Below are 71,610 nucleotides of genomic sequence, written 5' to 3'. Positions count from 1 at the left end.
TGATTGAATTTTTGAACAGATGACCAGGTCTGCAGATGAGGACAGTGCATTTTATGTAGTCTATTGGACTTCAACAAGATTTTTGAGAAGGTCCCACATGGAAATCTGAGAGTGAAGGTAAGAGCCCATGAGATCAAAAGGAATTTGGTAAATTGGACCCAAAATTGGCTGAGTGGAGGAAGCAGAGAGTGATGGTTGAGGGGTGTTTTTCACACTGGAAGCCTTTGTCCAGTGGGGTCCCACAGGGATCATTGTTGGGCCCTTGCTGTTTGTGGTTTATCTAAATGATTTAGACTTGAATGAAGGAGGGTTGATCAGTAAGTTGCGATTGAAATTATAATTGGTAGGGTGGTAAATAGTGATCCGAAGATTACAGGAGGATATAGACGGGCTAGTCACATGGGCTGATCAGTGGGAAATGCAAATCAATTGGGATAAGTGTGAGGTGATGCAGTTTGGCAGAACAAACAAGGCAAGGGAATACATGATAAAACGCGGGGAAGCACTGAACATCAGAGGGATCTTGGTGTACATGTACACCGCTCTCTTAAGGTAGCAGGGCAGGTGCATACAGTGGTTAAGAAGGCATATGGTAATCCTGCCTTTATTAGCCAAGGCATAGACTTAAGAGCAGGGAGGTTATGCTGAAACTGTATAAAAAGTTGGTTCGGCCACAGCTAGAGTATTGTGTGCAGTTATGGAATCCACATTATGGGAGGGATGTGGTAACACTGGAAAGGATGAGAGTTGATTTACCAGGATGTTGCTTGGACTCAGAGTTTTAGTTATGAAGAGAGATTAGATAGACTGGGATTGCTTTCTTCGGAACAGAGGAGACTGAGGTAAGGACATAAGTGAGGGGCATTGATAAGAGTAGAAAGGAAGAAACCTTTCCCCTGGTGGAGGGATCGATGACTGTGGGGCATAGATTTAAGGTCATGAGATGTGAGGAAATTCTTTTTCACCCAAAGGGGGGTGGGAGTCTGGAGCTCACTGTCTGAAAGGCTAGTTGAGACAAAGATCCTCACAACATTTGACAAGAATTTAGATGTGCATTTGCGATGCCAAGGCATACAAGGCTAGGGGCCAAGTGCTTGAAAATCAGATGAGAATACGTCGGTGTTGTATTTTGACAGGTGCAGATGTGATGGGCCGAAGGGCCTTTTCAGTGCTGTCGAACACTGTGTTCTCCTCAGCTCCGGCTTCAGAGTCGGTGCCCTCGTCCCCCCTCAGTCCCGGCTGCAGGGTCGGTGCCCTCACCCCCCCACTCAGACCTAGCTGGAGGGCCAGTGCCCTCGTCCTCTCAGACCCGGCTGGAGGGCCAGTGCCCTCGCCCCCCTTCAATCCCGGCTGCAGGGTTTGTGCCCTCACCCCCCCACTCAGACCCGGCTGGAGGGCCAGTGCCCTCGTTCCCTCAGTCCCGGCTGAAGGGCCAGTGCCCTCGTCCCCTCAGTCCGGCTGGAGGGTCGGTGCCCTCACCCCCCCACTCAGACCTGGCTGGAGGGCCAGTGCCCTCGACCCCCCTTCAATCCCGGCTGGAGGGTCGGTGCCCTCACCCCCCCCCACTCAGACCTGGCTGGAGGGCCAGTGCCCTCGTCCCCTCAGTCCGGCTGGAGGGTCGGTGCCCTCACCCCCCCCCACTCAGACCCCGCTGGAGGGCCAGTGCCCTCGTCCCCTCAGTCCCGGCTGGAGGCCCAGTGCCCTCGTCCCCTCAGTCCCGGCTGGAGGCCCGGTGCCCTCGTCCCCTCAGTCCCGGCTGGAGGCCCGGTGCCCTCGTCCCCTCAGTCCCGGCTGGAGGCCCGGTGCCCTCGTCCCCTCAGTCCCAGCTGGAGGGTCGGTGCCCTCATCCTCTCAGTCCCGGCTGAAGGATCGGTGCCCTCACCCCCACCACTCAGACCCGGCTGGAGGGTCGGTGCCCTCGCCCCCTCAGTCCCGGCTGGAGGGTCGGTGCCCTCATCCCCCTTCAATCCCGGCTGCAGAGTCGGTGCCCTCACCCCCTCAATCCCGGCTGGAGGGTCGGTGCCCTCGCCCCCTCAGTCCTGGCTGTAGGATTCGTGCCCTCGCCCCCTCACTCCCGGCTGGAGGGTCGGTGCCCTCGCCCCCTCAGTCCTGGCTGGAGGGTTCGTGCCCTCACCCCCTCAGTCCCGGCTGGAGGGTCGGTGCACTCGCCCCCTCAGTCCTGGCTGTAGGATTCGTGCCCTCGCCCCCTCACTCCCGGCTGGAGGGTCGGTGCCCTCGCCCCCTCAGTCCTGGCTGTAGGATTCGTGCCCTCGCCCCCTCACTCCCGGCTGGAGGGTCGGTGCCCTCGCCCCCTCAGTCCTGGCTGGAGGGTTCGTGCCCTCACCCCCTCAGTCCCGGCTGGAGGGTCGGTGCACTCGCCCCCTCAGTCCTGGCTGTAGGATTCGTGCCCTCGCCCCCTCACTCCCGGCTGGAGGGTCGGTGCCCTCGCCCCCTCAGTCCTGGCTGGAGGGTTCGTGCCCTCACCCCCTCAGTCCTGGTTGCAGGGTCGGTGCCCTCACCCCCTCAGACCCGGCTGGAGGGTTCGTGCCCTCGCCCCCTCAGACCCGGTAGGAGGGCCAATGCCCTCACCCCCTCAGTCCCGGTTGGAGGGCCGGTGCCCTCGCCCCCTCACTCCCGGCTGGAGGGTCGGTGCCCTCACCCCCTCAGTCCTGGTTGCAGGGTCGGTGCCCTCGCCCCCTCAGTCCTGGTTGCAGGGTCGGTGCCCTTGCCCCCTCAGTCCCGGTAGGAGGGCCAATGCCCTCGCCCCCTCTTTCCCGGCTGCAGGGTCGGTGCCCTTGCCCCCTCAGTCCCGGCTGGAGGGTCGGTGCCCTCGTCCCCTCAGTCCCGGTAGGAGGGCCAATGCCCTCGCCCCCTCAGTCCCAGCTGGAGGGTCGCTGCTCTCGCCCCCCCCCCCTTCAAATCCGGCTTGAGTGTCAGTACCCTCGCCCCCCTGAGTCCCGGCTTGAGTGTCGGTGCCCCCGCCCCCACTCAGTCCTGGCTGGAAGGTTGGTGCCCTCGTTCCCCCCCCCTCCCCTCAGTCCCGGCTGGAGAGTTGGTGCCCCCGCCCCCTCTCAGTCCCGGCTTGAGAGATGGTGCCTTCCCCCTCCTCAGTCCCAGCTGGCGGGTCGGTGCCCTCGCCCCACTCCCCCTCAGTCCCAGCTGGCGGGTCGGTGCCCTCGCCCCACTCCCCCTCAGTCCCAGCTGGCGGGTCGGTGCCCTCGCCCCACTCCCCCTCAGTCCCTGCAGAGGGTCGGTGCCCTCGCCCCACTCCCCCTCAGTCCCTGCTGGAGGGTCGGTACCCTCGCCCCACTCCCCCTCAGTCCCTGCAGAGGGTCGGTGCCCTCGCCCCACTCCCCCTCAGTCCCTGCTGGAGGGTCGGTGCTCTCACCCCGCTCAGACCCTGCAGGAGTTGGACTTGAACTTATGACGGCAGCATGCAAGAATGCAATTAACTGGACGATATCTGAAACTCATTTATTGTGTGTAACCAGCCCCTTCCCTCAGCGAATGTATAGTTCTAACTTGCTGAAGGAGCACTGAAAGCACAGCCAGTCACTGTCAATCTCGGATCCGATTCCGAGTGACTGTCAGGAGCATGCGATACACAAACAGACCAGCAGGTGGCCTGGGCTCACTGACCTTTGAGGAATACATTCTCCACATCATGGCTACCTTTGAGGAACATACAGTCTTTTTGTCATGTGTTTTAAAGGTATTTTCCAATTTATAGAATAACGGCTCAAGTGCGTCTGATATTTATAAATAAACTTATTACTTATTTGCACAGATTTTTACATGTGGTCTCCCCCCGCCTGCCTCCATCACCCTCCCCTTTGTTGGTGGTTCTGTATTCGTCTTGGAGATGCCTTCTGCCTTTGGCGCCACACATTACGTTGTTTCTTTCTGTTGGCGTCTTTAGTTTTTTATCATTGGTGGTGGGGGGGGGGGGGGGGGGGAGAGGGGGGAAGGCTTCATGCCCCCTCCTCTCCTCTCCTCTCCTTTTACCCTGTGTTCCACTCTGTGGTCCCCTTGGTTCCCTTCTCCCCTTCCCCTCCCCCGCCTCTTTCTCTTGTGTATGTCTTCCTCCCCCCTTCTTTCCCTAGTCGCTGTTGGTCTTGAACAGTTCTTTGAATGGCCCCCACGCTTTGTGGAAGCCCTGATCTGACCCTCGAATGGTGTACTTCATCTTCTCCAGGTGGAGGAATTCCAAGACGTCTGCCTGCAGCCGTGGGTGGTGCTGCTGATCGCCAGCCGAGCAGGGGGCGGGTTTAGAGAATCCCGCGGCGTCGCGTCGCTTAAGGTGTGCGAGCAGTGCACAGTCCCGAGTCCCGCAAGGTGACCGCTGTCCGCCGTGCTGCCCCGAGGTTCAGGGACCACGACCTCGATACGCTGCTGGGTGCGATCGAGGAGAGGAGGGCGGTCCTGTGCCCGAGACGGGGCCACCGCCACCCGAGCATCACAGTCCGGCGAACATGGAGGGAGGTGGGCAATGCTGTAAGCACAGTGGGGCACACCCCACGGACCGGCGAACAGTGCCAGAAAAATATGCACGACCTGATGAGGGCAGCCAGGGTGAGTACACCGAGACGTGCGCCTGGCATCACCCAACCCCTACCACCCACATATGTGAAAGTAACCCCCCCCCCCCCCCCATGAGGAGGGCAAAACCCCGCACCCGACACACATGGGCTGCACACACCCATGTGAGCCGCCTCGGCCGGGTGCCCCGTGTTCCCATGCCATCATCAAGCCAACAGCTGTGCTGCATGCAGCTTTTGCCCTCCCCAGGATAAGACCGCCCACAGCCACAGGGAGCATGAGAGAACCGAGGGGGGATCCACCCATACTGCACCCCCTCACAGTCCACGAGCAGAGGGCACTGGACCTCGTTGGCGGAGCCGAGGACCGGGAGGTTGCCCCTTGCCAGATCGGAGGCACACCAGCAAGTGAGACTCCCCTGCCTGGCTCCACCCCCTCACACCAAACCTCCTCCTCACCCCATTCCCCCCCACCACTCCACTCCGCTCCCTCACCCCAATCCGCCCCCCGCTCCACCCCAACCCCCTCCCACTCCAACCCATCACCCCCTCCACTTCACCCTATCACCCCCACCCCCTCACCCAGTTCGCATGTCTCACGATACATGCTGTCTCGTGTCTTCCAGGAACTGCCGCAAGTCGTCCCGGACCGTCTGGCGTACCTCGCCCATGATCAGTGCCAGGTCCAGCTGCCCCCAGAGACGCACGCCACGGCGGGCAGGGCAGATACCAAGGAAGGCCTTCCTCCAACACTGTGCCCAGGACATGGACGCACAGAGGACCAACACCCAGGGACTGATGCACAGAGGACCGACACCGAGGACACCGACAGCCAGGACACAGGGACGCAGGACACAGATGCACACGACAGCTAGGACAGTGACACACAAGAGGACAGGGCCACAGTTGACGGACAGACCAGACAGTGACCCTCAGATGGAGGCGCGACAAGGACCATCGAGCCAAGGGTCGATGGTGCCTCGGGACTTGTCTCCGCTCACATCCCCATCCCATAGAGAGGCCCGGGGGCCACCGGGCACCCTAAGGGAGGAGGAGGTTCTGGGGCCCGTTCCAGTGACTCCTGCAAGGGAGGTCCCAGAACACCGCGGATCCAGCGGTCACCTTGCGGGACTCCCTCCATTCCATCCCTGGTGCATCTGGTGGGCAGTGGGCAGAACAGGGTGGCACCACGCCATCCAGCATGCCCGCGTGGCAGCCTGGCCCATCCAAGCTGGGCCGCCCCAGGAAACGCGTGCCAACGTGGAGCCAAGTTGCAGGGCAGGGGTTTCAGCAGTCCGCCTCCACTCCTGCTGTACCGTCTGGGGAAACACCAAGACGTAGTGATAGGGCCCGTAAGGTGTCAGGAGGTTTGACACCTAGTAAGTTGGCATGGGTGCAGGGCACAGTGTAGTTTTAGGGGCTCGGGCACTTGTATGTTACAGTTCCAATTAAATTCACTGTTACACCAATGCAAGATGGCTCTGTGCTGTGTCCAGTGCCTGCGGGGTCATGTAGGGGACTGGGTGCCACTGTGGTCGAAGGACGATGGAACGTTGATCCCAGGTGGGTGTAAACCCCCCCCCCCCCCCCCCGGCGTCCACGGAACACCGCCGCCAGCTACTCAACATGGCCATTTGATGGAGTGTCAGAACGCATACAGGGACCACCCAGGTGGAGGGTGTAGCTGTGGCCATGAGTCACACATTGACTAATGATTTGGAGCTCACAGCTCATCGCAGAGCAGGTTGTCATCATCCTGCATGGCATTGAACACACTCGCTTCCAAATGCAATCGTGTGAGACCAGCCCGTTGTGCCGCAGATGGATGTGTGGTGGAGGGTTGCAGTGCATGTGGTGGTGTGGGAGCTAAGGTTGGTGGGTGGTGTGGGAGGTGCATCTCAGGGGTGTTGTGGGAGGTGGGGTGGTGAGGTGGGGCGGCATTGTGGTGCCAGTGCCCCTGCTCAGCGAGCCCCTACTCCCCTAGTTGGTGAAACGTGCGGCAATCAACGCATTGCGCGCTCGCTGGCCAAGCCGGTGGCGTCATGCGGCCTCCCGTCCATATCTACCCCCCATGTCATGTCTATTGCCCCCCCGTCCCCATCCTCCTCATCTGGAGTGCCGTGCCCTTCCCCGAGCTCCCCCTGCGGCCTCCTCCTCAAACACATCAAACACTCTGCTGGGCTATATTGTGGAGGACGCAGCAGACCACAATGATGCGGCCGACCCTCGCCGACTGGTACTGTCGGGCCCCTCCAGAGCGGTCCAGGCACCTGAAGCGCATCTTCAACAGGCCAAAGCACCTCTCGATCACACCCCTGGTTGCTGCATGGGTCTCATTGTATCGGTTCTCCGCGTCTGTCTCTGGCCGCTGTGTAGGCGTCATCAGCCACGACCACAACAGGTAACCCTTGTCGCGCAGCAACCAGCCCCTCAGCCGGGGGGGGGGGGGGGGGGGGGGATGTCCCTCAAACATGGCGGGGATGAACGATTGTGCCAGGCTAAATGCATCATGCACACTGCTCGGGTACTGGGCGCAGACGTGCATGATCTTCATGCGGTGGTCACAGACCACCTGTATGTTCATGGAGTGGGTCCCCTTCCTGTTCATGAACACGTCCCTGTTCTCCGCTGGTAGCCGCATGGCGATGTGCACCCCATCGATCGCCCCCTGTACCATGGGTATCCTGGCCATGGCTGTGAATCCCGCTGCCCGGGCATTCTGGCGGGCACGGTCCACAGGGAACTGGATGTCATACAGGACGTCAATCACTGCACGGATGCACCGGTGCGTCGATGGGTGGGAGATGCCAGACAGGTCCCCAGTCGGTGCCTGGAATGGCCCCGTTGCATAAAAGGTCAGGGCCACCGTAACCTTGATGGCCACCGCGAGAGCATGTCCTCCCCCGGTGCCAGGTGTGCCATCAGGTGGCAGATATGGCTGACGGTTTCCCGACTCATCCTGAGTCTCATCCTGCATGACCTGCCCGGTCGGTCCTCATCGGGTGCCCCCCACGCCTTGGCACCACCACCACCTCCTCCTCCTCTTGCTCCTCATCCACATTGGTATCCTCATCCTGTGTCTCCCCCTCGGTGTTGTGGTTGTCGTCCACCTCCTCCTACTCCTGCGCCCATTGAGCGGGCGGCCCCGCAGCTTGAGCGGGTGCCACCTGGCCCTGTGCAGCTTGTCCCTCTGCTGCAGCCGCCGCCGCCGCAGCTGCTGTGAGCCGCCTGCGCCGACACTGCCACAGGGCAGCATGCAGGGCAACGGACCATGCCACGGCAGCCAACATCGCTGGCTGGTGCCCAAACATTATGATCTGCAGGGGGTGGGGGGGTATACAACATGTTTAGGGATGGCGCATGGCCCCCTCTACAGCCAGGTACCATGGGCAATATGTCTGCTCCGGTTGGCTGGTTGCGCCACAGTCATGCATGCACCCAGACCCCTGCTCACACCCTCTCTGCTCCGCCTACTATTGCCCGTGCCTCCTGATAGCACCATCGTTGGATGGCTATGCCCTAACGGGGGCTGCCATGTGTGCGGCCCTGGACCTGCCCTCCAGTGGGTGCCGCCGGCAGGGAGGTCCGGCACCCATGGGCACAGCTGGGAGCCTTGCGTGCAGCCAGCGCCCGGGGTAAGTGCCCATCAGCCTGGCTGTCGTAATGGTGGCTGTGGCTTTGGTGCCGCCCTGCCAGGGCAGGCCGTTCCAGGCCGGCTGGCATGTCGTCCCCACGCCATCCCCCCCCCCCCCCCCAACCCCGAACATGGAGGCCCTCGAAAAAGGCTGTCCAGAAACCGACAAGTCTGGGGTAGGCCCAGAATATATGGGCATGGTTGGCCGGCCTCTCTCCGGCGATTTGTCCTCCATCTCAGGGAAGAACCTGCTCTTTAGGGTTCAGGTTAGGTGGGCTCTGTGCACCACTTCAAACTGTATGAGGCTGAGCCTGGCACAGGAGGATGTGAAGTTGGCCCTACTCAGTGCTTCGCTCTTGAGTCCCCAACCCACTTTCATCCCCAATTCGTTCTCCCATTTTCATCTGGCTTCGTCCAGTGGTAGTTTTTCCCTAGCCAGTAACCATCCATATCTGTTCCCGCAGTTCCCCCTCCTTGCTGTCCGTGTTTATTAGTTCCTCCAGTAGCGTGTCTCTTGGGGCCCTGGGGTATCTTGCCGTCTCCTTGCGGAGAAAGTGTTTAATTTGGAGGTGTCTCACTTCCTCTCCTGTTGGCAGGTCCAAGTTCTCCATCAGATTCGTCCAAGGTTGCGAGTCTGTCTCCGATGTAAATGTCCATGACCGCTAGCATACCCCCGTCCTGTCTCTATTTTTTACATATGGCATCAAGCATAGCTGGTGGGAATCTGTGGTTGCAGCAGTTGGGGGCCATGCAGGACATCACGGTTAATCCAAAAAGCTGCCTCATTTGGTTCCATGTTTTCAGAGTGGCCGCCACCATTGGGGGTAGGATGTGCACATTGTTGGGGGGGGGGATGGTGTTGCTAACTTTGCCTTAGTTTAATTGCTCTGTTTCATCACCTTTGCTCTTGAGTCGCCAGGTATCTTTATACCGCCACGTGGTTCAAGTTCGAGTAAAGATCAATAATCCAATACACCGATGATTAAGATTTAAATCAAAGCATATTTAGTATACACAGTAATCACTACTCATGTACAAATTCTACATCTAAGCTACTTCTACAGCTAACAGGCCTATACTTAACTTGGAACTGGCCCACCAGGTCAGGGAAACAAATGGCCTTTCGTTCGGGTTCTGAGCCTGCGGGATTCGAAGTTGGTACAGAATGATAGCGAGGAGCGCCTATCTTGTAGCGAGCGTTGAAGTAAGACTTACAGGTTTGATTGGCTGCTGAAGAGTGACGAGAGCTGGAAGAGAGCTGGAAGAGCTGGAAGCGAGCCGAAGAGGGAGAGCTGCAAGCAGTGGAAGAGAGAGCGCCTTGAACGTGGGGCTCAATTCTTATAATCGCCAGGGGCTTCCCACCTTTCGGGTCAGACCCTGTACCTGGTCCCAAGTGATTGGACTTTGTCCCAATCACTTGGTTCGATTTTCTCCAATGCTGGAGCGGTTCCCTGATCGATGGGCAGTCTTGAGGTGGTCGTTCACCTCCTTTTGTGTCGGCTTCTGCTGGCGCCGAAGAGTCTGGTTTTGCTTTGTGTGTCTAAATGTTGCTTATTGTTCACGGGGATTGCTCATTAGTATGCAGATGGCTGGTGTTTCGTTATGCTGATGGTTGCTGGTATCGATCTTGTCTGGCCTTTCCAGAGGTAAATACACAGTCAACCTGCAGCTGCTCGTTTTTGTCCTGATCGCTGACTTTCCCATCAGCCTTTGCCGTTCGCCATTTAGAATCAGGAGTTGGCCATTTTAAGTGTGTACAATGGGAGTGCTGCTGTGGCGATGGCTTGGAGTGTTGTTCCCTTACAGGAGGATTCCTCCAGCCTCACCCATTCCATGTTTGGCTCTCGTATCCATCCCCTCACCCTCTCGGCTGTGGCTGCCCAGTGGTAATACTGTAGGTTCGACAGAGCCAGATCGTCCCACGTTTTTCCTCCTTTGCAATATTGTCATGGGGATTCTTGGGTTTCTCCCCCACCCCACCCCCTCCCACCCACCCTACTAAACGCCATGATCATTTTGTCCACTGTGTGGAAAAAGGCTTTGGGGATGAAGATCGGTATAGATCTATACCGGAAGAGGAACCTGAGCAATACTTATGACTATTTTTTCCCCGTTTGGATAGTGAGATCGAAATAACTCCCTTCTTCAGTAACCCTAACAAACATTCTGCTGTATTTACATATCATTACTTCGCCTCCAATTGAAACCTTTCATTACAATTGAGAATTGGGGTGACATTGGTGGCAGGGCTGATAATGGGCATCAAGCAGGAGGCAAGGGTTTTCATTTTAATTTTAAAATGGAAAACGTTCTCTTACAGTAATGTCTGATTTAAACTGGTACAGCACTGTTGTATTGATCCTCCCCACACACACTACAATCCTGGAGCATTCGGTATCATGAGGAAAACATGTTTATACACATGGTAATTCTGATCTGGATAACTTCAACAAGGTTTGGGAATATTTGATCACGTTTGGTGCTTATGAATAATTTAAATTCATAAAACAGTTTACTCACTCAATTACTATTTTTTCCACGCTTGGGTAATGCGATCAGTATAACTCCCTTTTTCAGTAACCCTAACAAACATTCTGCTGCATTTACACATCATTACTACTCCTCCAATTCAAACCTTTCATTATAATTGAGAATGATTCTGAATCATTTAGTCAACCTCTTGGTTCTACAAACAACCTCAGTTGAAAAGGTGTTTTTCTTTTGGAGGGTTTATTAATGCCCCTCCTCGCTAACAGCTGGAACAATGGAAGCAGTGCACAACTTTAGTCTTGAGTCGAGTTCCCTCGTTCTGTGGGTGATTGCTTCAGCCTGGAACTGAAACTGCTGTAGGATCAGCCTGGGTTCAACAGTTCAGTGACCAGAGCTTTCAAATTGAATCATATTGCCCTGCTTGGCAAATAAATGATATTGGTTAATATAACTGCAGCATAAACATTAAAGCCCCAACTGCAGAATGTGTCGATGCCAGACGATTCAGATTAACCCTTTCCCAATGCATCAGTAGTTAGCAATGTAATCCTGCAATACTTTTCCACCTCTTCCAGTCCCTATGATTTTTCTATGATGTAGGAGTCATTGATGGTTCCCGCCTGCTCATGAGCCAGGCCCAATGTCACAGTATTATTGAATTTACAGCACAGGTGGAGGCCTATGATGATTCTGCCAGCTCTTTGATAAAGCTAGCACCTTATTCCTCTCTCCTGCTCGTTCTTCAAAGCCCCTGTATATTTTTTTTCTTCACAAATATACATGCATTTTTTTGTTCAAAAGTTTCTATTGAACCTGCTTTCCCCCCACTCTTTCAGGAAACATATTCCAGATCACAAACCAGCGTGTAAAATAAATTCTCTTCAATTCCTCTCTGGTTTTGTTGCTAATTATCTTAAATCTACTCACTCTACTTACTGACCCTTCTGCCTGGAAAAGTCTCTCCGTATTTGCTCAGTCAAAACACTTCATAATATTGCATACCCCAAATGAAATCTGCCTTTAATGTTCACTGTTCGAATGGGAACAAACCTGGGGTCTCCACTCTCCCGACACAACAGAAATTGCTCCTCCTTAGTATCACTCAAGGTAAATCTCGTCTTCAGCTCTACCTGACGTTCTTAATTTATGGCTTCCAGAATCGAATGCAGGACTCCAGCTGAGGCCGAAGCATAGATTTTAAAATTTATCTTGAAATAGAAAGGGCTTTCACTGTGCTGTACAGAGCAGGCCAGTGATGAGGAACACTGCAATACGCAGGTCGCTGTTCATTTTTCCCTTTTTCATTCATAGGCTTTAAGTGTCACTGGCTAGACCAGCATTTATTGCCCCTCCCTAATTGCCCTTGTGAAGGTGGTGGTGAGCCGCTTTGTTGAGTGGCTGCATGTTGTATAAGTACACCCACAATGCTGTAACGGAGGAAGTTCCAGGTTCAACAACAGTGAAGGAACTCCAAGACAAAATGAATGAAATGAAAATGAAAATGAAATGAAATTTGCTTATTGTCACAAGTAGGCTTCAAATGAAGTTACTGTGAAAAGCCCCTAGTCACCACATTCCGGCGCCTGTTCAGGGAGGCTGTTACGGGAATTGAACCGTGCTGCTGGCCTGCCTTGGTCTGCTTTCAAAGCCAGCGATTTAGCCCTGTGCTAAACAGCCCCTGAAATGAGACAAGATTGTGATTGTTGTGTTATGCTGCTTCGGATAATTCAGGCTGCTACTTGATGCAGTCTTAACTAACGGATGCTCCAGACTCAACGTGTTTATTGAACTATTAACACAGTTCTCAAATGAGTTCGACTCTCTGCTAATCTAACTGTATTAACTCAGTCTAACTGTACCAGCTTGCTCTAAGCAACGTGCAAGGTTGTGATGCTGCTGATCAACACTGTCTAACTCTCTAGATGTCTGTCTGTGGAAAGAGGCAGGGTGTGAGTGCCTCATCCCTTTTACAGTGTTTTTGTCATGACCCTGATGCACAATCAATTGCACAAAGACTAAAGTTGGGTACAACTGTGGCTTTATTACAGTCAGATGCGTGGCCTCCTGCTGCAGCTGGCGAAATGGCAGAGCACTGGAGGTCATGCATATTTATACAGTTCTCTGTGGGCGGAGCCAGCCGGCAGGAGCTACCGGCGAACCTGTAGTGCAGGTCCTACCTTACATCTCCTATTACAGTGGTTCACCACATTCACCCCCTGTTAAAAATGAGTCCGGCGGGGGTGACGTGAAACTATATACAATTAGTGCAATTATGTACAGTGGTAGGGAAAGAAAAGTCCATGTTGACGGTCCGGAGTCCGTCAAAGGTTCAGCCGGTCCGGTGCTTTGGTGCTTCATTGGGAGCGGCGTAACGGTGGCGGCGAAGTCAGTGCTGGCGGTGGTGGAGGTGGCACCGATGGTGGTGGTGGCGGTGCTGATGCTGGCCAGTCATCGGGGAACTCCGGGAGCATGCCGAAGTCCTCTTCGTCCTCTTGTGCGGAAAAGGGGAGGGGGGTAGTCTGGTGGGGTAAATATTGGCGGCGCGGTGGGAGGTGGGGACGCGGTGCATTGGGGGGGTAGTGTGTTGGGGTGGAACCTGATGGTGCCAGGTCCCTGAGTGAGACAGTATCTTGGCGGCCGTCGGGGAACTCAACGTAGGAATATTGAGGGTAGGCGTGGAGCAGGTGAACCCTGTCCACCAAGGGGTCCGCCTTGTGGACTCGGACGTGCCTACGGAGAAGAACCGGTCCTGGAGCAGCGAGCCAAGTCGGGAGCGACACCCTGGATGTGGACTTCCTGGGGAAGGTAAAAGCACGTTCATGGGGTGTGTTATTAGTGGCGGTGCACAAGAGTGACCAGATGGAGGGTAGAGCATCAGGGAGGACCTGCTGCAAGCAAGTTGGGTGGTTCCTGGACCATAGGGCCAGCTGGACGTCCCTCCAAACCATCCCATTCTCCCGTTCTACTTGCCCGTTTCCCCGAGGGTTGTAGCTGGTCGTCCTGCTGGAGGCTATACCCCTGCTGAGCAGGAACTGATGCAGCTCATCGGTCATGAATGAGGATCCCCTGTCACTGTGGATGTACGCAGGGAAACCGAACAGTGCGAAGATGGTGTTGAGGGCCTTGATGACGGTGGCAGACGTCATATCGGGGCATGGGATGGCGAAGGGGAATCTGGAGTACTCATCGACCACACTGAGAATGTACGTGTTACGGTAGGTGGAGGGGAGGGGCCCTTTGAAATCCACACTGAGGCGTTCAAAGGGGCGGGAAGTCTTCACCAGGCGTGCACGGTCTGGCCGGTAGAAGTGCGACTTGCACTCCGCACAGACCTGGCAGTCCCTGGTGACTGTCTTTACTTCCTCGACGGAGTAGGGCAGATTGCGAGCTTTGACCAGATGGTACAATCGAGTGACCCCCCGGGTGACAAAGGCTGTCGTGTAGGGCCCGGAGTTGGTCCACTTGTGTGCTGGCACGTGTACCGTGGGAGTGGGCATCTGGGGGCTCGTTGAGTTTACCGGGGCGAAGCAGGATCTCGTAATTATAGGTGGAGAACTCGATTGTCCACCGCAAGATTTTATCATTTTTGATCTTGCCCTGCTGTGCGTTATTGAACATGAAGGCTACCGACCGTTGGTCCGTAATGAGAGTGAATCTCTTACCAGCCAGATAGTGCCTCCAATGCCGCACAGCTTCAACGATAGCTTGGGCCTCCTTTTCGACGGATGAGTGTCGAATTTCAGAGGCATGAAGGGTGCGGGAAATGAATGCCACGGGTCTGCCTGCCTGGTTTAGAGTGGCGGCTAGGGCGATGTCTGAAGCGTCGCTTTCTACTTGGAAAGGTAGTGACTCGTCCACTGCGCGCATCCCGGCCTTGGCAATGTCTGCTCTGATGCGGGCGAAAGCGTGTTGTGCCTCAGCCGCGAGGGGGAATTGGGTGGACTGAATGAGTGGGCGGGCCTTGTCCGTATAGTTTGGGACCCACTGAGCGTAGTAGGAAAAGAGCCCCAGGCAGCGTTTGAGGGCCTTGGGGCAGTGGGGGAGGGGAAGTTCCATGAGGGGCGCATGCGGTCCGGGTCGGGCCCGAGAAGTCCATTTTGGACTATATAGCCGAGAATGGCTAACCGGGTCGTGCTGAACACACACTTCTCTTTGTTATGGGTCAGGTTGAGAAGAGTGGCAGTGCGGAGGAATTTATCGAGGTTGGCATCGTGATCCCGGGCAGTATCGGCGGGGGTGCTTCTGCTGACCGCAGAAGTAGCAGCGGGGACCCCCGGGGTGTGCGGATCGGCGTGCGCCGCAGGCGTATTGGGAAGGCAGGACCCCGGCTGAGGAGGTCGTCGGCGGGGTCCAGGAGGGGTAGGAAGGGTGGGCAGCGCGGCGGGAGGGGTACAATTGTACGTTACGGGATGCGACCATCATGGAGAGCGCCAAGGTTTTCGTCTCCACCAGTTCGAGCATGGCCCCTTCCAGTAATCGTTCTCGGATGCGGTCCAACGCAATCCCCGTCACGAAGGCATCGCACATGAGGAGATTCGCGTGTTCGGTGGCCGTAACGGCCTGACAGTCACAGTCCCGGACGAGTGGAATTAGTGCCTGCCAGAAGTCTTCGATGGATTCACCAGGTAGTTGCGAGCGGGTGGCGAGTACATGCCTGGCGAAGAGCGTGTTCGCCTTCAGCGCGTAGTGTTCCTTAAGGAGTTCCTTTGCTTTTGTGTAATTTGTGGCGTCTTGGATCAACGGGAACACACCAGTTGTACTCCAGCTCAGTCTGGAGTACAGGACGTTTATCTTCTGAGCCTCCGTTGGCGCGGGGTCCGCCGCGTTGATGTAGGCCTCAAAACATGCTAGCCAGTGAGCATAGTCTTTCCTGGCGTCGGGCGAGTGCAGATCCAGGAGCAGGCGATCGGGCTTAATTCGGATATCCATTCTGTGGAAAATCTGACTAATAAATTGATGCACGATCAATTGCACAAAGACTAAAGTTGGGTACAACTGTGGCTTTATTACAGTCAGATGCATGGCCGCCTGCTGCAGCTGGCGAAATGGCAGGGCATTGGAGGTCATGCATATTTATACAGTTCTCCGTGGGCGGAGCCAGCCGGCAGGAGCTACCGGCGAACCTGTAGTGCAGGTCCTACCTTACGTCTCCTATTACAGTGGTTCACCACAGCCCCCTTGTGGTGATGTCACCTCTGACTGTCCTGACTGCCCATTGGTTGTGACCTATTCTGAGTGTTCATTGGTTGCATGCTTGCATATCATGACAGTGATCATTCTGTTTCAGCCTCAATTTCCAGGGAGATAAATGGAGACAGTAGTCAAGGAATGGAGTTTTTGCTGAGGGCTGAATACAATGACTTTTGTCTTGCCTTGTATTTCATTGGAGGAAAAAGGTGCTCATTAACTCAAGCAGTCTGACAAATCCAAGACAGTGGGGAAGGTGAGATGGTTGCTGGGGAGATACTGCAGCTGGTGAGATTGGAGCTGGTGGGGGTGGCACAGTGGTTAGCACTGTTGCCTCACAGCGCCAGGAACCAGGGTTCAATTCCAGCCTTGAATGACTATCTGTGTGGAGTTTGTGTGGCCTTTGTATAATCTTCACATGTCTGCTTGGGTTCCCTCCGGACACTCCAGTTGCCTCTCACAATCCAAAGATGTGCAAGTTAGGTGGACCGGCCATGCTAAATTGCCCCTTAGTTTCCAAAGATGTGAAAGTTAGGTGGGATTGTGGGGATGGGGAGAGGGGGAGGAGTGGGCCGAGGTAGGGTGCTCTTAATAATAATAATAATCGCTTATTGTCACAAGTAGGCTTCAATGAAGTTACTGTGAAAAGCCCCTAGTCGCCACATTCCGGCACCTGTTCAGGGAGGCGGATACGGGAATTGAACCCACACTGCTGGCGTTGTTCTGCATTACAAGCCACCTGTTTAGCCCACTGTGCCAAACCAGCTCTTTCAGAGGGTAGGTGCAGATCAATGGGCTGAGTGGTCTGCCTCTGCACTGTAGCAATTCTATGACATGGAGCTGGAGATTGGCATGACTGAAAACTGATAGTGTTTTCAGATGATGTCGCCAAGTGGAACCATTTGGTTTGAGAAATTGAAGGAGGCCTAGGATAGCTCCTTGGAGATAGCAAGGGTAACGATGTGGGAATGGGGAAAAATGTGTTTGATGGTGATTCCCTGGCTACAGTTGTACTGATAAAAATAGAATTGTGTGAAAACAGTCCCACCCAGCTAGACAAGTATACAGCCATACAAAGAGAATGATAGTGATGGAACGTTATGTCTTCTGGCGATGATTTCTCATGCACCTTTTCTTCCTTTACAACCCAAATCAAATTGTGCGGTGAAACATGTTGACCTCCAAAGCGCACCAATTGTTGCTGTTAAACATGCAAAATGGCTATCACATCTATTAAATCTGAAACTACCCGATACATTCCGTTTTCTGTCGCCTCACCATATAGGACATTATTTGACCGTGTGCTACCATTTCAAAACTAAAAATCAATTTCCTTGATTGTGAAGAATTTGAATGGAAATGCAAAGTTATTGATTTTTTGGTTGGAACACAAACAATTCTGTCTCTATTATTTCCAATGCAGGATCCTGGTTCTTCCTCCTTTTCATATTTATATTGTACTTTCGCTAATACGACACCATGCTGGGAATCCCAAACCCCTTTGTGATCATACAGAACAACAGATCCAAATGGCAATATCAACAATGATTCTCGTACCAATAATAAATGAAAAGAAACCCTCAAACTATCTATAAATTCCAGCGTACTTCTACCAGACTAAATTGTCAATGCAGAAATTGTAATAACAAAGAATCTCAAAGCTAGAATATATCTAGAAATGAAAAATATTACACTACATCATTGTCCAGCAAATGAATAGATGCCGGCAGCTATGCACATCATAAATGTTAACATAGTGGTTAAAATAGGCTACAGTTGTTCAAACTAACAGACGGTTCATTTCCTTTAATAGGAAATGTATCAAACTTGCCAAGTTCCACCAGCACAAAAACAATAACCACTCCAAATTGAAATTTAATGTTATCATTTTCAAAATATTGCCGCTCAGTTGGTAGATCTTAATTGTTTTCTTCTCAAAAACTTAATTGAAAATGCTTGCATTTCATTTTTGTATGTGTGACTAAATCCAGTGGTATTTGCTTTGATCGTGCTCATTTGTCCCAACCCTCCCATAATACATTTTGGAACAGAAATTAAACTCAAATGCTCGATTGAGTTTAACACCAGAGACATTTAAAAAGCCAATTGAGGATAGTTTAAATCTTTATTGATCAGACTCTTGTAAAAACCCAATATAATCTGCATCACATAATCTGCTTTTAATAGCGTAGTGAGTGTAACTAAAAGATGCCTCAGTTTGCACCTAGTTAAGGGGCAAGTAAATTGTAGAGCAAATGGTAGTCCACAGATTATACACAAGCAGGCTGTTCTGTACCAAAGATGCCTGTATTTCTATTAACAAGGAGAAGACGTGGCTGAATGTTTTGGGCATGCTGAGGGAGATGGGAGGTGAACTAGTACATTGTCACAATGATCACATTAGATTACAACTCATTTTAAAAGGCTGCTAAATTGTGCAACCTATTCAGTTACACACTACTGGAAACAATTTGTAAAAAAAACACAGATTTTGCCGCCCCAGGTGACCACATAGTTTGCCTGATGATTTCACCAGTCCTGTATGTGAAAGGACTCTATTCCACTCTGCACCCCATATGGTTTATGTTGCACATCCAGTCACCCCAGCGCCCCCCCCGCCCCCCCCGATTTCCCAGAACGCTATGCTTGAATCACTCCTATTACTGCCACTGCACTGAAATAGTCCTCATCAAAATCACAAACGTTATCCTATGTGACAGTGACAGGTACAAACCTTTGCTCCTCATCCCTATCCCCCTATCTGCAGTCTTTGACACATTTGACCCATCATCCTCTGCCCATGCCTCACATTGCAGCTGAGATGGTTGGGAGAGGGAGGGTGGGAATGGGGGTGGATTATTGGCCTCAGGACTCTCAATGACCTTCCTGGACTCTTGCTGTGCAGATCAGTCTGCAGGGATGAATTAGAAGTCACTTCCCAAAGTGATGATACCTGATGCATTATGACCTCCCCCAAGAAAACAAAAACCCATTAACATACCAGTAAGAAAGGGTTGTTTTCTGTAGGTAGGATAGAATTAATCCTACAATCCTCATAGAATACCTACAGTGCAGGAGGCTATTCAGCCCATCGAGTTTGCACCGACCCTCCAAAAGAGCACCGCACCTCAGTCCACTCCCTCGCCCAATATCTGTAGCCCCACCCGACCTTTGGACACTCAGGGGCAATTATCATGGCCAATCCACCTAACCTGCATATCTTTGAACTGTGGGAGGAAACCAGAGCACCCGGAGGAAACTCACGCAGACACGGGGAGAACGTGCAGACTCCGCACAGACAGTGACCCAAGGTTGGAATTGGTGCTGTGAGACAGCAGTGCTAACCACTGTGCCATCATGCCCATGATTTAAAGGAGAGCAAACAGAACCTGAGGACAGGGAACCATTAACAACACTGGCTAGCATGGAGACCAGGAAGGCAAGTCGGGTGGTCAGCAGTTTGGTGGTTATGAGGTCAAAGCAACTGGAGACAGGTCTCATGGACAAGATGAATTCAGAGAGGGTAGGAGAGGAAATAAGATGAAAACTAGAGAATGATGTGAGTTCAGGGCTAGGGCAGGAATGAGGATGATTGGCCCGGGTAGGTTTGTGGGATGGAGACAGCTGATCGGAGTGTCTGAGTCTGAGTGACAAAGAACTCCATCAGCTCCTCACACCTGGAGGTGAGATCGAATGACATCGGGAGGAGAAGGGTTTAAGAGACTGACTTGTAAAGAAAAGAACTGGGGTTATCTTTGCATTCCAAGAAGATTCTGGAATAGTGAACAGCTTTCGTAGATGACAGTAGGATCCAGTGCTCTATGGTCCAGTCGGATCTGTTAGTGGGTGGAACAGTTAATCAAGAGAGTGGGTGAGATTCTCCGACCCCCCGCCGGGTCGGAGAATCGCCGGGGGCTGGCGTGAATCCCGCCCCCGCCAGTTGCCGAATTCTCCGGCACCGGAGATTCGGCGGGGGTGGGAATCGCGCCGCGCCGGTTGGCGGCCCCCCCCGCGATTCTCCGGCCCGGATGGGCCGAAGTCCCGCTGCTAGAACGCCTGTCCCGCCGGCATGGATTAAACCACCTACCTTACCGGCGGGACAAGACGGCGCGGGCGGGCTCCGGGGTCCTGGGGGGGCGCGGGGCGATCTGGCCCCAGGGGGTGCCCCCACGGTGGCCTGGCCCGCGATCGGGGCCCACCGATTCACGGGCGGGCCTGTGCCGTGGGGGCACTCTTTTTCTTACGCTTTCGCCACGGTCTCCACCATGGCGGAGGCGGAAGAGACTCCCTCCACAGCGCATGCGCGGGGATGCCATGAGCAGCCGCTAACGCTCCCGCGCATGCACCGCCCGGCAATGTCATTTCCGCGCCAGCTGGCGGTGCACCAAAGGCCTTTTCCGCCAGCTTGCGGGGCGGAAATCAGTCTGGCACGGGCCTAGCCCCGCAAGGTTAGGCCTGGGCCCCCCATGATGCGGAGGATTCCGCATCTTTGGGGCGGCGCGATGCAGGACTGATTTGCACCGTTTTTGGCGCCGGTCGGCGGACATCGCGCCGATACCGGAGAAATTCGCCCACTACATTTATTGATATAGCATCTTTCACAGCTTACATTGCAAACTGTTATTAAACAGCCTCCATTCTGTCATCAAGTGACAGGTGCTAAATGCCAATGTATTCATCAGTAAATGCCCAATCTTCTCAATTCATTCCCACTCTGCAATTCATTCCTGTTATGCTGCGTATGAACGCCGGGGAGTGAAGTCTCGTTTGTAACTCACTGCCGTATCAATTATTCTATACATAAACCGCTCGATTAGATTCCAGTCTGTAACCCACTCCCGGGTATTTGTTATTCTATATATAAACCACCAAGATCCCTTGATTAGATTCCAGTCTGTAACCCACTCCTGGGTATCATTTATTCTATATATAAACCATCCCAAACTGCTCGATTAGATTCCAGCCTGTAATTCACTCCCGGGTATCTGTTAGTCCATACAGAAACCACCCCGAACTGCTCGATTAGATTCCAATCTGTAATTCACTCCCAGGTATCTGTTAGTCCATACATAAACCACCCCGAACTGCTTGACAAGATTCCAGTCTGTAACTCGTTCCAGAATATCTGTTTATTCTAAATATAATCCAATGGCACTGACTCAACACAGACAGTGGATTCAGCCTCAGTCCTTCATATTTTACATGACTGGGTATCACAACAGTTGCTGTACCATTTTGTTTGTGCTGACACTGTTCGGGCATCAATTTATGAAAAATTAAATAATCATAGAATTTACAGTGCAGAAGGAGACCATTCAGCCCATCGGGTCTGCACCGGCTCTTGGAAAGAGCACCCTATTTAAGCCCACACCTCCACCCTATCCCCATAACCCAGTAACCCCACCTAACCTTTTGGACACGAAGGGCAATTTAGCATGGCCAATCCACCGAACCTGCATTTCTTTGGTCAGTGGGAGGAAACCGGAGCACCCGGCGGAAACGCACGCAGATGCTGGGAGAAAGTGCAAACTTCACACGGACAGTAACCCCAGGCCGTAATTGAATCTGGGACCCTGGAGCTGTGAGGCAGCAGTGCAAATCACTGGGCCACTATGCTGCCCAAAAATGTGCTCTAATCTTGGCACTTAATAGTTTCTGTTCTCTCATAACACAAATAGCAGTTCCTTTGGCTCTGTCAATTGTTCCAATCATGTGCCCAGAGAAATTGAGCAAGCTAACCATGGACTCACTGGTCATCAGTTTTTGTCACAAATACACGATGCAATCAGCCCTTGAAACCACAAATGTTTCCATAGGGCTGGGCACTTGTTGATTTGGGTCTGAGCAGGTTTTAGCGATGTCACATCATCACGCTCTTGAACCCACTATCTTGCACTAATCATGTCAATAGCAACCACAATACAATTCTGCGCTCTGGCCTAACAGCCTTGTGGTTTCAACAGAAGCAGGGTATTTATTAGTGGGCTTGCTAATTGCGGGTTAGATCTGTTGGATTGATAAAGTCTGTCATTTCTAATGAAAAACTTTCCAGCCCCTTGCCCCAGTTTGTGCCGGTCTGCAAAAACACCTCACAAAACATGTAAAAAGCATCTTTCGCCCTGCAGTCACTGAGTGTAGTCAGTGGAAAACCTCACCCAACAACCTGGCTCAATATTATCATCCTGGAGGGAAATAGCCTTTAAAGGGGATGTTCAATAAATACATGACAGAGAAAAAGTGTAGAAGAATTTACTGTTACTGCGAGTCAAGCAAGCTGTATTGTGATTGCCCATGTTTAGTTACACTTTGCTGATGGTGAGAGCGGTTTGCCATATTCTTGATTTCAATCCGAAAATGTGTTCATGGGCACAATTCTTCCAAAAGGTTTCTCAGTGTGTTAACGAGCGGGAACTGCCACAAGCTTCCAGGTGCTCGGCCAGACGAGACCCGCACCACAAAAAAACGTAATTGGTCCACTGAAGGAGGCCCCACGGGCTTCACACCGCAAATGAAGACTCGCCAACCGATTCGCCGGAACCGCACTCGCTAGCCCCCTGCTAACAAGGTAGAGCAGCACATAAACAGCTCTTGCACAGCCAACCCCACTCAGCTGGCAGCCATGGTGCTGAGACGACCGGCCCCACCATTCGGAGATGCAGACCTGGAAGGCTGCTAGAGGTGGTCAAGGCCTGAAGGGATATCCTGCTCCCCCGAAGATCCCAGAGAGTAGGCCACAGGGCAACCAGTGCCGCGTGGGAGGAAGTGGCAGCGGCCGTCAGCTCGGGCAGTGTCACTAGAAGGACTGGCCCCAGTGCCATAAGGTCAATGACGTACATTAGGCCGCAAGGGTGAGTTGGCAGTGGACCCCGCTCTTACAAACCTGCACCTGGCACTGTCCCACCCAGCACAAGCCGTGTCCTGTCCCACCCATGCCGCTCTCGTCCCAAACCGCTCCCCGACACCTTATTTCTTCCCCCAACCCCCAACACTGAACGATGCATGTGGCTAATGATGGCCTCTCTGACCCCGCAGGAGAAGTTGTCCCGCAACCATCGGGAGAGGGCCCAGACTGGCGGTGGGGTGCCGGACATCAGAATCGTCACCACCTTTGAAGAACGGGCCCTGGAGGCTAGGGGGGTGGCCGAGCACCGAGCAGTCACCAACGCAGAGGTTGGCGCACAGTGCAGAGGTAAGGACCCACTGTCCAAAGCTTGCCGCAGTTGGTGATGGCCATGGCTGAGGGCTTCAGTAGACCTTCCGACTCGCTGGGGAATGTGATCGAGTACCAGGCAGACCTTGATGAGGCACTATGGGACATGTCCCAATCTCAGATGGGAATAGCTGAGGCGCTGTGGAGCATGTCCAGTCACTCAAGAGAATCGCCATTGGCGTCAACACCATGGTGCAGCCATTGGGGAGCTGCCAGGGTTGGCAGGACCAGATAACTCAGAGGCACCTGGGACTCAATACAACTGCCCCTGGGTCCCGAGGTGAACCCCAGGGCCCTATGACCAGGAGGAGCTGGGTGCCAACCTGGACCCCTACCAAAGAGTGGCGACAGTGGCCACCACACCCGCCTCCCCTTCCACCCCTCTGACGATGCCACGTCTTGCAGTCAGCACCGGGACAAGGTAGCATGGCTGTGCATGTGCCACCATCAAGTGGGCCAGGGCCCTCTGGCTCCAGACCCACCAGAGGACGCCGCCCATGGGTATCAAAGGCCACGGGACGTGGTAAGCAGCTGGCTGACTCCACCTCCGATGTGGATCCTGGGAAACACCTTGACACAGCAGTAGAGCAAGGAAGGTTAAGAACATCAAGGATCATTGACAGGGCACTGGGGAAGAGACGGTGGGTGGGGGGGGATGTGGGGTGGCACCATCGGGAGAGTGGGGAAGTGGTAGACACTTGTGTGATATAGTAAACACCCTTCACCACAACCACTATAACGCCTCTGTCACATTCTTCCACCAAGCGGGCTGACCTATCCCTTGCACCATCTCCCCAGGTATGGGGGTCCTGCCGCCCCCCCCCCCCCCCCGCCGTCTCCTGGCACACCGTGAGCAGGTGATGGGTGTGAGCAAGCACTCAGCAGACAGGCAGGGGTCAGACTATGACACAGATTGAGGAGCACCGGCGGTCAGCTCTCTACGTTTATCATCACCACCCCGCCCTCGACAGTAACTTACAACGCCAACACAGTCCAGCACCTTGGAGTGATGAAACGGAGACTCTGGGAATGATGGAAATGGAGAGGGTGTGACAGGGTAGTTTTGACGGACCAGGCCATGTCCTATGTGAAGTAGGCAAGTACGAGGGCCGCCCAACGCCCTCCGGGTATGCTGGACCCTCATCAGTGCCCCCTGTCCTGCAGCCTCCAGCTATTCCTCCGGTTCATCCCTGGGATCGTCCTCCGACCCCTCCCCGGGATTGTCCTGCAGACCCATTTGGTCCCATACCTCCTCGTCCTCCTCCTCGGAGGTTACCACATATTCCTCATGCCTCACCTCCATGTCGTCCCGCTGCTGTGCGAGGTTGTTGAGGACACAACCGACCACCACAAAGCGGCCGACCTCCGGGGGCTGTACTGCAGTGCACCATCGGAGTGGTCGAGGCATCAGAACCGCATTTTGAGGAGTCCGATACACCACTCAATATATAATAATTGCTTATTGTCACAAGTAGGCTTCAATGAAGTTACTGTGAAAAGCCCCGAGTCTCCACATTCTGGTGCCTGTTCAGGGAGGCCGGTATGGGAATTGAACCTGCGCTGCTGCCTTGTTCTACATTACAAGCCAGCTGTTTAGCCCACTGTGCTTGACCAGCCCCCAGTAACAGCCTGGGTGGCCGCATGGGCCTCATTGGGCGAAATTCTCTGGAAACGGCGCGATGTCCGCCGACTGGCGCCCAAACCGGCGCCAATCAGACGGGCATCGCGCCGCCCCAAAGGTGCGGAATGCTCCGCATCTTTGGGGGCCGAGCCCCAACATTGAGGGGCTAGGCCGACGCCGGAGAAAATTCCGCCCCGCCAGCTGGTGGAAACGGCCTTTGTTGCCCCGCCAGCTGGCGCGGAAATGATATCTCCGGGCGGCGCATGCGCGGGAGCGTCAGCGGCCGCTGACAGTTTCCCACGCATGCGCAGTGGAGGGAGTCTCTTCCACCTCTGCCATGGTGGAGACCGTGGTGGAGGCGGAAGGGAAAGAGTGCCCCCATGGAACAGGCCCGCCCGCGGATCGGTGGACCCCGATCGCGGGCCAGGCCACCATGGGGGCACCCCCCGGGGTCAGATCGCCCCGCACCCCCCCCAGGATCCCGGAGCCCGCCCACGCCGCCTTGTCCCGCCGGTAAGGTAGGTGATTTAATTTACGCCGGCGATACAGGCAATTTATCGGCAGGACTTCGGCCCATTCGAGCCGGAGAATCGAGCGGGGGGGCCCGCCAACCGGCATGGCGCGATTCCCGCCCCCGCCGAATATCCGGTGCCGGAGACTTCGCCAACCCGGCGGGGGGTCGGAGAATGTCGCCCCTCGTATTAGATCTCCACATCGGTCACCAGCCTCCATACTGGCGCCATTAGCCAGGTCCTCAGCGGGTACCCCTCATCCCCCAAGAGCCAGTCAGACAGACTGGGGTGGACTTTGAAGAAGCCGGGGATGACTGACTGCCGCAGGATGCAGCTGGCATGCACACCCGCTGGGAAGCGTGCACACACGTGTATGATCTTGTGGTGGTCGCACACGCGCTGGATATTTAGGGAGTTGAACCCTTCTGTTGACATAGGGCACTCCCAGATGTGCACCCGGGTGAGCACAAGGCAACATGCGTGCAACCCATCAGCCCCTGGACCTCGGCATCCTGGTGATAGTGGAGAATCCTGCTGCCCAGGCATCCTATTGGGCTTGGTCCATGTCAAAGTTTATATAATTTTCTGCCCGGGCAAACAGGGCACCCGTAACCTGCCAGGTGCACCTGTGGGCTGTAGCCTGAGAGATGCCACACTAATCCCCGCTTGAGCCCTGGAATGATCCCGAGGTGCAAAGATTCAGGGCTGCGGTGACTTTTGCGGTTACGGTGGGTGGGTGGGTGTCCTCCTTCTCCACGTGGTGCCAAGTTCCACCATCCGCTTGTTGAGACGGAGTCTCCTGTCAGTTGCCATCATGGGCCTCCCCCTCTGGGTCTCACTCTGGCCTGATGCCGGGTCCTGTACCACCGCTGCCTCGAGCCTCTGTCGACACTGCTAGTGGCGCCGTCTCTGGTGCCTGGTCGCCTGACCTGCCATGAGCAACATCAGGGCAAATTCCACAGGGTCCAAAACATCGTTCATACCGTTCAATACCTGTAAGGAATTGAGAGGGTATGAGACTGACAAACAGCGATGTCTTCCTCTCCCTCATCCCAGCCGGCATGCCCTGCATACCTGGCCAGAGCAGGGACCCCAGCTCACCGGTCCCTAGACCCTGTACTCCTGACACTGCACATGACGTTATTTGGACCGGGTGGCCTCCCCGTTGCACGCACCCACCCTCTGGCCCTAGAAATGTCCCCCAGGGCTGGGACCTAGCCCCTGGGTGTTTGAATCTTGGCTGCTGTGTCCGCGGTGTTGCCTCTTGCAGTGTTCAGGCACAGTGTGCAGGCATCAAAGTCTGATTGGGATTCTAGGCAATGACTACCACATGCTAAATCTCATGCAGAACAACTGGGATTCACTTGGGTTCTGTGAAGTGCTCACTTTACTACGATTGCCAATTCCCCATTCGCAATCGCCTTCAGTCGACTGGCCAGAGGCTTCCATGGTCAGAGGGGATTCTGGATGGTTGGGGGGGGCAGACAAGCAGGGACAAGGGTTGCCTCCAGAAAGGGTACGCACGATCCAGGGGTTGGCAGGAATTCTTCCGGGTCACTAAACCCCCGCCTTCAACGGCTCTGAGTCCTGCCAACACCTGCTACCACGGAAGCAAAGGCCAATACATCTGCCCCTCTCTCCACCTGATTCCTGGATCTTCTGACACACAAATATCACCACCTCCGGACTCGGGGCCACCCCCACCCCCAGAATCTCAGATATAACAACCGAGAACCCCTGCCAGAATCCCCTCAGTTTTGGACTAGCCCAAAACACGTGGATGTGATTTGTGCCAAACCCCCCCCCCCCCCCCCCCATACACCACCCACACCTATCCTCCACCCCTGCAAAGAACCGGCTCATCCTCGCAGCCATCATGTAGGCCCTCTGCACCATCTTAAACTGGATGAGGCTTAACCTCGCACATAACAAAGATGCATTGACCCTCCGCAGGGCCTCTTTCCACGTCCCGGCCCGCACCTCCCCACCCATTTCCTCCTCCAATTTACGCTTAATCTCCACCGGAACGCCCTCCCTCTCCATCAACTCACTGTAAATATCCGACACCTTCTCCATCAACTCACTGTAAATATCCGACACCCTCCCCTCCCAATATCTTCCTTGAACAACAACTTATACTGCAGCACCGGAGACGCCAGTCCTGGGAAGGACGTCACCTCTCTCCTCACAAAATCCCTCACCTGCAGGTACCTAAAACAACTTACATTTGGAAACTCGTATGTCTCCTCCAACTCTTCCAGTCCTGTAAACCTGCCCCCTATAAACAGATCCCCACCTGCCGCCACCCCGAGAACATCGCATCCAGCCCCACCTGCACAAAGCTATGATTATCACATTTCGGCACCCACATCGACATTCCCTCCAACCCAAAATGTTGCCGACACACCCGTAATGCTGAAACCACCACTGGGCTCATGGAGTACCTGACCGGTGAGGATGGAAGGGGCTCCAACAACCATGCCCGCAAAGCTATCCCCATACGCGATGCCACCTATACCCAACACCGACTTCTCCTCCACCACCCATTTCCTCACTATTGCAATGTTCGCCGTCCAATAATAGTTCGTCAAACTTGGCAATGCCAGTACCCCTCTCCCCCGTGCCCTCTCCAAGAACACCCTCCTTACCCGCGGGGTCTTCCCCACCCACACAAACCCCAAAATTATCCCGTTCACCTTCCTGAAAAAGGGCTTCAAAGCAAAGATGGGGAGGTTCTGGAATACGAACCAGAACCTGGGCAGACCAATGACAGCGGCAACACATCCCACCTCTTGAAATCTACCTTCATTCCTTCCAAGTTCAATTTGTGTAACTGGGCCGAGCTCATGCTACCTGGATTCCTAGAGACTGACTACTTGCCCGCAACCCGAAACGGCAACTCCCCTAACATCCTTTCCTGCCCTTGAGCATTGATCGGGACACCTCACTCTTCCCCGTTTGATTTGGACCGCGAAAACCGGCCAAATTCCGTCAGGACCGCCATTTCCACCGGGGCCTACATGTACAGCAATAAATCGTCCACATATAGCGAAACTCTGCTCAGCAGCACCCTCGCCCCCCCCACCCTCCCCACCAACCCTCGCCCAATCTCTGTCCAGACTCTCGACACGCTAAGCACCATCGCCAGTGGCTCTATCACCAAGGCAAAAAGCAACGGGAGAGCGGGCACCCCTGCCTCATCTCCCCGATGTATCCCAAAGTTCCCTGAACCTGTCCAGTCGTCCAAAGGGTCGCCATCAGTGCCCTGTACAGAACCAAGCCCAATCCACGAACCCCTGGCCAAACCCAACCCGACCCAAAGCCTCCAACAAATACACCCACTCCACCTGATCAAAGGCCTTCACATCCATTGCCACTGCAACCTACTACTTCTAGCTCCTTCCCCTCCGAGGCATCATAATAACATTAAGTAGCATGCGCACATTCGCCGACAACTGCTTTCCCTTCACAAATCCCACCAGGCCCGCCCCATCACACCGGCACACAGTCCTCTATCTGCGACACCAATACCTTCACCAACAACTTTGCATGAACATTATGCAGCAATATTGGGCGCGATGACTCACGCTGCTCCGGATCCTTCCACAAAATCAGGGAAATGGATGCCTGCGCCAACGTGAGGGGGAACTTCCTCCTACCCCTCGCCTCATTATACATCCTCACTAGCCGCGGGCCCAGCTCCATACCAAATTCTTATAAAACTCCACTGGAAACCCATCTGGCCCAGGGGCCTTCCCTGCCTGCATTACACCCACGCCGTCCATCACCTCCTTCAGACCAATCGGTGCCCCTAGTCTCAGCGTCCTCCTCTCCTCCACACTCCAACCCTCCCAGGAACCATCTCATCCCCTCCTCCCTAGGTGCGGACCCAACTCTTACAGCCTCCTGTAGAAGGCCTCAAATATCCCATTTACCCCCTCTGGGTCCATCACCACCTTATCCTTCTCATCCTTCACCCTACCAATCTCCCTCGCCACTGCCTGCTTCACTAGTTGGCCAGCATCCTACTTGCCTTTTCTCCGTACTCGTACAGTGGCCTTCCACAACTGCATCAACATTATGCAGCGATATTGGGCAGTATGACCCACGCTGGTCCGGATTCTGATCCTTCTACAAAATCAGGGAAAAGGCTGCCTGTGACAATGTGAGGGGGAGCTTCCCCCTACCCCACACCTCATTGTACATCCTCACTAGTAGCGGGCCCAGCTCCGCACCAAATTTCTTACAAAACTCAACTGGGAACCTTCACTGTGGACACTAACCTAAACTTCATCTGGAGCCCCTGCCTCTCCTTTAATAACCCCTCCTCTGGCTCCACTGAGTACCTCGGATCCACCCTCAGAATCACATCTACCAGCCTCACCCTCTCCTTTTGTTCCACTCTCTCGCTATGTGCCTGGATCAAAATAAATTCACCCCTAACTACTGCCTTAAGTGCCTCCCACAGCATGGCGGCCCTCACCCTCTCATACACTCGCTCATCCGCCAACAGCTCCACATCTAACCTCCACTGCGGCTGTTGGGCCTCCCCCTGAGCCACCCGCAAATTCACCCAGTGCGGCACGTGATCGGAACCCACAATCGACGAGTGATCTGAGTCGGGCACCCCCACCAGCAGCGCCTTAACCCCACCAGCAGCGCCTTAACCATCGCAAAAAAATCGATCCGGGAGTACAACCGATGCACATGTGAGAAGTACGAGAGCTTCTTCACCCTTGGCTTCCCAAACCACCAACCCGGTTCTGCCTCCCGCCCCCCAAATAATATCCATGAACCCCCTCAACATACTAGCCACTGCCGACACCCTTGATAACTTAGGAGTCAACCAATCCTAATTCAGCGCACAAACATTCACCAGGACTATTGGCATGTCCTCCAACTTCCTTCTGACCATCACATATCTACTCCACCCCTGGATCGGCCACAATCCTACCCACCTCAAATGCCACTTCCTTATTAACCAACACCGCCACCTCCCTTGTCTTCATATCCAACCACAAATGGAACACCTGCCCCACCAATCCCTTCCTGAGCCTCGTCTGATCCCCCAACTTCAGATGTGTCTCCTGCAAGAATACAATGTCCGCCTTAAAACTCCTCAAGTGCACGAAAGCACCTGACAGCATAACCGCCCCATTCAACCCTCTCATGTTCCACGTCACCAGCCTGGCCGGGGGACCCCACCGTGGGACCCCACGCTCCCTCCTCTGCCAATCAGCCATATCCCTTTCTAAGCCAGCACCCCCCTGCCCCCCCACACCCCCCCCCACACCCACGGCCCACACCACACACCTCTCAAGGCCCGCCTCAAGATGCCCGTCGCCATCTCTCCCTTCCCAATTGCACCACAACAACCACACCCATGTCAGCAAACCCCTCCCAAAGCCAAACAAAGAACCAGCCCATTCCCTCTCTCCCCGCAACTCCCTCCTGACAACTTCACACTTCACTCCCGTTAACTAGTCGGCCCAGCAAGTATGGTCCCCCTCCCAGGCCTCTGGCAACCCCTCACCCTCCCAATCCACCCCACCCCTCCCTGCCACCAACAAACAAAGGAAAACAAAAGGCACGCTCACCATCACCACTCCGCCGTAACCTGACCCAACCCACCCACCCAATGTGCCCCACAATTTACACAGAACTCCTCTCGAAATTTCAATGTCCTCACACTCCTCCCAGTCCATGATCTCTCATAAAGTCCATCGCCTCCTCCGGCGAGTCAAAGTAAAATTCCTGCTTTTGAAGAGTCACCCACAAGACGGCAGGGTACAACACCCCGAACTTCACACTCTTCGTGTAGAGGGTAGCCTTTATCTGATTATACCTGGCCCTCCGCTTGGCCAGTTCCCAGGCCCTGGTAAATCCATAGCTCTCTTCCCCCCACAGATGCACTTAATAATAATAATAATCGCTTTTGTCACAAGTAGGCTTCAATGAAGTTACTGTGAAAAGCCCCTAGTCGCCACATTCCGGTGCCTGTTCGGGGAGGCCGGTACGGGAATTGAACCCGCGCCCATCTTGGTCTTCCTTGTCCTGAGCCTCCTGCCTCTGCTCCACCAGCTCGATCGCCGCCCTAAGCGGTACCACCACCTTAGCCAAATCCTTGAAGGCCTCCTAGCTCTGCTGCTGGGATTTGCCATTTAGGAACTCCACCAGCTGTTCCGTCCACCACTGGGTGGGCAGCGATACCCCCTTCCTTTCCACTGCACCTGTGTCGCACCAGGAAAACTTTCCTGCTCCAACTGCTCTCTCTCCTCATGGTACTCCCCATCCGATGAGCCATATACCAGCCTCACCAGAGGAGTATTACATTCTCAGGACACTAGTGCACCTTTTGCCCTCAAACACCACACAGTTCGAGTGCAGAAGGACCGAAAAAATCCACCTCAAGTGGGAGCCGCCAAATGCCACGGGAAGTCGCCATTTCTCTTTTATTGGCGCTGTATCCTTCTCTCCATTTCCCCCTTTCTCCAGTCTCGCTTTCACTAAATATACCTGTCAATTTGGAGAAATAACTGTCATGACCTTGGACCTACTTTCTACCTCCATTCCTCCCTTATGTCCATCATATTTGATATTTCTAACTCCGACACCTCCTCCTCATCCCTCCACTTTCAATAAAACCCCACTCTCGCTCTGTGCCTCACAGATCAGGTTGCCCACACTTCACCCATTTCAATATTGAACTCCTCTCCTGATTTCCCAGCCGCCTTTCACCGCCCACCTACTCACCTTCTCACACTGCTCTTCACAACTTTGCCTCTCCGCACCCGCCACTCATTTCCCACCTGTTTACTGCCTACGTCTCCGTTTCTCCACCACCCCCACACCGAAATCGAGCTGCTGTTTGTCCACACAGGCAACTGAAGGTAATTTGCAGGGTTTAGACAGGCACTGTGACTCTGCAGCCATTCTCTGTCTGAGTGAGCACTGCAGATGTCAGTCAAGGCAGAGGGGCAGATGGACAGGAATGGGCGCGGAGGGAGGGTATTTATTCAGTTTGTGAGCACAATGACGGCACGGCTTAATGGAAGAAAAATACACCGAGTGCATTCAGAATATAGCAGACATTATTTAAATATTACAGTGGCTTAAACCTTTCAATAATAATTTATCCCAACTGAGCACATTTTACAATTTAAACCTGACTTTCAATATCTGTAGAGAGCAGCACATGTGGGGCTGTTTTCAGAGATTACAAAGAGACGTGTTTGAGAGGCAGGGAGAGATGTTTCCAATGACTGCAATGAATATCCAGAGGTTGTAGTTGAGATGTCAGAGGTTGGGAGCAGACAGTAAAGTTCCCCAAATCCTCAGCATTGTCTCTGCAGGAATTAAAGATTAATCTCCAAAACTCAGCTGCAAAAAACGGAGGAAAATAATTCCCAGCTGAATTAAAAAACGAATGCTTTCTAAAATGTTGTTTCAACACTTTTGGGAGGGGACTCGAGTGGAGCATAAACCCTGCATTGACAGAATGGGCCGAATGGCCATTTCTGAATGCTGCAATTTGAGGGCAGATCGCTCGAAGGTTCACAGATCTGGCAACAAAACCGTTGTTACTGACAATGAAACAGCATCCAATCAGCGACCGAAGAGTTTGGTCACATGGCATTTGTGGAGGGGGCGGAGAAATCTGATGATTGACATGTCAGACAACCAATGATGTACGGGTGATGCATTGATATCTCCAGGAACAGGTCCACCCAGAGTTGGCAACCCCAGGAAAGAGCAAGAGAAAATATATTATACAGAGAGTTGTGAAGTTGTAGAATGTACCATCAGAGTTGGTGTTCACAGCAAAGAGCTTGTCAACATTTAAAGAATAGATTTGCTGGCTGGCTGTGTGGAATAAAAGGACATAGGAGCATGGTGAGGATGTGGGATTAAAGTTAATGTGTTAATAAATCGAAAGACAGGGCAGCACAGTGGCAAGCACTGCTGCCTCACGGCGCCGAGGTCAAGGTTCGATCCCGGCTCTGGGTCACTGTCCGTGTGTAGTTTGCACATTCTCCCCGTGTTTGCGTGGGTTTCGCCCAAAGATGTGCAGGGTAGGTGGATTGGCCACGCTTAATTGCCCCTTAATTGGAAAAAAAAAGAATTGGATACTCTAAATTTATTTTTAAAAATACACCGAAAGATTGAGGGCCTCCCCCCCCCATTAATTCTTTGTATTTTCAAAATATTTTCAATAATTTGTCATTAATGCTTTTGCATCTGGTTGGATTTTATGGATGATTCTGTTGAGGGACTTGATTTTAAAATGTACAAAAAAGAACAATACAGCACAGGAACAGGCCCTTCGGCCCTCGAAGCCTGTACCGGTCATAATACCAACCGTTGCCAAAACCCTCAGCACTACCTTGTGCCGTATCCCTCTATACCCATCCTATCGATGTGATTGTCAAGGTGCCTTTTGCACGCCGTTAATGTATCTGCTTCCACAACCTCCCCTGGCAACACGTTCCAGGCACTCACCACCCTCTGCGTAAAAAACCTGCCTCACACATCTCTAAACTTTGCCCCACGGATATTAAACCCATTTCACTTTTATTCCACCTTGGGAATGAGTTTCTGCCCATCCACTCTATCCATGCCCCTCATAATCTTGTAGACCTCTATCAGGTCACCCCTCAACCTCCGTCTTTCTAACAAAAACAGTGTGAGTCTATTCACATAGCTAACACCCTACAGACCAGGCAACATTCTGGTAAATCTCCACTGCACCCTCTCCAAAGGTAACTGTTCCCAGTGGTCAAATCTCCAGACCCAGTGTGGCATTGTGCCTGACAGGAACAGCAAGATCCCAGTCTCGGTGCTGAGCTGGTGCCATGTGAGGAGTCCGATCAGCTTGGGTTGTGTTGCCTTCCAGAGTCAAATGGACATCATTCACTGTTCAAGCTGGTACATGCCCAACAGCCAGTTGGGTGAGGGGCTGAGGGGGCTGTGTTTACTTTGAGAGTTTCTCCTCAGCAAGAACTATCAGAAAGTGGGGAGCGGGAGCAAAGAGAGAGAAAAATTTCAGACCAAAGAACTGATTCCACCCCCACCCCCCGCCCCGCCCCTCCACCACATGGCTGGAATTATCAGCCCTGAGGACCTTGAGAAAATGCTCACCCAGAGGCCCAGGATACAGGAGATGGAAGAAGTCTATGTCTGGTTTTAAGTTCACAGAACATTCCAATACCAAGGCGTGGTCTATGTCTGGTTTTATGTTCACAGAACATTCCAATACCAAGGCGTGGTTCAGTAGAGTTCCTGCAAATCAACACACAGTGCCAAAATAGAACTGCATATCTACATGCATGGCCAGAGATTACAGCATAGATATATAGGAGATAGGAGCAGGAGGAGGCCTTTTGGCCCTTCGAGTCTGCTCCACCATTCATCACGATCATGGCTGATCATCCAACTCAATAGCCTAATCCTGCTTTTTCCCCATAGCCATTGATCCCATTCTCCCCAAGTGCTATATCTAGCCACCTCTTGAATATATTCAAAGTTTTAGCATCAACTATTTCCTGTGGTAATGAATTCCACAGGCTCACCATTCTTTGTCTGAAGAATATCTCCTTATATCTGTCCAAAATGGTTTACCCTGAATCCTCAGACTGTGACCCCTGGTTCTGGACGCACCCATCATTGGTAACATCTTCCCTGCATCTACCTTGTCTAGTCCCGTTAAAATTTTATAAGTCTCCATGAGATCCCCCCTCATTCTTCTGAACTCCAGCGAGAACCATCCCAATCTCGTCAATCTCTCCTTATATGACAGTCCCGCCATCCCTGGAATCAGTCTGGTAAACCTTTGCTGCGCTCCCTCGACAGCAAAAACATCCTCCCTCAGAGAAGGAGTCCAAAATTGCACACAATGCTCCAGGTGTGGCCTCACCAAGGCCCTGTATAAATGCAGCAACACATCCCTGCTTCTATGCTCGAAACCTCTCGCAATGAAGGCCAACATACCATTAGCCTTCTTTACCGCCTGCTGCACCTGCATGCTTTCCTTCAGCAACTACACAAGGATACCCAGGTCCCGCTGCACACTCCCCAATCCCAATTTACAGCCATTCAGGTAGTAATCTGCCTTCCTGTTTTTGCTTCCAAAGTGAATAACCTTACACTTATCCAAATGATACTGCATCTGCCATTGATTTGCTCACTCACCCAACCTGTCCAGATCATGCTGTAGGATACCTGCATCCTCGTCACAATTCACCCTCCCGCCTAACTTGGTATCATCTGCAAACTTTGGGATGTTACATTTTGTTCCCTCATCCAAATCATTAATGTATATTGTGAATAGCTGAGGTCCCAGCACCAATCCCTGTGGTACCCCACTGGTTACTGCTTGCCAATTTGAAAAGACCCATTAATCCCTACTCTTTGTTTCCTCTCTGCCAACCAGTTTTCTATCCACCTCAATACATTTCCCCCAATCCCATGTGCTTTAATTTTGTACAATAATCTCTTATGTGGGACTTTGTCCAATGCCTTCTGAAAGTCCAAATATACCACATCAACTGGTTCCCCATTGTCAACTGTACTAGTTACACCTTCAAAGAATTCCAACAGATTTGTCAAGCATAATTTTCCCTTCATAAATCCATGTTGACTCTGACTGATCCTGCCACTGCTTTCTAAATGTTCCGCCACAAAGTCTTTGATAATGGATTCAAACATTTTCTGCACTCCCGATGTTAGGCTTATTGATCTAAATTCCCTGTTTTCTCTCTACCTCCCTTTTTGAATATCGGAGTGACGTGAACTACCCTCCAATTTACAGGGACAGTTTCAGAGTCCATAGAATCCTGGAAGATGACCACCAATGCGTCCACTATTTCCAGAGCCACCTCCTTAAGCACTCTGGGATGCAAATTCTCAGGCCCTGAGGATTTATCCGCCTTCAATCCCATCAATTTTCCCAGCACCATTTCTGTACTAATGTTGATCTCTTCCCTCTCACTAAACCTTTCATTCTCCAGCATTTCTGGTATATGGCATGACCCAATCCAACATACACGGAGTGACTCTAGATAGGGGTCTGTTCATCTATAAACATCTGAAGAAAACAGCATCAAAGGTCAAAACCAGAAACGATCCACTGACCTAACTTGCTGGATGTATGTGGGGTGCTGCTGCCACAACACTTTGGACCTCAGCACTTTCTGGGTCATACTCTGCAGCAGAGTATAGAATCATAGATTCTCTCTACTGTGCAGAAGGATGCCATTCGGCCCATCATGTCTGCATTGACCCTCTTAATACTACAGGTGCCCACCCTGGCCTATTCCCCCACCCTATCTCCCGCTCTATCCCTGCAACCCCACCTAACCTGCACACTAAGGAGAAATTTTATCATGGCCAATCCACCTAACCTGCACTTCTTTGGACTGTGGGAGAAACCAGAGCCCCGAAAGAAACCCACAGAGACACGGGAAAATGCGAACTCCACACAGTCACCCGAGGCCACAATTGAACCCAGGCCAATGAAGGGTCCCTTCCTGTCTCTATCGTTGATGAGATACAGCCCCGGCTCCCGTTAACTGCAAAGCGGGGTCACGGCAACCCCACTCCCCCCGCTCCCCCCTCACCACCCCCCTCCCCCCCACCCCCTCCTCGATGTCTTCCTGGACTGAGGAGTTCTGGCAATTGGAGCTCCTCAGTGCAGGAAATGAGATTAAGTACGGCCTTGGCAGGGCGTCCCTCGCTGAGGCCCCGAATTTCAACAGAGCCCTGATAGATAGAGTGGTCTTTCCTGGCACTGCAAGCTCATTCTGGGACTGTTTCAATTTGCATTTATGTCACACCTTGCATTTATGTAGCACCTTTCATGACCTCAGGATGTTCCCAAAGTGCTTTACAACCAAGTAAGTACTTCTGAAGTCACTGCTGTAAGGTAGGAAAGCAGCAGTCAATATGTGCACACAGGCTCCCACAAACAAAAACCAAATAATCTCTTCCAGTCATGTTGGTTGGGGATTAATGTTGTCCAAGTCATTCACCTTCTCTGCTTTGGAATAGTGCTGTGTGACCTATTAAATCTGAGTGGGAAACTGGGGACGGAATTTAATGTCACATCTGATGTTAAACTTGCGACAGTACAGTTTTCCCTCAGTACTGCACTGGAATGTCAGCCTAGGTCATGTTCTCAAGCCTCTGGAGTCGCATGTGTACCCACAGCCTTCCAATTCTAAGTTGAGCATGCTGCTAACCAAACCATGATATAACAGGATCATTTTGGAAGCTGTTCAAAGTAAATGTTACTGGTTTTCAGTAATTCCTGTAAACCTCCAACAAACACACCCAAATCTTGTCACAGCTAGCCTGGTAGGGAATGACCTGATGTTTGTTCTTACAACATGATTACATGAGCAGATGATTTTCCAGTATTCTAATGTTTTAACACCTCCTCGCATATTTAGTGTTGAGATTCATTTTGATTAGTTTTTCTGCTCTTCGAAGTGTAGAATCGTTTTATTGTGGCTAATCTTTGCAACCAATCTGTAGACTGAATTTCCCCCCAAAAATGACAAGCAGAGGTGCGTGTTTTGTGCCGTCAGTTTTGAGGGGCTTGCCTCAAGACGACGCATGCCCGGCTCCTCAGTGATTGGCACACCGTTTTTAAAGGGTGCCTCGATCTCAAGGAGAAACTGAATGCCCTCCCCCAATACCACTACCGGCATTGGGACTTCATTCCCCTGCCCTGGCCACATCATCGCTGTACCCCCCTACTGCGCATGCGCACCGATGAGCTGGCACGCATTGCTCAGTGTGGCCGCATTTTTTTTATATTGCCGAGGCTGTCATTTTGAAGGCCGCTCACAGCCGCCATTGTTAAAAGCCGACTGCTGCGGATGTTGCGCGCTAATTTGCGCAATAGAAGACGCAGGAGAAGATTATTTTAAAAATTCAATGTAATCTTCCTGACTGAAGGGAGGCAGAGAGCACGTCACGACCCCCGAACTTCGAAGTCACGTGCTTTGGGCACGATTGCGATTCCTCCGTTTTGTCAGCAGCAAACAAGTAAATGAGGACCAAGCAGGCTCACCTCGCGCATTAAAGGTAAGAGCAAATGGTAGGTCGCGAATGTCGGCCGGCGTGGGTCGCGAAGGCCAGCCCTCATGAGTTGCGAAGGTCGGCCGGCATGGATCGCGAAGGTCGGCCGGCGTGTGTCAGGAAGGTCGGCCGGCGTGGGTCGCGAAGGCCGTCTGGCGTGAGTCAGGAAGGTCGGACGGTGTGGGTCACGATGGTTGGCCGATTGGTAAAAATGAGTCCCCGGAAATAAAGTTTGAAAAACGCTGATTTATATGATAGCCAACTCCTCAATGCCAGTAGGTATCTCAGTTGGTTGTTTTATTCTTACTCCAGATCCAAGGGTCTGGAATTTATTCCCTTTCGTTACATCCTTATAGAGGGCAATTAGCATCACATTTTGCTGTGGGACAGGTGTCAGACAGAGGCCAGTTGGGTAAGGGCAGCAGTTCAGTTACCTATTGAACCAATTGGATTTCCAATAACCGCCAGCTCCTTTTTATGGGGACCAACTTTTTATTTCCGGATGTCCTCTGGATTATCAATGCAGGCTCTAATAAACTTTCCGGCACACTGCACGTACCTACAGCATACAGGATGGGCTTTTCGACTTTTGAATAACAAACAGAAGCTTAAAATGAAAAGTATTTTTTCTTGCTGTCAGAAGTGTATCTGCTGTGTAATTATGCCAAAGCGAGTGGGAAGCAGACTAACAGTGACAGAGAAATGATTAAAGACCAGGCTGAGATGGAACACTCTGATACAATCCACAGAGCAGTCAGCAGATCCCCTGTGGAAAATTACCAGAAAGGGCGCCAAAATCTTGGTTCAAAGGTTAACCGCCATCAAACACAAGTAAAGAAACCACGTTCTCTCAGAAACAGGAAGCTGACACTTCCTGCAGATAAGCTGGCCTGTGATAAACAAAACTGTGAGGTGAGGTGCATTGGGACCGTGTGTCAATGATATCCTGTTTTCACTCTCTCCTGACTGTGAAACTGTGGCAGGATTCGCAGGGCAAATAACAGTCTGACAGTTCAGGAGGAATCACTCGTTCCACAGGAAGAATCATCTTTATAATCAGTCAATAAGACGGCTAGTGCTCAAACACAGGATGGTTTGATTGTGTCCCTCGGGCCCTCTGAGGCAGGGACTCCCAGATCCACTGAATTCAAGAATCCCATTCATTGCTAACACAGTTCTCCAATCTTAATTTTCCAGGACAGTCTGGAGTGAGGTTTGAACCCTGAACCTTCTGACGCAGAGATGGGGCAAACGACCAGGAGACCACAGACTCATTCCTGCATCAACAGCTGTTCAAGAAGCAGACACAGTAAGAACTCGGCAGGATTGCTGCACCCACAGTTCCCTCCCCTAAAGGGGGTATATCATTCTCCACCCTCCCCCACCCCCTAAAGTAGGTACATCAGCTGCCGCCCCCAACCCCCACCCTTACCAAAGGAAGCACATTAACAGTTTTCTCCACCTTCCACCCTGAACTTTACTAGATGCCATGTCCTCAACAGGCCAGGTGTTCTGAAGAATTGGCCACCTACAGTTTTCTGATTCCATTAATACTGTTTGGGTGACCTCACCCCAGGGGGACTCACTAAACCTCTGGGTGGGTCTGGTTGCTGAAGTTTTGTTTGTCAGCTATTCGGCAAGTTAAGGCAGTACAGGAGAATCTGATCATTTCCTCAGGCTTTCCTCTAGGTGGCACTGGCATGCAACCAGGAGAGGAAATCCTGAGATACTGTTTCCCTCTCAGTCCAGAGACACCGACTGTAGCTTAAGACTGCCCAGCGGTCGAATCCAGTCATTGTCTCTGGGTGCTTCACAGTCATTAGCCCATGGGGGAATCTTAAAATAATTTAATGAATAACCTTGAACTACAATGGGACTGACCCAGAGAATTAACACAAAGTGAATCTCTTTGAACAGCAGCTGGAGTGTGACTCCCACCACAGAGAATCCAGGCACTAACAAATAGGTACAAAGTTTCAGTGAGGGATGTTACAGAGAGAGACAGAGGAAAATGCAGCTGAAATATGTTTCTAAATCACAGACAAATGAGAGAGGTTTAACAAAAGCAGAGAAATAAAGAGAGAGAGCGACAGACAGAAACACCAAAACAGAGAGAGATACACACTGACACACTAAGAGGGAGAGACTGAACCACAGAGAGAGAGAGACAAAACCAGAGAGAGAGAGAGACAGAACCACAGAGAGAGACAGACAGACAGACAGAACCACACACACTAACAGAGAGCGAGAGAAAGACAGAACCCCACAAAGAGAGAGAGAGACAGAAACACACACAGAAAAATGGAGACCAAAACCAGATAGAGCCAGAACAAACAAGAGAGAAACATAAGGGGATTTACAGAAACAAAGGCACGGAAGTGGTGCTCAGGATGGGGGTGGGGTGAGTTGCAGGGGGTGCGTGCAAACAGAGAAACTGAGACGGAACTGATTGACACAATGTGGGTGTGTGGAATCAGCCTTTGAGTATGTGCTGGTGTGTGTACGATCAATGTTTGTGGGTCAGTGTGTGCACAGTCGGTCTGAGTGTCTAATCCTGTTCTGCAGTGATTTGACTCCTTCCTCTCATTCAGCTGAATCACCCTGACCCTGTTTCATGCCCCATTCTCGTTTGTGCTGAGTCACGCTCTCTCAGCTCCTTTCCTCCGCCCAGCCTCCTGCTCGGACTCCTCCCTTCTTTCTAACACTGACATTTAATCAGGAAACACTCCTGGGAATGAGCAGTTTGCTGGGAGTCTCTATCCTCGTTTTGATCAGGCCGGTATAGGACGGTTCTCCCTGGCGATTGAACAGGTAGGCCAGAGATCTGATTGTACAATCCAGGAATATCACAACCTTACCCCACAGGCAGCTGCCTTTTGTTCAGTTTCATCCCCCTGCGTAAGAGCTCTGCATCACGTGTGCCTGTGTATAATGAATGCCTGTCACCTATTCCACTGTAGAGGGTCTCACGTGCTTCCTGGCTCGAGGCACTGGATAGCAATCACGAGCAGGAACATTAACAGATCCCAGCCCACCCATTCCCTCCCACCAAACCCTTTCCTAACACTGAGGCACTGAGGTCGACTGTTAGCACCTCAACAGGACTTCCTGTACCTGAACTCAGGTGGGTGCTATGTGTGGGTCGGATCACGCAATGGCAGCCAGCTTTGGAAACAGGGACTCATGCTGCCCAATGTTGTCCAGTCACTGTCAGAGCTGGGTAATTCAATCTATGCCATTCCCAGCCAAGGATCGGCAACAATCTTGGAAACAAACCCCTCCATATCCGTCAGCTTGCCCGCGCTGACTAAGTGTTTATAATTGATCACTGTGAGGGTGAGGTGGAATATTGACCCCCACCTCTGTCTCCTCACTGCACAATGGGAGGGAGGGGTTAACATTAATAATTCAACCTCCCAGCTTCAACCAGTCGCCTTTCCAGCCATTTATATTTCATCAAACTCCAATCAAATCATCAATAAGGCTCCCCGAAGAGGCAGGCAGAGTCTTAGACAGCATTCACAATGGTACATGGTCAGGGTGGGTCGTGCACGGTCAACTGCTCGGCAACAGATCCGAGACCAGAGGCACAGACTAATTGAGGTTATCCACCTGCTCCTTTTAACACTCCTATTGGTGAGATAGAATGACATTGCTACCATTGCCCCCCTGACCCTAAGCCTCCAGCAGTCACCACCCCACTGCCACCCCCACCAACTCCGATCATCTGCAGGGAGTGGAGGGGTTGGGAAAGGTGTAGCTAGTCCCTAGTTGCAGAGTCCTGACATGAGAGTTGAGGGAGATGGTGGTGCATTGGTAATGTCACTGGAATTCAGAGCCCCAGGCTAATTCCCTAGGGACACAGGTTCAAATACCACCATAGCAACTAATGGAATTTAAATACAATAATATCTGGAATTGAAAGCTAGTCTCTGTGATAAGTCCGACTGTTTGAAGCTGGGAGGTTGACTCATCAGTGATGGTGGCCATGGAACTACTGTTGATCGTCTGAGGAAACCCATCTGGTCCATTAATGTAGGGAAGGAAACCTGTCATCTATACCCGGTCTGACCCCAGTCTCAGAGTAATGTGATTGACCCTTAACTGTCTTCTGAAGGAATGGAATTTCTGGCTGGTCCATCCTTCGCAGCCAATGAAGTGTAATCAGATGGAGGAAATGTATAACTGTGCACAGCAATGTGCAAAAGATCCCATCACCTGTTCTAATGATAGTGCTTGGGGGATAAATATTGCCTAGGATAATTAAAAGAACTCTCCTGCTCCTCTTCAAATAGTTTGATCACATCTTTATCCTCCTACATTGCAAGGTCAGACAGGGCCTTAATGTTACATCTGAGTGTCTTCAATGGTACATCACGTAGCAAGACATTCAGCTCGAGGAAATAATGCCAGCCTTGCTGACAATGCTCATATGTCCGGATTGACTACTCTAAAAAGTGTTTGGGGATTTTGTGAGATTGTGCAAAGTTCTTTATAAACCCTGTTCCAGTGTCGCAAATGAGATCCAGAGGCAGCCTCCATTACTATATCTCTCAATCAGTACATCCATGGCAGTGAATTATTCAATTGTCGTATCCGGGCCTGAACTGGCTGGGTTGGAGCTGGCCAGGCTGGAACTATCCAGGCTGGAGCTGTCCAGGATGCAGTTAATGCAATGGATCTGTCTAGGATGTACACACTTCTATTGACCTCACTGATCACTGCTGACATGCTAATGGGGTATGATGTAACACCACCATTCATGTTGCTTCCTGAATTGATTCTGTAGAGTTACTGCTTATCAAAGTCAGAAGAGTTACACAGCCAAGGCCAACATCTGCCATTTCCAAAGTGTATCACAGACATTATCAGTAAATACATGATCACAGAACACAGAGAGAGGCATAGGAACTCATTTCTGGGTCCACTCCCTATTCCGGGTCATACTTAGTACCTATTCACACTCAGCCCCCTGCTCGCACTCCGGCCCCCTGCTCGCACTCCGGCCCCCTGCTCGCACTCCGGCCCCCAGCTCTCACTCCGGCCCCCTGCTCGCACTCCAGCCCCTGCTCGCACTCCGGCCCCCTGCTCGCACTCCGGCCCCCTGCTCGCACTCCGGCCCCCTGCTCGCACTCCGGCCCCCTGCTCGCACTCCGGCCCCCTGCTCGCACTCCAGCCCCTGCTCGCACTCCGGCCCCCTGCTCGCACTCCGGCCCCCTGCTCGCACTCCGCCCCCTGCTCGCACTCCGCCCCCTACTCGCACTCTGCCCCCTGCTCGCACTCTGTCCCTGTTCGCTCTCAGTGAGGGGTTCATCAGACAGTGGATTCAGTGAGGTGTTTATCAGCCACTGGATACAATAAGGAGTTAATCAGACATTCTCTTTTCTCAGATTTTCCTGTTGGTGACATTTAACCCTTACCATTTCTGATTTAGCAGATTGAGACAGGAGGATATCTCGAGTGGACAGTGGCTGCACCAGCGTGCCTCAGCTTGTGAAAGCAATGGAAAAAACTGCATCATCCTCACTGCAGAAAATCAATCCTATTCCTGTTATTGTCATTGGTAAGTTTATCCTCCAAACCAATCTCCTGGAATCATCTATCCAATACGCCTCCATCTCCTATTGTGCGATCAGTGTCAGGGTCAAGATCCCTCATAATTCTTACTCAAAACCTGTTCTCTCTTGGAGCTGAACTCCCAGGTATTGGGCGGGATTCTCCGTCGGCCGATGCCGGAATCAGGAAACACGATTGGGCGGGGAGTCGCAGGTGAAGCGGAAATCATGGCCAGCGCCAGGTGCCCGACAGAATGCCATGCTCCGGTGCCTCGACAGCGGTATCACTGCATTCTACTCCGCACATACAGTAAACACCGTTGGCATATCATTAGCGTGCCTGAACTGGTATTCTCCAGGACCTCAAAAATGCTCCGCCTCCGCCAGGAGGAATTACCAAAGACAAGTTTCACTTGTGCTTTAAAAAATCAGGAAACAGGCACCATGGCTGCTGAAGGAGAGAGAGGGGGTACAGAAAGTGTTCAACATCGCCATAGTATGTTGACAGTTTTGCTGCTGGCTGGGCAGCTTCTGCCAGGGCCGGGGGGGGAGTAGCGGGGAGCGGCCAGGAGGTAGGCTGTGGGATCAGGGTGGAGGGGCGTGAAACACTATTGCCGCAGCCTGCAAGGCAGCCATGCGGCTGCGCATGGTGCTGACTGCCCTCTGTGAACTTAGTGCCACAGGTCATATGGGTGTCTCCTCAGGCCACACCCCGAGGTACTCTCTGTCCCCAGCCGACGCATCAACTGGATGGGCGCACTCCTGTGCATCCAGTGCCATCTTGATGGCTGGGATGTGTGTGTGTGTGTGCGGGGAGCGGAGTGCTAATATGCGACTGCAGCTTGTCAGCCTCTTGAGTTCCAATCCCAACCCTGCGCATCCAACACCATTTTTAATTGGAATCACTCATGTTTCACGTGGCGCCGGTGCTAGCCTATTAACAGTTGGTCATAGAATCCCTATAGTACAGAAAGAGACCATTTGGCCCATCGAATCTGCTAGACCTAATCATCAACCCTATACCCCTAACCACATGTAGGGGCAATTTAGCATAACCAATCCACCTAACCTGCACATCTTTGGACTGCAGGAGGAAACCGGAGCACCCGGAGGAAACCCACGCAGACACAGGAAGAATGTGAAAATTTCACACAGTCACCCAAGGTCATAATCAAACCCGGGTCTCTGGCGCTGTGAGACAGCAGAGCTAAACACTCAGCTACCATGCCACCCCGTTCTGGAATTGCTCGGGATCAGCGCCAATTTTGCTGTCATAGAAGTCCACCAATTCTGTCCCGGGGTCAACACTTAGTCTCTGAAACGGAAAATCCCGCCCATTGTCTTTCCTCCAAAAATCTTTGAACTTTTCAAACGTAGACTTACTATCCAGTAAGTTCCATTTCTTCACCTGGTCCTCTCCCTGACTCTCTTCATGGAGGCCTGTTTTGGAGGTGTCAGATCTTTATTCAAGTGACTGCTTTGTGAAGTTACAAGCGGCTTTATTGTCCAATCAGGTGCTCAGTACAACCTTAAGCCTGCTGAAAATACCCACTGTTCAAATTGACAGATTTGTTTTCCTGGGGTTTGTTTGCACAGCAGATTGGAAAAACAGGAGTCTCAGATACGTGTGTAATAGTTGCCTGAGTTTCTGCATCTCATCACTCCCCCTGAACATTATGAGGTATTTATTTAAATCTACAGTGAAACACTTTGCTTGAAACTTTCCTTCTTGACAATAGCTCCTGATGCTTAGGGCAGTCCCAACACACCAAGGGCAGGTCACATTGTGATGAGGAAAGGTCACTCAGCCTGTCTTTATTCATGCATCCAAGCTCCTAACATTACCAGCCATTGCTGTCTATCCAAATGTTTCCACAGGGGATTTTGCCCCGGGTACTTTTTTACACCGAGGGTAGTGGATGCCTGGAACTCGCTACCGGAGGAGGTGGTGGAAGCCGGGACGATAGTGACATTTAAGGGGCATCTTGACAAATACATGAATAGAATGGGAATAGAGGGATATGGACCCAGGAAATGTAGAAGATTGTAGTTTAGTCGGGCAGCATGGTCGGCACGGGCTTGGAGGGCCGAAGGGCCTGTTCGTGTGCTGTACTTTTCTTTGTTCTTTGTACTTTATCTACAAGTTGCTTCAAGAAGAATTTCCTGATATGAGTTGTGAAGATATCCTTCATTTATTTGATCCCACAATCCTAGCCACACAGTATCAGAGTAATATCCCGGGTTAATTCTTTCTACATCCTTCTATTAGATAACATTCAGGCATTGCCTTTCTTGAGGATCTCCTGTCTCTCGGGTCTCAGAATTCAGACCCTCTCACAAGGTTGGCTGGTTGTCCTGACTCACTCCAGCCAGCACAGGGCAGAACAGGAACAAGGGCTTCCCCTGGTAATAGTATTTCAGCCAGTTGTTAGTGAGATGAGCATGAAGAGACACTGTGCTATCGGAGAGAGAGTCACGTACAGAAGGTGTAGATCAGAGATTTACAGATGTATTACCTGGTAGTTTTCTGCTTTTGACATCACGTTGTTAGATTGGATCATGAATATGGGCAACCTATTCAACCATGTGGAGCATCACATCGCGGTAACTGATCCTTGCAGTGGTGCTGTAAGAAAATACTGTCAAACATGCCACATGGCCATGCCATTCAGAAGGTCCGAGCCTCAATCCCAAGTTAAGAGGAGGTTCTAATGTAACTGGTCTCAGTGGCCTTGAGCTACAGAGGAAGATGTGATCAGTCACTCTTCCCATTCAGGCGATCATTACCCACTGAGCACCTAACCCCACCTAACTCAGTTAGAACCACACATCGATAGGTGTTGGGTGAAAATTGCCTGGTGATGCCCCCAGTCTTCGATTAACCCTCAAGAACCCACGCCCTGCCTCAAGACATGTCAAAGCTGCAACAAGTGCCTACGCAATGGTTTTGAGGAAATAGCTAGGGGAGGGTGGATGTGGAGGAAAGAGCAAAAGAATGCTCTGTGATAATGGTCGACTTCAGGCTCACTCCTGGTGTTGGCAGCCTATACTGAGATTGGATTGGCTGCCAAGCTATCCCTGTTTCTTCCCATTCACATTATCTATATCCAATTAGCCCCAGCAAGTCAGGCCGAGATTATGACTGAGGATCATAGTCCCATAGAATTTACAGTGCAGAAGGAGGTCATTTGGCCCATCGTGTCTGCACCGGTCCTTGGAAAGAGCACCCCACTCAACCCCACACCTCCTCCCCATCCCCGTAAGCCAGCAACCCCACCCCACCTTTTTTGGACACTAAGGACAATTTAGCACGGCCAAATCCACCTGACCTGCACATCTTTGGACTGTGGGAGGAAATCGGAGCAGCTGGAGGAAACCCATGCAGTCACGGGGAGAACGTGCAATCGAACCTGGGACCCTGGAGCTGTGAAGCAACTGTGCTAACCACTGTGCTACCGGGCTGCACCACCCGCCCCCCCCCCCCCCCCCCAGGATGAAAATTCAAAATACCCTCAATAACTGCCACCTCCACACACGGGACCAAAACAATTGACATCTGAAAGGCCGAGTCAGAAGGCCACGGGTCATACAATCTAGGCCAGCAGTCGCTGAGGGAGTGCTGCAGTGTGAGAGGCGCCGTCTTTCAGATGAGGCATTAAACCGCATACCTAGGGGCAGCACGGTAGCATTGTGGTTAGCACAATTGCTTCACAGCTCCAGGGTCCCAGGTACGATTCCGGCTTGGGTCACTGTCTGTGCAGAGTCTGCACATCCTCCCCGTGTCTACGTGGGTTTCCTTCGGGTGCTCCGGTTTCCTCCCACAGCCCAAAGATGTGCAGGTTAGGTGGATTGGCCATGATAAATTGCCCTTCGTGTCCAAAATTGCCCTTAGTGTTGGGTGGGGTTACTGGGTTATGGGGATCGGGTGGAGGTGTTGACCTTGGGTGCTCTTTCCAAGAGCCGGTGCAGTCTCGATGAGCCGAATGACCTCCTTCTGCACTGTAAATTCTATGTTAATGTTTTCCTCTCTGGTGAATGAAGATTCCATGCACTATTTTGAAAAGCATGGGAGGTAGTACTAGCAGGGTAATAGCCAACATTTACCCACCAATGCCTAAAAAAGTGATTGTTGGTTTTGTGTGGGATCCTCCTGTGCACAGACAGCTCCAACAATGACCACACAAAGTAATTAATTGGCTGTAAAGCATTTTGAGACTGTGAATGGGGCTATTTTTTTGTTCCATCTGCCTTCAAAACAAGCTTTTGAGGTTTGCTTCACAATCTGGAACTTTCCGGAACAGCAATGTAAGCCAGCCAGCTCCTTCAGGGTTAAATGTAAATGGTGACGTGTTCGACATTCTCCTGCTGGGACTTGTGCAGCTCCGCCTTTCAAACTCACAAAGCCTTTATCTGATCTCTGGACTGTTGCTTAGCAACTTCATTTTCCCTCCGAAATGTTACCTCTTGTCCTCAGGCAGCTTGATAACATTCATCATTCACTGGACCAGGAAAGACCGCTGGCTCTCAGTCAAGGATTTTGAGCCGCTGTAATTGTGGAAGGGATCTCTGTCTGGACAGAGTGCACAGGCATGAACCCAGCAGCAACGTGGGTGACTAAATCCATATCCACTGGCGCCCCACACCCAACATCTCCCTCCCCCCCCCCCCTCCCCCCCTGGCGCCCCACACCCAACATCTCCCCCCCCCAACCTAACCTATCACTGGAAAGTGCTCACTTTGTATATCGACAGAGTCAGACTCAAAGGTGATACCCCATGTGGAGGAACAGCCTATTAACTCACACTACCTAGCCTGAGGATGGTCGTCTCAACTTTCACCTCTTCTTGGCCCTCTGCCCTTGCTTTACCCCACACAGATGACCATTCCTCACTTGTACCCAACTTTCTGCCCACTGTCCAACATTGGCTTCCCATAGGGCAATGCCTCAATTTGAAACTTCTCACTCTCCTAATCAAATCCCTCTGTGCCCTTACTTCTCCCTCTCTCTCTCTCCCTCCAACTCCTATCGAGCACTCTGCGCCATTTTTATGTTAAAGACACTATATGAATCCAAGTTGTTATTGTATGATTCTAATTCTAGTCCGCAAGATATTCCTAGGGTAAATAGATAATAAATGTCGGCCTTGCCATTGTCAGTCTGATCCCAACCACGAATGATTAATCAAAAATAAATATCACCCCAGCTGACTTTGAACTTGAATCCTGAGGGTTCAACTCCCTCACTGCTGCACATGCCTCACTGCTTAATTCCTGTCTTGCCGCTACTTTGCTGTCTTCTTCAGCAGCAAAGGTAATCCTGACTCAACACGAGCCTCATTACTCAGGCTCCAACTTCACACTCTACTCCGTGCAGAGCTCAGAGCTGAGGAGGAGCCCCCAAACAAGAGGTATATTGTGGGGACCAGGAGGCGAGGGTGTGGCCAACTGCAGCGTTGAGATGACTTTCTCTCCACTCCCCCGGCAATTTTGTCCCTCGCATCTTCTCCCTCACCTCCCTTCTTCATCCCCTCACACTTCATCCGTGTTCCTTCCTCAGTAACTGACCTCGTGCAGCCCCCTCCCCTCCTCCATCAGTGCCCTCTCACCTCACCGATTCTCCCCTCACCCATTGCACTCCTCCTTCACTGACCTCGTTCCCTCCACTCCACTATTGCACTTCTTCAACTCTCCTTCCTCACTGCTCTCCTTCACCCTTCTCCCTTCCCTTCTCACTGGCCTCCCTCACTTCCTTCACTCGCCCCACTCCTCCCTTAATTCCCCACCTCACGCCCTTCCCTCCTGCCTCACTGCCCTCCTCCAGTCTTCTCTCTGCTGCTGTCACTTCCCTCTCCCCTCTCCCACTCCCTTCTTCCTCACTGCCAGTGCCCTCATCCACTTCTTCTCCCCTCACTGCCAGAACCCTCACCGTCCTCTCACTCTACTTCCTGACCTCAGTACTACAGCCTGTCTGCTGACTGGGCAGGCTCCAGATTTGGCTGACAATGTGCTGGCTGGGAGAGAGTTACAGCATTTATATCCAGTGACAGTGAAGGACCAGCGATACATTTCCAAGACAGAGCAGTCTGTGACTTGGAAGGGAGCTTCCAGGTTGTGGTGTTCCAATGCATCTGTTGCCCCTGTCCATTTAGATGGTAGATGTTGTGAGTTTGAAAGGTGCTGCCAAATGGACCTTGGTGAGTTCCTGCAGTGCATCTTGTAGATGGTACACACTGCTGCTGCTGTGTGTTGGTGGTGGTAGGACTGAATGTTTAAGGTGGTGGATGTTGGCAATCAAGTTACTTTCTCTTGGATGGTGTGTGGTTTACACAGTAAATTTCATATTCTTTACAAAGCCATCCTGCTCATCTTGGGCAGCACCATGACACAGTAGTTAGCACTACTGCATCACAGCTCCAGGGACCCATGTTCAATTCTGGCCTTGGGTGACTGTCTGTGTAGAGTTTGCACGTTCTCCCCATGTCTGGGTTTCCTCCGGGTGCTCCAATTTTCTCTCATGGTCCAAAGATGCGCAGATTATGTGGATTGGCCATGATCAGTGCGCAAGGTTACCGTGATATGGCAGGGGAGGGGGCTTAGGTAGAGTGCTTATTCGGAGGATCAGTGCAAACCCGATGTGTTGAAAGGCCTCCTTCTGCCCTGTATGGATTCTATGCATTAAAATTTCACTGTGTGGTGTCACTACATGTAGGTGAACAGGTTTTGGTCTGGAAATGTACAAAATTTGCTTTGCTTTGCAATCTGTGGAACTCACAGACGCACCTCAATCTCAACCTATTGTCGAATGCACAATCATACAGTGAAAAAAAAGAGAGTTCAGACATTTTAATCACTTTTTTTAAAACAGGAAATGGGCCTTCAGCCATTTGTCTTTCCTACTTCTTGTCTGGATATCGGCCTTACTTCAAGGAATCTTCACTCCATCCTAATCCTATCCTTCAACGGAAATTGGAGGAGAACCGGGGGATATCCATCGTGGAGCAGGTAATAAGAAGTAGAACTGTAGTTGCAGAGTAAATGTTAGGAAGCATCATAATCTCTCTTTCTCTCTTAATCTGAATATTGAGCCTGACATGGACGGCACGGTGGCACTGCTGCCTCACAGCACCAAGGACCCGGGTTCAATTCCGATCTTGGGTGACTGTGGAGTTTGCACATTCTGCTTGCATTTACGTGGGTTTCCTCCAGGCCCAAAGATGTGCAGGTTAGGTGGATTGTCCATGCTAAGTTGCCCATGGTGCCTAAAGATAAGCAGGTTAAGGGGATTGGCCATGATCAATGCACAGTGCGACGGGCATAGGGCAAGCGAGTGGACCGAGGGAGAGTGCTCTTTCAGAGGGTTGATGCAGACTCAATGCGCCAAATGGTTACCTCCTGCACTGTAGGGATTCTATGGTCCATCCTATCAGGATCGTGAACTGTCCTTCTATTGGATTGACTTTATATTCATTCAGTAGCTGAGGATAAGGATTTATGGAACAAGGCACCACCAAACTGATCAAGAGTTAATAGAAGAGAAAGCAATACATGAAGAAACATTTAGTTAACACCAACATTCAGGTTTAAATACTGCCAGCTGTAAGAGTGGTGAGGGAATGGAATGGAATGAACTTGAGTTGGACACTGTCTCAGTGTATTTCATCAGAGTGCAGGAGGAGTGCCAGCTTAGATGTTGGAGTCTAGGTGATGGGAAAGGGGCAACTCCTGAACAATCTTGATTTTAGTATTGAGGAAGGAGATGAGAGAAGCTGGGATGAAAAGGTTAGAAACGTGGTGTTGGAGAACCTGTTGGACTCCCTGCTCAAGGGGTTGGAGATATCGTTAGTTTGCAGCTTTCCCATTGTATTCCATGGATATTCGTTACACCATTTCTTTACCCTTCTAGAATTTGGAGTTCCTCTCTGAAGGGCTGGAAGGCCGTTCGCACAATCCGATCGCCATTCTGTTTGATTCCCTTCTGCGCCCTGATGCAGATTTTGGTGAAGCGAGGGATTCGATGCTAATCTGGAGACGCGAACCCGATCATTACATTCCCCACCTGGTGCTGGGCAAGGGACCCCTGGGAGGAGCTTGGCATGTAAGTATTAAAATATTTCTAAAGCCAGTTCGCAGGGTGTTGCTTACCACACCCTTTATTCATGTACCTGCGTTTGTACTGTTGGGATAAGCTTGTATTATATAATGCGTTATCACAGTCTTCACAAAAATATGTCAAAATGACAATATGTAGACCGGACATTCAGCCCAATCAGGACATGTCAGTTTCAGACCTCCATGTGAGAAATATCCCAATCCTGTTTACCTAGCCTATTCCCAGATACTTCATCCTCTGTTCCTTCATATCTGTTCATATCTTGAATGGTTTTTGGAATGAATTGTACAGTATCATAACTCTGAGAAGAATTGTCTCCTGCCCTCTAATATAAATCTTTTTCACTTTGGATCAATAACCCCTTAGTTAGTGTAAATAATCTGCTTCTATTATTTCTTTATCATTGGGAAGTGCAACAATGGTTCACCAGACAGATTCCTGGGATGACGGGATTGTCTTATGAGGAGACTGGACCGTCTTATGAGGAGACTGGACCTGTATTCTCTAGAGCCTCAAAGAATGAGATGCCATCTCTTGAAACCTACAAAGTTCATGTTGCGTGTGACAGGGTAGATGCGAATAGGATGTTTATGTCTATGGTCATAGAATCCCTCCAGCACAGAAGGAGGCCATTTTGTCCATCGAATCTGCACCAACCCTTTGAAAGAGCTTTCTACCCAGGTCCACTCTGCACCTCCGGCACATCGCTGGAGACTAAGGGGCAATTTAGAATGGTCAATCCACCTTTGGACTGTGGGAGGAAACCGGAGCACCCAGGGGAAACCCATGCAGACACAGGGAGAACATGCAAACTTCACACAGACAAGGCCGGAATTGAACCTGGGTCCCTGGGGCTGTGAGGCATCAGTGCTAACGACTGTGCCACCGTGCCGCCCATTGTGTGGTGTGAGACATCATGGGGTGAGAGCTTCAGATCGTGATTGGCAAAGCGGTGGGATTATGGGTCAGAGGGAGGCTGGTCAGGAGCAGCCTGCTCCTCCACTGCATCCAACTGCTCCCCTCTCCCTTCAATTGTTGGGAGCAACTACTCTTCCCACTAATTTGTTCCCCCCAATTGTTGATAAACTTGTCTGGCAGAAATTCAATCCAGGTGCCAGCTAAAACCTGAGACAAACAGCTGCATCAACATATTTAAATAATTGAGCTCTCTCATCTGAAACCAGATGCAGGAGTATTTGCAGTGCGTTTGGAACCTGGGGCGAAATTCTCCGGTATCGGCGCGATGTCCGCCGACCGGCGCCCAAAATGGCGCAAATCAGTCGGGCATCGCGCCACCCCAAAGGTGCGGAATCCTCCGCATCTTGGGGGGCCTAGCCCCAACCTTAAGAGGCTAGGCCCGCGCCGGACTAATTTCCGCCCCGCCAGCTGGCGGAAAAGGCCTTTGGTGCCCCGCCAGCTGGTGCGGAAATGACATCTCCGGGCGGCGCATGCGCGGGAGCGTTAGCGGCCACTCACGGCAACCCCGCGCATGCGCTGTGGAGGGAGTCTCTTCCGCCTCCGCCATGGTGGAGACCGTGGCGAAGGCGGAAGGAAAAGAATGCCCCCACGGCACAGGCCTGCCCGCGGATCGGTGGGCCCCGATCGCGGGCCAGGCCACCGTGGGGGCACCCCCGGGGCCAGATCGCCCGTGCCGCCTTGTCCCGCCGCTAAGGTAGGTGGTTTAATCTACGCCGGCGGGACAGGCATTCTAGCAGCGGGACTTTGGCCCATCCGGGCCGGAGAATTGTGGGGGGGGGGGGCCCGCCAACCGGCGCGGCGCGATTCCCGCCCTCGCCGAATATCCGGTGCCAGAGAATTCAGCAACCGGCGGGGGCGGGATTCACGACAGCCCCCGGCTATTCTCCGACCCGGCGGGGGGTCGGAGAATCTCGCCCCTGGTTTCAGAGTTTTGGAATTTTCACTTTCTCACCCTCTCTACCATTCAGGGTTAAAATTCCTCTCATTGCCTCTGGCAGTGCAGTATTCCCTTTGTACCGAAATAAATGTTAGCCAAGATAATGTCCTCAAGTACTGGACTTGAGCCTTGAACACACAGTGACGCAGCAAAACTGTGAAGCCAAGTTAGCACCGATGTCAAAGTTAATCAGTAATGTAGGAAACAGGTGTATGAATGAAGAATCAATCTCCTCAAGTACTGGACTCGAGCCTTGAACACACAGTGACGCAGCAAAACTGGGAAGTCAAGTTAGCACCGATATCAAAGTTAATCAGTAATGTAGGAAACAGGTATATGAATGAAGAATCAATCAGTGAGGTTAGGTATGGATCTAAGAACATAAGACTAAATTCAGTGCTCCCACATTCCCATTGGGAGATATGTACAGAAAGAGTGGAGACTAAGATAGGTTCCTAGTGCACCAAGATCAGTACTGCACAGGTTAGATACAGAGTGAAACTCTTACAAAGAGTCCCAGAACCGGTACAGCACGGATTAGATACAGAGTAAAATTCAATCTACACTGTCCCCATCAAACACTCACTCCCAAAGCAGGTACAGCATGGGTTTAGGTAGAGGAAAGTTCACGCTACACTCCCAGGACAGGTACAGCATGGGGTTAGATCCAACTTTAAGCTCCCCCTACACTGTATTAGTGAGAGGCAGCACGGTTTTGTGAAGGGGAGGTCGTGTCTCACTAACTTGATAGAGTTTTTCGAGGAGGTCACTAAGATGATTGATGCAGGTAGGGCAGTAGATGTTGTCTATATGGACTTCAGTAAGGCCTTTGACAAGGTCCCTCATGGTAGACTAGTACAAAAGGTGAAGTCACACGGGATCAGGGGTGAACTGGCAAGGTGGATACAGAACTGGCTAGGCCATAGAAGGCAGAGGGTAGCAATGGAGGGATGCTTTTCTAATTGGAGGGCTGTGACCAGTGGTGTTCCACAGGGATCAGTGCTGGGACCTTTGCTCTTTGTAGTATATATAAATGATTTGGAGGAAAATGTAACTGGTCTGATTAGTAAGTTTGCAGACGACACAAAGGTTGGTGGAATTGCGGATAGCGATGAGGACTGTCTGAGGATACAGCAGGATTTAGATTGTCTGGAGACTTGGGCGGAGAGATGGCAGATGGAGTTTAACCTGGACAAATGTGAGGTAATGCATTTTGGAAGGGCTAATGCAGGTAGGGAATATACAGTGAATGGTAGAACCCTCAAGAGTATTGAAAGTCAAAGAGATCTAGGAGTACAGGTCCACAGATCACTGAAAGGGGCTACACAGGTGGAGAAGGTAGTCAAGAAGGCATACGGCATGCTTGCCTTCATTGGCCGGGGCATTGAGTATAAGAATTGGCAAGTCATGTTGCAGCTGTATAGAACCTTAGTTAGGCCACACTTGGAGTATAGTGTTCAATTCTGGTCGCCACACTACCAGAAGGATGTGGAGGCTTTAGAGAGGGTGCAGAAGAGATTTACCAGAATGTTGCCTGGTATGGAGGGCATAAGCTATGAGGAGCGATTGAATAAACTCGGTTTGTTCTCACTGGAACGAAGGAGGTTGAGGGGCGACCTGATAGAGGTATACAAAATTATGAGGGGCATAGACAGAGTGGATAGTCAGAGGCTTTTCCCCAGGGTAGAGGGGTCAATTACTAGGGGGCATAGGTTTAAGGTGAGAGGGGCAAAGTTTAGAGTAGATGTACGAGGCAAGTTTTTTACGCAGAGGGTAGTGGGTGCCTGGAACTCACTACCGGAGGAGGTAGTGGAGGCAGGGACGATAGGGACATTTAAGGGGCATCTTGACAAATATATGAATAGGATGGGAATAGAAGGATACGGACCCAGGAAGTGTAGAAGATTGTAGTTTAGTCGGGCAGTATGGTCGGCACGGGCTTGGAGGGCCGAAGGGCCTGTTCCTGTGCTGTACATTTCTTTGTTCTTTGTTCTTTGTATCCATCAAACTCTCCCAGGGCAAGTAAACACTGTGCAGGTCCGCATGTGTGTGTGTTTGCCGATGGAGTTGGATACAAATTGCACCAGGTGAGAGCAGTTCCACCCAGCCAGACAGCAGTGGAGAGGTGTTGGAGGAGGTTGGTGTCATCAGCCATGTTGAACAGATCAAGAAGGATGAGGAGGGATAGTTTACCTTTCTCATAGTCACACAGGATGTCATCAGGGTACAGATTGAAAAGTAATTAACAGAAGTGACATGAGGAAAATCTGTTTCACACAGCGAGTAGTTCAGGTCTGGAATGCACTGCCTGAGATTGTGGTGGGGGGGAGATTCAATTGAAACTTGCAAAAGGGATTAGGCACTTATCTGAAAAGGGAGAATTATACAGATTGAGGAGAGAAGCCAGGAGAATGGTAGTTAGTGAATTGTTTATTCAAAGAAGGTGCAGATACGATGGGGTTGAATGGCCTCATTGCTGCTGTAATAATTCTGTTATTGTGACTTTGGGAAGAGCTGATTTGATCCTGTGACAGTGGGCGGAGAAGCTGATTGGAGGGAATAAACAATGAAATTTCAAGAAAGATGGGAATGAATTTGGGATGAGACAGCACAGGAGCAGGAAGGTCACAGGTGGGATGCTTGACCAAGGGTTGTTTATTTGAAGAGAGGGCTGGATAGCGTCAGATTTGAAGGAGAGGTGTCAAATAGCGACAGATCTGAAGGAGGGGGACAGTATATCTGAATTACTCACATTGTTGGCCAAAATGGGAAGCAGTTGGTTGGCCAGCAGTTTGGTGGATATGGGGTTGAGGGAGCAGGAGCGGGAGTCTCATGAACTTGATAAGCTCAGTGTAAGAGACAAATGACAAACTCTTGACTCTGCACTGATCAGGATTTGGGTTGGACTCGATTTGTTTGGTCTCATCCACTGAGAAGTGAAGAATATTCCTTCACTGTACTACTCCTTTCACCTCACAGATTTTGTTTCACTGCCTCAGATAGACGCTAAACGATTTGGACTATCACATGTAGACTGATTGGGTCACTGGGGGTGGTTAACGGATCTATTTTTAATTGTATTCAGTAACTCCACACTGCATGAGCAAGTGGTTTGTGAAGCAATTTTATTTGTATTTAGCAAAATCACAGCTGGTATTCAGGACTAACCTTTCATTGTTCCTGTCCCTAATACAGTCTATTGAGGGGTCCATGTTCACTCTCAGCCTTGGTGATTGGATGGAGCTGCCTGATCTTTCCTTTAGAGACTGGATGAGAGTGAAGAGAAGGTGAGATTAACCTTTCTATGTTTAAAACGGCAGCACACGCGCACAATATTTGTCCAATTTGGTGCACACCTTTTCTGAATAAGTTGACCCTTTGCAGCTGTACGTTGTGTCAGGACTTCACCAAAGTGGTTGTTCAGCCTGAATCAGAATTAGTATCAGAGTAGCAACCTTGGCTAATTGTAAGATCTCCATTGACCTTCTAGCTCCAGTGATTCAGCCTTGAATCTTTATCCGGTCCACCCCATTCAGTTCCACACAGTTCCACACTGAGAACCAAATGAAGAATTCTTGGGTTCTGAGGTCTCGGAATATTCACAGCCTCTCCCCATCCCCACACAGCACTTCAACCCGCTCCCCTTCCAACTCGACTTCCCTGCCCCCACTATAATGGAGAAGACTGGGCTGCTTAAGTCCCAGTGCTGGTTCTCAAAGCCCTTGAATGGCAGCTCCTTTACTCAATGGGAGAAGGATGTGAGCTTCTCAGGTGGATCAGGTCAGCAACCTGTTTAGCTCAACAGCCGCGATGGATGTCCTATGTTTCATCAAGATCCCTGAGCATGAATTAATGTGAAACACTAGTCAGTGAGATTAGCACATTGATGGGCACCCTAAGCTACTGAGTTGGCCACATGAGTGGCCCTCTTTCATCTCAGTGGGCCACAAGATTGAAATTGAGCTCGTACACTACCTATTGAATCCATCAATAAGATTAAATACATGTAATACACGCCGAATATTTCATAGCGAGTTATAGAAAATGCTTAATCATTCATATATTAACAGAACCATCACCAACTTCAAATAGTAAAAGCAAAATAAATATTTACACTTTAGACACAGAAAGGCATGGCTCTCACAGTCAGTGTTGTGAGCAATGAGCACACAATTCACTTCGCTTGCCTTTTTTTAATGTGCGTATCACTTCAGTAATATGAGTAGGAAAAGTATTACGCAGATGAAAATCAGTGGAATGTCGCAACCATGCACGTGGGCAACAGTCAACAAAGTGTCTCGGGGGCCCCACTCAGAGCTTGGTGGGCCGCAGGTGGGGTGCCCACCACTGCTATAGCAGCTGAGCACTTTGGGAGCTCACATGGACATCTCAATGGGATGAATTCTACTTTTACTTCAAGGTGGAAAATGGGACTGGAAAGGACAATTGGGTGAGGTGTAATTGAGGGAACCGATTCAGTATCCCCATCTCATACATGCAACATGGTGAAAATTCACCCTCCTGTTCAAAACCCAGACACATGCTGAACTGCAGAAATCAAGCATCCAGAATCCAGTGTGGGCAACTCTTCCAAATGCCTCACAAGTAAACTGAGGAAAATGGTAGTCTTGTGATTATGTTACTGTACTTGTAATCTAGAGGATGCACATTCAAATCCCACCATAGCAGCTTGGAAATTTGAACTCCGTAAATAAAAGGCTGGTCTCGGTAACAGAATTGTAAAAACCCAACTGGTTCAGTGAACTCTCTGTCCTGACTGATGTCTACAGGGGCCTGATTCCACATAAACCTCTGAAATGTCCCAGCAAGCCATGTGTTTGTTTGAAATGCAGGAAGGCATGGCAGCACCTCCTCAGAGTACATATCAACCTTGTCAGTGACACCAAGATCGTGACAATGAATTAAAAAAACATAGAACATACAGTGCAGAAGGAGGCCATTCGGCCCATCGAGTCTGCACCGACCCACTTAAGCACTCACTTCCATCTTTGCCAAAGTTCATTGTGTGTCGCAAAAGAATGAGAAGATTGCACAGCATCGCCAACAGAATCACAGCATTACTGGAGAGCAATTAACCCACTTAGAATTAGTCCACTCTTCATTCCCAGGCACTGGTCTCCAGGCTCTGGAATGTTGACAATTAACAGCAAAGATCACATTACCCTGTTCACAAAACAGTAATTTCCAGAAATGGCGGTTGTTGTGTAAATCCAGGTTCTAACTTGAACACTGGAGTCGGTTCCAACAAATCCAAATAAGGAATTGCAATCAGTTGTTGCCTGATCGATTCTATCTGAGTAGGAATAACATATGGAATATCAAAGAGCTTCCAAAATAGCAAATGAACTGAGGGGTTTAAATGGTCTATAATTTACATACTATTATATCATGTCAACCCAAGATTGAGTTAAAGGCCCCTGTATCAGGTAGCTTTTGTTCTTTCGTGGGATGTGGGCATCGCTGATAAGGTCAGCATTTGTTGCCCATCCCTAATTGCCCTTGAACTGAGTGGCTTGCATGACCATTTCAGAGAGTTATTAAGAGTGAACCACATTGCTCTGGAACTGGAGTCACATGTAGACCAGGCCAAGTAAGGACTGTAGATTTCCTTCCCTAAAGGACATTAGTGAACCAGATGGGTTTTTATGACAATTGATGACAGTTCCATGGTCATTATGACTGAGAGTAGCTTTATGTTCCAGATTTATTGAGCGAAATTTCACCAAAATTAGTCTGTGTGTCAGAGTCTGACTGAAAGCCGGCGTGTACCTTTCCAGACACACAGCCGAGTCCACACCAGATTTTCTGGCACTTGGTGCACAGAAAATCTGGGAGCATGGTTTACACCGTCATTCTGACTGGACAGGGCCTGATAGATACAGTAAGGTGGGCTCCATAGAAATCGGGGTGCTAGCTTTAAAGGGCGTGCTGATCAGCGTTGGAATTAAACTCCCGCCCGCAGACACGGGTCACCCTCTACCACAAAAAGCACGGGCAACTCGCCCCACCACGGAGGTATCGGGGCCTCTCTTCCCATCGCCAGCCAACAACTGCACAAGTATTTGGGGAACTCCTCTGTCTTTCTCCCCTCCCACTCCACTGCGACAATATTGGGTGCATTCTTCCCCATCGCGCATCCCTCCCTACCGCTCACTGGCATCACCCTTCTCAGGCATTACCACTGCCCCACTCCCCCAAGCACACTTAAGGGAACCACCACCCTTTCCCCAATAGGGCTCCCCAGAGAGCCTGCCCCAGCAGAAGTTGGCACTGCCAGGTTGACTTTACCTGCTTGGCACTGCCCCCTGCCAGAACACGTCCCGAGTAAGTCTCTCTCCCGCCACACACCACCCCTCCTCTCCAGGGGTGGAGAGGGAGCTCTACTTACCTTGGCGCCCCTGGTGGGGTACCCTCGGCTGGGTACCGTTCTTATAAAGCTGTTGTAAATCTCCCAGGAGTTCATCTCGTTTCTCGACTCTTGCCGGATTTCGCACCCATATTGCCGTTTACACACGTAGCAGACTCGAGCTCAAAATTCTGCCCACTAACTGAATTCAGCTGGCGTGCTCGGATTTGAGCCCATACCCTGTGATCATTAGCTGGGGTTTGTAGGCTAGCGATATTTGAGCTACACCACCTGAGTTCCCATCTGAGTACTGATTCAGATACACTTTGGAAATGCCAGTTGGGAGATACTGTTGTCTGTTGAGTGTTTATCTGGTCCAAGCCCTTTAACAGTGTTGTTCTCATACACTGAGATCACTGGCTTCAAGATACTATTTGCCTGTCTAGATTGATTAATCAGTTGTTTGTATTTTCTCTCTTTTCCGTCCCTGACAATATTTGCAATTGTTTTACAGATGCCTGCGAAATGACAGGGCGATGACAGCAGATATTGCCCAGTATTACCAACATTACACCAAAGCCAAGGGGCTGCAGGAGAATTTTGTGTGTGGCAGTGTCGTGACTTCAGTAAGAAGGATCAGTCCAGGTTCTGGTGAGGAAAAGCAAGAACATGTGACCACAGACAATATGGCAGGAACACAGGCTTCTCCTCAAGCCCCTAGCACAAATCTGTTTGAGGTGAACGGTTACAGCAAAACAAGGGATGGTTCAGAGAAGACTTTCAGTATCTATGCAGAGAAGGTTGTCTTGGCAACCGGGACATATGACAGCCCTGCTTGGCTTGGGGTCAATGGTGAAGACCTGCCATTTGTTTACCACACAACGTCAGAACTAGAAAAAAACCTCAAGGAGCAAGAGATGCAGATGAACCTTGACCCTATTCTGATTGTAGGGGGTGGCCTGACTGCAGCAGACGCTGTCATCTGCGCCCACCATAGCAACGTCTCAGTCATCCATGTCTTTCGCAGAGGGGTCAATGACCCAGGCCTGATCTTCAATCAGCTTCCCAAAGTGATGTACCCAGAGTATCACAAAGTTCACCAGATGATGACCCAGCAATCCTGCACCACCAGGGGGCCCTATGACGGGTATTTCAGTCTCCCTAAACACCGCGTGCTGTGTTTCACCCCCGACAGGAAGTGCATCATTCAGGACCTGACGTCAGGAGAAAAAAGGGCATTCAACATCTCCATGGCTCTGATCCTGATTGGCTCAAACCCCAACTTGACATTTCTGCCCAATCAGGGGATGTCATTAGCAGCCAACACGGAGCTCCCTGTTAATAGCAAACGTAATCCTATAGATGTTGACTGCTACACGTATGAGTGTACGCAGGAGCGGGGTCTCTATGCTCTTGGTCCTTTGGTGGGCGATCATTTTGTCCGTTTCCTGCAAGGAGGGGCTCTGGCTGTTGCCAGTGCTCTGTTTCAGGAGAGGTGCAATACTCAATCTCCAATCCACAGATAGCCTCTGATCAGCTGACATTGTGCTGTCCACACTGAAGCTGTGCTTGAGGCTAACTTGTTAAGGTCAGTTTAGGGTCACTGTCGGGAAGTCTAACAAACCTTTTAGTTCCCCCACCTTCATGGTGTCTTCCGGACCATGGGTATAAGGCTCAACCTATTTGTAAATCCAGGCTGATACTACTGTTTGTCTCCCTATAGAGTAACTCAGCTACCAAACCCATACGACATGAGGAAATGACGGCTAGGCTGCCTGGCCTGTTGGGGAGTGGGTGACAGCTCTGGCATTGATGTATTCAAGATTGCCTCCATCACTGAGCCAACTCAGTCCAATTCAGGCTCAGCTTGTTAAAATTCCACCTTATTTAAAGGGATCATTAGGCCTTTCACACTAACAGTACTTCAAGAGAAGTTTGTCGAAAAGCGGAAAGAGTAACATCTCCTTTCTGCTTTCCCGTGTGATGCACTATCAATTACCACAAAGACGAGAGTAGTGGAATAATCGAGGCTTTATTGAGCAAAGATGTTGTGCCTCCTGTAGCTGCCACCAGAATGGCTGCAGCACCGGCGAGCACACACATTTATACACCGCCTACTGGGCGGAGCCAGCAGGCAGGGATTTACCCATGTACTTCTATTATACGTGTCTTACCGTAATACATATAATACTGCCAGTGGTGACAACCACATTCACCCCCTGTTAAAAAAAGAGTCTGGCGGGGGTGGTGGAAAAAGAATTACAAGTTCAGTCGGACGGGGGCCTTGACCCTCCTCTGCGATCGCCTCAGTCCTGGTGGTGATGTGGGCACCGACTTGGTCACCTGTGACTCCGGGAGTGTGTTGTCCTCGTCTTCATCACCCCTGAGTGGAACCAATGGGAGGACGGATCCTCCTGAGGCGGGGGCTGTGGTGAGGTTCACTGGCGGGAGGGGGAGTGGCGCAGGGGTGAATAAGGCAACCAGGCGGTGGTGGGGGGGGGGGGGGCGGTGTCATGTTGGGGGCCGTGGGTGGGGATCCAGTGGGTGCCAGGTCCAGGAGGGAGACTGTCCTGGCGCACGTTGGAGTGTGCCACGTAGGCGTACTGCGGGTTCGCGTGTAGGATGCGGACCCTTTCGACCAAAGGGTTCGACTTATGGGTCCGCACATGCTTGTGAAGGAGGAGGGGTCCAGAAACTGTCAGCCATGTTGGGAGCGAGACCCAGGAGGTGGACTTCCTGGGGAAGGCGAAGAGACGTCCAAAGGGGCGGGAGGCCTTCACCAGGTGTGCTGAATCTGGCCGGTAGAAGTGTGGCTTGCACTCCGCGCAGACCTGGCAGTCTCTGGTGAGAGTCCTGACCTCCTCAATGGAGTAGGGCAGGTTGCGGGCCTTGATGAAATGGAAGATCTGGGTGACCCCCGGGTTGCAGAGGTCATAGTGGAGAGCCCGGAGTCGGTCCACTTGTGCGCTGGCACATGTACCGCGGGATAGGGCGTCAGGGGGCTCGTTGAGCTTCCCCGGGCGATACAAAATCAATTACCACAAAGACGAGAGTAGTGGAATAATCAAGGCTTTATTGAGCTAAGATGTGCCTCCTGTAGCTGGAACCAGAATGGCTGCAGCTCCGGTGAGCACACACATTTATACGCCGCCTACTGGGCGGAGCCAGCAGGCAGGGATTTACCCATGTACCTCTATTATATGTGTCTTACCGTAATACATATAATACTGCTAGTGGTGACTACCACACCATGTGTCCGCAAATCCCAAACAAACACCCTAGGAATTCTACTCGGATCCTATGGGAATCACAGGGAGACAGCCACCGTAAGACAGCCTGGGAATCTGAGGCAGACATCTTGTGAATTCCAGGTAGATACTCTGTGATCCAGGAGCACAAAGAGTTGGCCTGTCCTTCCCGTGTCCTGATGTTAATACTGATTGTGTGAAATACCAGACACAGATTTCTGTTCTCATTTGAATCTTGGTGTCCTGACTGTGTAATCTAGGTTCTTAATTATTGAACATAATTTCTTTTTAATAATACCTGCAGTTTGTAAAGATTAAAATTATTTTAATAAAATGCTATTTTACATTAAAGTCAACAGCCTCATAATTTTTCTGGAAAATATCTGGTGATTTGGAAGAAATATTAGAACAATCAACTGGTGAGCTATTTCTGTACAAAAAGATGAAGGGGGTAATTTGAAATTCTCATCAAAATGCTGGCAAAACTGAAATTGCATTGAAGTAAAAGGGGAGAATCTGATGGGTCGGTCAACTGATATTGCAAGTTTTAAATTATTATTTGTCACAAATAACCCTCAATAATGCAGTGCTGGGGAGTGGAATACTTTTCAGGTACAGCATGGGTTGCATATAGATCTACATTGTCGCCATCAAACACTGCCAGGCAGGTACAGCACATGGTTATATAATAATCTTTATTATTGTCACAAGTGGACTTACATTAACACTGCAATAAAGTTACTGTGAAAATCCCCTAGTCGCCGGCGCCTGTTCGGATACACAGAGGGAGAATTCAGTCTGTCCAATTCACTTAACAAGCATGTTTTTCGGGACTTGTGGGAGGAAACTGGAGCACCCGGAGGAAACTCACGCCGGCAAGGGGAGAATGTGCAGACTCCGCTCAGACAGTGACCTAAGCCGGGAATCGAACCTTGTACCCTGGCACTGTGACGCAACAGTGCTACCCACTGTGCTACAATGCCTCCTGTTAGATAAAGAATAAAGCTACCTCTACACTGCATCATTCCTAGGACCAGGAGAGGCCAGGTTGCTGCAACGTGAAGTTTAAGAAGTTAACTTGATAGACATCAAGTTTGTGAAATGTTATGGGATAGTAAAGCCGGGATAGGGCCACTATCTTTGGAAACCCTACAGTGTAGAAGGAGGCCACATGGCCCATTAAGTCTGCATCGACCCTTTGAAAGAGCACTCAACCTCGGCGCACTGCTCCATCCTCGCCCTGTAACCCCATGCATTGATCATGGCCAGCACACCTAACCTGCACATCTTTTGACTGTGGGAGAAAACCTGAGCACCTGGAGGAAATCCACGCAGTCACGGGAGAAAGTGCAAACTCCACACGGTGTGATTCTCTTGCCGTGATGCGCTCAAGCGAGAGCACAACGCAACCGGAGTATCCTGGGAGAGCCCTCGAGTGGATTCACCAAAGTCCTGAGAGACGTCAAAGTCGGAACTCTGCCCAAAAGGGGCAGGGCTAAATGGTGCACACAAAAGTAGGTCGTAAACCTACTTACGACCTATTGCCCAGGATACACCGGACTCCTTCAATTCTCCAGCCTCCCCAGGGAGGCTGCAGCTGGGCGTCAATCAGTGCTGGTCCACACAAGCATGGACCAGGCGGAATTACACCTGGGGGGTCTCCCGGGCCATCGGAGACCCATGAGTGGTCAGGAAAAGTGCAGGGTGCCTCCCTGCCCCTCCCCTGGAACACGGGCACCTTGGAACTGCCAAGGTGCCTGGGTGGCACAGCCAAGCTGGCAGGAGCACTGCCAGGGTGCCAGGGTGGCAGTGCAAGGGTGCCTGAGTGCCAAGGTGGCACTGCCAAGGGTCAGGGAGTGAGGGGAGACATGCCCATGAAATGAGGGTGGGTTGGGAGTGCAGGGCAGGTAATCCTGGGCCTCTGGGAGGCTTGGGGGTGATGGGTGGGGGTCCTGTAAGGGTGGGGGTGGTGTGGGGGTCTTGAAGAGGGGGGTCCTGGAAGGGTGGGGTGGTGTGGGGGGGCTTGAAGAGGAGGGACCCCCAGGGTCCCCATAGCTTGGTGTCCTCACTTGGGGGGTGTAGGGTAGTGTCCATGTGTGTAAGGGGTGACATTTCCCATGGGTGGAGGGGGCGGGGGCCCACAAGCTTCCTTAATGGTCGGGACTTCCTTTCAAAATGGCGTCCCGATCTCTGAGTTCAGCTCCCCAGTGCTAACAGTGTGGGCTGAACCGGTGAGAAACGCCCAGGGCTAGAAAAAATGACTCAGTGTCATTGAATAGCGGTGGGGAGCTTGCCAGCAGAGACGGCGGGAAACTCCTTGAAAAACCTGCCACAAATTAACTTAGACATTTTTCCAGAGAATCATGACCAGACAGTCTCCCAAGGCAAAAAAAAGAATCCAAAGAGCTTCTACAAATACATAAAGGGCAAAAGAGTAACAAGGGAGAGAGTAGGGTTTCTTGAGGATGTGCAGATCCCCAAGAGTTGGGTGAGAGCCTAAATTAATATTTCTCATTGGTATTTACTGTTGAGAAAGGCATAGATGTTATGGAACTTGGGGAAATAAATAGTGATGGCTTGAGGAGTGCACATATTACAGAGAATGAGGTGCTGGTGGTCTTAAAGCATTAAGGAAGATAAATCCCCGGGACTGATGAAATGTATGCCAGGATGTTGTGGGAGGCTAGGGAGGAAATTGCGAGTCCCCTAGCAGAGATATTTGAATCGTCGACAGCCACAGGTGAGGTGCCTGGCGATTGGAGGGGAGCAAATGTGTCTTTGTTCAAGAAGGGGCGCAGGGAGAAACCTGGGAACCTATCGTCTGTGGTGGGTATTAGAAGGTATTCTGAAAGACAGGATCTATGGGCATTTAGAAAGGCAAGGACTGATTTGGAACACCCAGCATGGCTTTGGGAGTGGAAAATCATGGGCGTCATTCTCCGACCCCCCGCCGGGTCGGAGAATGGCCGTTGGCCGCCGTGAATCCCGCCCCCGCCGAAGTCTCCGAAGGGAGAAAAGTCGGCGGGGCGTTAATGGCGCCGCTGCCGCGGAGAATGTCACGGGTCTGCGCAAGGCAGCCGATTTTCGGCCTGCCGATATTCTCCCTTCCGGATGGGCCGAAGTCCCGTCGACGTGATGACCGTTCACGTCGACGTCAATCAAACCTCCTTTTCATCGGCGTGACCCGGTGCTCCAGGCTCACGCCGACCAGCGAGGAGGTGAGTGACGGCCTGGGGGGTTGGCTCTGGGCAGGAAATGGCGTGGCCGCAGACTGATTGCCTGAGGAGAGGTGTGTCTCGGCTTGTGTGTGTGTGTGGCGGGGGGGGGGGGGGGGGAGGGGGGGTGGTTAGAGTAGGCTGGGCTCCGGGGGAGTGCCGGGAGGGGGTCCGTGCCGGGGTGGAGGTTGGGGGTTGTGGAGGGCGTCCGTGCCGGGGTGGAGGTTGGGGGTTGGGGAGGGGGTCCGTGCCGGGGTGGAGGTTGGGGGTTGGGGAGGGGGTCCGTGCCGGGGTGGAGGTTGGGGGTTGGGGAGGGGGTCCGTGCCGGGGTGGAGGTTGGGGGTTGGGGAGGGGGTCCGTGCCGGGGTGGAGGTTGGGGGTTGGGGAGGGGGTCCGTGCCGGGGTGGAGGTTGGGGGTTGGGGAGGGGGTCCGTGCCGGGGTGGAGGTTGGGGGTTGGGGAGGGGGTCCGTGCCGGGGTGGAGGTTGGGGAGGGGGTCCGTGCTGGGGTGGAGGTTGGGGGTTGGGGAGGGGGTCCGTTCCGGGGTGGAGGTTGGGGAGGGGGTCCGTGCCGGGGTGGAGGTTGGGGGTTGGGGAGGGGGTCCGTGCCGGGGTGGAGGTTGGGGAGGGGGTCCGTGCTGGGGTGGAGGTTGGGGGTTGGGGAGGGGGTCCGTGCCGGGGTGGAGGTTGGGGGTTGGGGAGGGGGTCCGTGCCGGGGTGCAGGTTGGGGGTTGGGGAGGGGGTCCGTGCCGGGGTGGAGGTTGGGGAGGGGGTCCGTGCTGGGGTGGAGGTTGGGGGTTGGGGAGGGGGTCCGTGCCGGGGTGGAGGTTGGGGGTTGGGGAGGGGGTCCGTGCCGGGGTGGAGGTTGGGGGTTGGGGAGGGGGTCCGTGCCGGGGTGGAGGTTGGGGGTTGGGGAGGGGGTCCGTGCCGGGGTGGGTGATGGGAGGGCAAATGAGTTGGTCCACCTGGCCAGGTGCCAGCCTCCAACAGTTGGACCCATGCGGTCCATGCCACCTGGCTGGGGGGAGGAGGGGATATGGGCAATGATGACATGTCGTCGTTCCCCTCCCCCCCACCAGGTCGTCATGTTTTCAGATCATCCAGCGATGTTGGCCGCCGTGGTGGCAGCCGCTCATGTCTATGTTGCCCTGGATGAGGAGGAGGAGGAGGAGGAGGAGGAGGAGGAGCGTGCCAGAGAGGCGGCGCAGGCTGCCGCAGAGGGGCAGGCGGCAGCCGCCCAGGCTGGAGGGACACCTGACCGACAGGACGAGGAGGGGGAGGAGGACGTCGCGGCCCCACGGCAACGGAGGCACCCGAGGGCGCCCCGTGTGTACCGGCCCCGGCAGTCATACCAGGACCTCACGGACCGGGAATGCAGGAGGAGACTCCGGATGAGCCGGGAAACCGTGGCACACAACTGCCACCTGCTGGCACACCTGTCACCGCGTGGCACTGGCGGGGGACACCCTCTCCCCGTGTCCGTCAAGGTTACGGTGGCCCTGAACTTTTATGCAACGGGGTCATTCCAGGCACCGAGTGGGGACCTGTCCGGCATATCGCAGACATCGGTGCACCGGTGCAACCGGGCAGTGACTGATGCCCTTTATGCCATGGCGCACCGCTACATCCGCTTCCCCGTGGACCGGGCCAGCCAAGATGCCCGGGCCGTGGGCTTCTCTGCCATTGCCGGGTTCCCCATGGTCCAGGGCGCGATCGATGGGATGCACGTCGCCGTGCGGCCACCTGCAGATAACAGGGCCGTGTTCACTAATAGGGAGGGGACCTATTCGATGAACGTACAGGTGGTCTGCGACCACCGCATGATGATCCTGCATGTCTGCGCCCGTCACCCAGGCAGTGTACACGACTCATTCGTGTTGTCGCGGTCATCCATCCCCGGCATGTACGAGGGACGCCATCCCCGGCTGAGGGGCTGGTTGCTGGGCGACAGGGGCTACCCATTGCGATCGTGGCTGATGACGCCTATACGGAGGCCACGCAATGAGGCGGAGAACCGCTACAATGATGCCCATGTAGCGACAAGGGGAGTGATCGAGAGGTGCTTTGGCGTGCTGAAGATGCGTTTCAGGTGCCTGGACCTCTCTGGGGGCGCCCTCCAGTATCGGTCAGATAGGGTCGGCCGCATCATTGTGGTGTGCTGCGTCCTGCACAACATAGCCCAGCAGAGGGGCGATGTGCCGCAGGCAGAGGAGGGCGGAGTGGAGGAGCAGCAGGAAGAGGCCCAATGGTCAGGGCAGACGGGGTAGACACAGACGGGTGGCTGTCCACCGTTACCGGCTGGCCCAGCGGGCACGGGACAGGCTGATAGCCGCCCGCTTCACTGACTAGATGGGCGTGGGAATCGGGTAGTATGGCCACAGACCGCACACCATGACAACAGCCGACCACCCACACCCCCCACCCATCCACCCACCCAGCACCCTCACCCCCCTCCCCAACCCCACACACCCCACCCGCATGCACACCACCCCCCCACTCCCAATTGCCGATCCACCGGCGGCACAACGGGCCGGGCTCACCCAGTTGCGGGTGGACGCGTGTCTATCGCAGGCCATGGAGAATGATGACAACCCGCCTCCGATGAGCTCCTGGCTCTACATCGTTGGACTATGTCTGACCCATGGCCACAGTACCACCATCCACCCGGACCATCCCTGCATGCGGCTGTGACACTGCAGCGCACGGTCCCGTCCTCTGCCCGGGGGATGTTGATGGCGGCCCAGGGGGAAGGGGGCAGACTCACCTGGGGCTGAGGTAAGACCACCCCTCACACACACACTTGCGCTCAACGTACATGACACCCCCGCACACTTTGGACAGAGCACAAAGGCAGCTTCGGTAGGTGTAACATTGACTTTAATAACCAAAGGAGTTCATGCATGTGCCCTAGCGCCTAAAACTCATCTGTGCCCTGCACCCATGCCAACTTACTCAGTGTCTAATTGTTTAGCCTTACGGGCCCTTTGACTACGTCTACGTGGTTCCCCAGACGGTACAGCAGAACTGGAGGTGGACTCCTGTGATTCCTGCCCTCTGACACTGGATCCCTTTGGCGGCCGTTTCCTGGGGCGTCCTGGCCTAGATGGGCCAGGCTGCGGCCCGGGCGACTGGGATGGCGAGCTGCCAGCCTGTCCTGCCCGTTGCCCACCCGATGCACCTGGGACGGAAGGGGGGGGAGTCCGAGGTGTCGCGGTGTACCGGGACCTCCCCTACAGAGGGAGCCGGGACGGACCACACCACCTCCTCCTCCCTCGGGGTGCCCGATGGCCCCCAGGCCTCTACATGGGTGGGGGATGCGAACGGACTGGCCATCCGACGCGCCCCCGACATCTGGCGCTGCCAGTCCTGGAGGCCCGTGCTGGTATCGACAGGGGTCTGCAGGTTTGCAGCCATGGAGCCCAGGGGGTTGTCGAACCCTGTCTGCGACAGTGCGACGCCAGCTCGCACATGGCCACTGGCGCCGATGCCCTCAGCGATGGCCTGCTGAGACTGGGCCATGGCCTGCAGAGACTGGGCCATGGCCTGCAGAGACTGGGCTATGGCCTGCTGAGACTGGGCCATGGCCTGCTGAGACTGGGCTATGGCGTTGAGCGCCTCTGCCATCTGGCGCTGGCACTGGCTCATGGCCTCCTGTGAGAGGGCAGCCATTTCCTGGGCCACAGACGCCGCCTGCACGGAAGGCCCCAGGCCTCGCAAACCGTTCCCCATGTCTGACACCGTCGCACCCATTGCCTCCACCGCGGACGCCACCCGTGCGGTGTCAGCCTGGGTGGCACGCATGACCGGGACCACTCCCAGCTCCTGGACGCGGGTGGACTCCTCCACCTGCGACCGCAGCCGCCGCAAGCCACCCGTCACCCTATTCGCTCGTCTCCGTGTCGGTGGTTGCATCGGATCTATGTGTGGGTGTGGTAACTGCAGGAACCCGGGATCCATCTGGGCGGCAGATGTTCGCTTGGCCTGGGCTGCCCTCCGACCGCCCGGTCCCTCTGCTGCTCCTACCTCCACCTGCTGTACCGGGACGGCTGTGTTGTGCGCACCAGTGAGTGTACCAGACGCCTCATCACTAAAGTGCCCAACCGTGGTGAGTGTTTCTGCGATGGTGGAGGGTGTTGGTGACAGCAGTGGCGTTGTGTCGTGCTCTTCGTCCCACTCTGAGTCCATGGCACTTTGGGGTGGGGGTTCGTCTCCACCCATCCACTCTGAGTCACTGTCCGGTATTTCGTCTTCCCGGGTAGGGGTGTCCTGGGTAGTGGTGTCCCGGGTAGTGCTGTCCCGGGTAGTGCTGTCCCGGGTAGTGGTGTCCCGGGTAGTGGTGTCCCGGGTAGGGGTGTCCTGGATAGTGGTGTCCTGGGTAGTGGTGTCCTGGATAGTGGTGTCCTGGATAGTGGTGTCCTGGGTAGTGGTGTCCTGGCTCGGATGTGACGGGGGCCTGTGGCTGCCCCCCTCATCGCTGGGTGGTCGCTCCCGCACGTGACGGGGGTGTCGTCTCCCTGTTGCTCCAGGTCTCTCCGTCTCCCGTGGTCTCCGAGGGGCATCCTGCGGGCGTCGCATGCTGGAGGGTTCGGGTCTCTCCGTCTCCCGTGGTCTCCGAGGGGCATCCTGCGGGCGTCGCATGCTGGAGGGTTCGGGTCTCTCCGTCTCCCGTGGTCTCCGAGGGGCATCCTGCGGGCGTCGCATGCTGGAGGGTTCGGGTCTCTCCGTCTCCCGTGGTCTCCGAGGGGCATCCTGCGGGCGTCGCATGCTGGAGGGTTCGGGTCTCTCCGTCTCCCGTGGTCTCTGAGGGGCATCCTGCGGGCGTCGCATGCTGGAGGGTTCGGGTCTCTCCGTCTCCCGTGGTCTCCAAGGGGCATCCTGCGGGCGTCGCATGCTGGAGGGTGCGGGTCTCTCCGTCTCCCGTGGTCTCCGA

At 52.4% G+C, this 71,610-nt stretch overlaps 1 protein-coding gene across 3 annotated transcripts; it reads left to right on the top strand.

Annotated features, from left to right (window-relative positions):
* Nucleotides 1-39,288: 39,288 nt before the first annotated feature.
* Nucleotides 39,289-62,697, top strand: LOC140430884 (oxidative stress-induced growth inhibitor 1-like). Of its 3 annotated transcripts, none has more exons than XM_072518662.1 (6): nucleotides 39,289-39,581; nucleotides 43,707-43,835; nucleotides 50,693-50,829; nucleotides 51,731-51,922; nucleotides 57,048-57,139; nucleotides 60,734-62,697. In XM_072518662.1, the coding sequence occupies exons 2-6, from the start codon at nucleotides 43,775-43,777 to the stop codon at nucleotides 61,743-61,745; spliced, it is 1,494 nt and encodes a 497-aa protein (XP_072374763.1). In that variant the 5' UTR covers nucleotides 39,289-39,581; nucleotides 43,707-43,774; the 3' UTR covers nucleotides 61,746-62,697. The 3 variants fall into 3 exon arrangements, with proteins under 3 accessions (XP_072374763.1, XP_072374764.1, XP_072374762.1); XM_072518663.1 differs by lacking the exon at nucleotides 39,289-39,581 and adding an exon at nucleotides 40,842-41,083 and having other exon boundaries at nucleotides 43,710-43,835; XM_072518661.1 differs by lacking the exon at nucleotides 39,289-39,581 and adding an exon at nucleotides 40,842-41,083.
* The last annotated feature ends 8,913 nt before the right edge of the window (nucleotides 62,698-71,610 follow it).

The sequence above is a fragment of the Scyliorhinus torazame genome, chromosome 10, assembly GCF_047496885.1.
Source record: "Scyliorhinus torazame isolate Kashiwa2021f chromosome 10, sScyTor2.1, whole genome shotgun sequence".
Taxonomy (NCBI): Eukaryota; Metazoa; Chordata; class Chondrichthyes; order Carcharhiniformes; family Scyliorhinidae; genus Scyliorhinus; species Scyliorhinus torazame.
Note: the sequence above shows the minus strand (reverse complement) of the source record. Positions and strands in the feature narration are given on the sequence as shown.

Coding starts and splice junctions, on each gene's coding strand:
- LOC140430884 (XM_072518662.1), top strand. CDS start 43,775: ATGGAAAAAACTGCATCATCCTCACTGCAGAAAATCAATCCTATTCCT. Junction 43,836..50,692: donor TATTCCTGTTATTGTCATTG/GTAAGTTTATCC, acceptor TTTTTAAAACAG/GAAATGGGCCTTCAGCCATT. Junction 57,140..60,733: donor TGGATGAGAGTGAAGAGAAG/GTGAGATTAACC, acceptor ATTGTTTTACAG/ATGCCTGCGAAATGACAGGG.